This window comes from Otolemur garnettii, unplaced genomic scaffold (genome assembly GCF_000181295.1).
Source record: "Otolemur garnettii isolate 467f Iridium unplaced genomic scaffold, OtoGar3 scaffold00023, whole genome shotgun sequence".
NCBI lineage: Eukaryota > Metazoa > Chordata > Mammalia > Primates > Galagidae > Otolemur > Otolemur garnettii.
In genome coordinates this window covers 22015485-22084673 of record NW_003852418.1, presented here as the reverse complement: position 1 = coordinate 22084673, position 69189 = coordinate 22015485, and the positions used below count along the sequence as shown (strand labels likewise).

The 69189-nt window shown below is 53.9% G+C and overlaps 3 protein-coding genes across 3 annotated transcripts; 1 reads left to right on the top strand and 2 right to left on the bottom strand.

Annotated features, from left to right (window-relative positions):
* Positions 1–16492: 16492 nt before the first annotated feature.
* Positions 16493–30947, bottom strand: ARFGAP1 (ADP ribosylation factor GTPase activating protein 1). Its single transcript, XM_003787768.3, has 13 exons — positions 30807–30947; positions 27303–27366; positions 26729–26838; positions 26414–26585; positions 25844–25944; positions 25024–25110; positions 24210–24306; positions 22568–22624; positions 21520–21552; positions 20005–20061; positions 18807–18866; positions 18102–18178; positions 16493–17230 (listed from the first exon to the last, which is right to left on the bottom strand). The coding sequence occupies exons 2-13, from the start codon at positions 27360–27362 to the stop codon at positions 16906–16908; spliced, it is 1236 nt and encodes a 411-aa protein (XP_003787816.1). The 5' UTR covers positions 27363–27366; positions 30807–30947; the 3' UTR covers positions 16493–16905.
* A 9385-nt stretch (positions 30948–40332) lies between these two features.
* BIRC7 (baculoviral IAP repeat containing 7) lies at positions 40333–43862 on the bottom strand. Its single transcript, XM_023512048.1, has 7 exons — positions 43508–43862; positions 42136–42235; positions 41819–41900; positions 41700–41745; positions 41144–41202; positions 40749–40996; positions 40333–40361 (listed from the first exon to the last, which is right to left on the bottom strand). Exons 1-6 carry the CDS (start codon positions 43845–43847, stop codon positions 40754–40756), a joined length of 870 nt encoding a protein of 289 aa, XP_023367816.1. The 5' UTR covers positions 43848–43862; the 3' UTR covers positions 40333–40361; positions 40749–40753.
* Positions 43863–53565: 9703 nt separating this feature from the next.
* Positions 53566–62842, top strand: YTHDF1 (YTH N6-methyladenosine RNA binding protein 1). Its single transcript, XM_003787767.3, has 5 exons — positions 53566–53921; positions 54073–54097; positions 55001–55080; positions 57629–59149; positions 62592–62842. The coding sequence occupies exons 1-5, from the start codon at positions 53895–53897 to the stop codon at positions 62616–62618; spliced, it is 1680 nt and encodes a 559-aa protein (XP_003787815.1). The 5' UTR covers positions 53566–53894; the 3' UTR covers positions 62619–62842.
* Positions 62843–69189: the final 6347 nt, after the last annotated feature.

Genomic DNA, 69189 nt, shown 5'->3' with positions numbered 1-69189 from the left:
CACATGTGCAAATCTGCTCACTTGGGCACTCTGAGCTCTTTTAAACTGAGATCTTAAATCTTTCTCTAATTCTCAAATCTTCAACACCAAGTTACTCCAGCACTCCCGCCCCCGTGGAGCCCCTACCTCCTGGTGCTGACACTTGACTTTTCTCTTTCTGTCCCACCCCTTCTCAAGGCCTCCTGGGCAGTGTCTCAGCTCCATCTGACCCCTCACCGACATTCTCCTTGGTCCATTTTGCACTCAGCCCACCTTATCAATTCTTCATCTCTCCTTTTGTGTTGCAGCCTCAGCACGTTCCCAGCTGGTTTACCTGTTCTTTCTGGTTTTGTGTCACTGATATCCTACCTTACCTCCTCAAAGAATCACAATTTTTACAAAGTGTTGGACCAAAAAGCACATGAATTCTCCTTTATGTGGTTCAGCTTTTCTCTCTTAATGTTTTTCTCCTCAGTTATCTCATTTTCCACTTGTTAACATGTCCCTTAAACCCAGATAATAGTGCTGTGTGTGCATGAATGTGAGCGTGTATCTGGGCTGTGGCCACCTAGAAAAGATAGGGCCAGCCCATACCTGGGCCAGATGTCTGTAGGGTACACACTGGAGCCCTTCCCTCCCACTGTACTGACCCTGGTCAGGGTCCCTGCCATGGCCCACAAGACCCCACGGGCTCCTGCCATATGATCACACTCGTGAACCCTCCAGCTCCAGCACCCTCCCTGCCCTCAGAGCCACCTGATGCCCCCAGTCCCCCCCATGTCTGAGCCCATCCATCCCGTGGAGTGTGGTTCTGTGTGTTCCTCACCCTGCTGTCCCCTCCAGGGTCCCCCATCAGTCTGGCAGCTCCAGGATCCCTGTGAGGCGAGCAGGGTGTGCTGGGGCCCAGTTCTGACAGGGGCCTTCCTTAGCCATAAGGCAGCAGGGCCATAGGCCAAGGCTGAAACCTCTAGGTGATTACGCGTTGGTACCTGCAGCCCACACAGGTGTCTCCTGAGCTCAGTGCTGAGGACTAGAAGGTGGTGTTGGTGGGGAGGGGGCTTCTGGCAGGCCAGCAGTCTCTCCAGACCTCTCACTCCCTGACAGAAGAGAAAGGGTGAACTGGGGGGACTAGTGTCCACACTGCCTGTCACTCAGAGCATGAGGGGCAGCTCAGCTCATCCCAGGAGGTGCCATCTGTCCCTGGTGTGGGCTGGGCTCACTCCTTCTGGCCAGGCTGCAGTATTGGTGCTACGGGGTCATGATGAAAGAGAAATCCCACTGCTCAGCCTCTCCCACCCACATAGGGCCCTCTGTGCCCACAGCCAGGACCTGGATCCCTAGAGGCTGACTCTCCTGGGGCTGCCCTGGTGTCCAGGGTGGCCAGCCAGGTAGGGGCCAGAGGAGGAGGAGACCTTGTCCCCACGCCTATGCCTCCCCCACCCATGCTACTTGCAAGCCTGGGATTCCACCCAGGGGACACGTCAGGGAAGGAGGGAGCCCCTCCCAAGGTCCCCTGACCATGACCCTGCATCCCCAGGACCCTAGCAGAGGCAGGGCCTGAGGAGGGTGAGCCAGCCCCTCTGCTTGAGGCTGGCCCTCCCAGCCTTCTGGGTACCCAGACCCAGGCCCAGAGACTTACCAGCTGCCCACCTACAAGGTCCTGGTATAACCCCCTCCCTGGAGCTCGTGTATGGCAGAGTCAGTGGGGTACCAGCTTCATCTACCCCTTAGGCCTCCTCACCCCAACTCTGGGTTCCAATGGGGGCAGGTGGAGCTGCAGAAATCACTGAGAAAGACCAAGAAAACCCCAACAAGCCAGCATGCGGAGGAGATGGAAGGCTTTCCTTGAGCTCTAAACCCCAGAACATGAGTCCCAGATTTCACTGGAAATCCAAAGCTGATGTGACAGGCAATGGAATCATCACTGTTTAAACTGTGTGGGAAAGTGTGGGGGAGGGAGCTGCTTTCAAATCATTTTTTTCATTAAGCAAGTCCCAGATCCTATAAAGAAAACTGCAGGTGTCTCACGTTGGAGTATTGAGGTTAAAATCCTATATACAGCAAACAGAATCACCCCCACATCGGGGGGCAACGCGAATTCGGTCAACAAGTTGGCTTCTTAAAAATTTTTTGAGACAGTGTCTCACTCTGTCACCCAGGCTGGAGTGACGTAGCATTACAGCAACCTCAAACTCCTGGGCTCAAGAGATCCTCCTGCCTCAGCCTCCCAGGTTGCTGGGAGTACAGGCACCACCACACCTGGCCCAAGTTGGCTTTTTAATGGATGCAAGAACAGCTCAGTACTTAGGGATAAATTAAAATTAATAGCTAATATCTCCAAGAAGAAAGGTAATTTGATCATGTCCATAACAGTACTAAATCTTATTTAATATCCATTCTTGATTTCTTAAATCTCCTAATACGATAAGAGCAGATAGATTTTACTAACATGTGACAAAATATATCTGTTTGAGCTTCTAAGCCAGTGTCATGCTCGAGGGACAAACACTAGAAGCGTTTCTGTTAAGCCAAGAAGAAGATGAGAAATATCTGCCCCCACACTGTTCTTGGACAAAATTCTAGAGTATTCACCAGCACCATCAGACAAGAAAAAGGAGTTTGAGTTACAAAAATTGGGGAGGAGAAGGAGAGGTCATTACCTGCAGAGGATATCAATGCAAATCTGGAAAGTCCAAGAAAATCATCTGAAAATAAAAACCACCATGAATAAGATACTTGAGTAAGAAGGCCAGATACAAATACAGCGTGGGGACCTCAGTCTGCAGGTGAGCAGCAAGATGGAGGAGGCGGGCCTGAAACAGGTAAGTGAGCTGCCCTGTAGGAAGACACCAGGCTTCCCGCAGAAGACACTGCAGAGCCACTCGCTCCTGAGTGCGTCTACACACCGAGTGTGGGATTGTGTAGCGTGAACAGCTGATTCTACCGTTCCCTGAACAGCTGGGAAATTCTGGGGGGAAAAAGACAAAAGAGAACCCAGATTCAAAATCTTAAATGAATCTGTGATAATTTAAGAAGCATGGTCCTTGCATGCAAATAGGCAAGTTCACAGGACAGACAGGAGAGCATGAGAAGGCCAGAGGCAGGGACGGAGGACAGGAGAGCTGGGGCTGGATGCCAGCGAGCATTTGGCTGGTCTGGCCCCCTGTTCAAACAGAGGGAGCTGGATTCTGCCCTCACATCTTAAACAAAATAACTCGATACATCAACATATAAACATTTAGCACAAGGAAGTGCATTTTCTACTTCAGGACCAGGGCCTTTTAAAATGGGACACAAATTCAAAAGCCATAGAAGACAAATTGATAACATTGATGAGGTAAAAGTTGTTTTAAAAATCTCTGTGGAAATATGTCACCAGCAAGGTTAAAAGAATACAAAATGACAAATACAGTCACAGTCCCCATCGCACATACACAGCTGGCTTCGTGAGGCGCTCCCACAAATTAATAACCAAAACAGCACAGAAGAGGAGGAGTCAGAGGACACATTTCCAGGCAGAAAATATTAGGAACTTTCGAAGTGTTCAAACTGCTGGGAAGAGAAACGCATTTTCACCTGTTGGATTGACCCAAACCAGCCAATTATACACGGGGTTTCAGGAAGCAGCTGCTGCCTTCCACTCAGCAACTAACTCTGTTTCAAGGAATTTATTCCTGAGATATTCTCTCAAACTCCAGCAAAATTTGCACACACATGAGAAGAGGCACCGTGCTGGAGGGATTGCATAGCCTCATTCCCCAACAAAAGCCACTACCTGTGGATGGCCTGTGGACGCCCACTCTGCTGAGACAAGGCCTGCCTGCACAGGACAGCCCAGGACAGTGTGTGCATGGGGTACACACCTGTGCTCCCAGGTGTGCAGAACTCTCTGGAAGTCTTCCTGGGGGACATGGGTGCTGGGGTTGAGACAGAAAGTGGCATCACCTCACTGCCACACCTTAGCACCTGCACGCCCCACCTTGGTGCAGACCAGTGCAGAAGCCATTGGCTCCCCAGATCCCAGACTGGTGGGATCACAGAGCTGGGATCTCCCCTGCCTCAGCTTCCCCAGGAACAACACAGGGAATGTAAAGGACAGAAGTCTCTCCCGGGTTGTCAGGGGCATCCACAGAAGTGCTTGAGGATGGCCAGGCACACAACCCATACCAACAGTCAACCTAAGGTGTGCCCAGGATTCTCGTGGTGAAGAGGGTCCCTGGGTCACTCCTGGGGTCAGGAGCCAACAACCTGGCACTCGGGACTGGGGCCTCTGCTGTCACTGCTGGAGCCAGTGCCCACAGGCTTGCTGAGGGGCAGAGAACGGGGCCTTGGGTCTCCCAATAAAGTTGTGCCCATAGTTACAGCATCATTGTCTGGCTTTCCCTGGATCTTAAGATAAAAATCATGAGTCTGAGGAAGGCCCAGTTCAGCTATGTTCCTGCAGTTCTGTGAGCAAGTGGCCATGGGCCTTGGCACTGCCACCGCTTCTTCCCCCCGCCACCCCGCCCCACTCTCAAGGGCTCTTATTCTTCTGGTCCTCCTCCAGGAGTCTCTCAGTCCCACCCCAGTGAAAGACACTTACCACCCTCAGTACCTGGCTACATTTGTGGTGGCAGGGCCACATTTGTGCTAGGCGAACACACCTGTGCAAGATGGGCAAGCACATCTGTGAGGGCTGGGTGAGCACAGCTGGGAACTATCTGCCATGAGCTCCTGAGGGGCAGACAGACAAACACGAAGTGCCTGTTAATGCCAGTGGGCCCTGGATGGAACCAATCAGTGGAGAGAAGGCATGACAGCCCTGCCCATGCGGGGTCTGCATTGGGAGGTGGTGCTGAGTGAGAAGCAGACTACAGAGCAGGCGTCCTCAAGCTATGGCCCGTGGGCCACATGCAACCCACCTAGGACATTTTTTTCCAGCCCGCCAGGTATTTTTGCTGCCGCTGCCTGTCCTGCTTAGCAACTGACTCGTACCAGGGCCCACAATCCGGCCCTCCAATGGTCTGAGGGACAGTGAACTGGCCCACTGTTAAAAAAGTTTGAGGACCCCTGCTACAGAGCATCCTACTACCCGCCATGTGCAACCCAAGTAGACCAGGACACAGGAAGAGAGAGACTGTGGGGAAATTATTGAGCCTTAGTAGAGCTGAGTGAGCTTTTAAACATCTATATCTTATAGGTTTAAACTTTCTATTATAGAGTATGACTCACTTTTATAATTTTTTTTTCTGTCACCCAGGCTGGAGTACAGCGGCAATGCACATGTGGTCACAACTCATTGCAGCCTTAGCCTCCTGAGCTCAAGCCATCCTGAGTAGTAGGCCTGGGTCTAGGGGAGTCTGGAGGGGACTGGGAAGTTCTAGAGGGGTCTGGCAGTCTTGGGAGACTAGGGGTGTCTGGTGGGGTCTAGAGGGTCCGGTTGGGTCTAGAGAGGTCTGTGAGGATCTGGAGGGGTCTGATGGAGTCTGGTGGGTCTGGAGGGGTCTGGGTTGATATCCTGCACATGCCTACCCCAGCCCTCTTGGTCTTCACCAGCCCTGGCTTGGAACTCCAGCTCCATCCTGGCCACCTGCACCTGGCTGATCGAGTCACTGAGTGTCCTTAAAGAGCATGAAGGTGTGGGTCACTCTGCTCTAATTGCCCAGAGCAGCTCCGTAGTTTGCTCCTCACCCTCAAAGCTCCACCATCACCTCCCAACGCAGACCCTGCATGATCGAGGCTGTCATCCTTTCTCTGCACTGACTGGCCACCATCAGGTCCAGGGCATAGTGGGATGACCAAGAGGGAAGGGTGAGGGGAGCCTGAGCATACTGTCTGCAGGTAGGCAGGGGTCTGCTTCAGTTTCTGCACTGGGCACCTGCCCTCTCCTGAAAAGTCCTATACGGCTGGTGATGCCACTTGTCCTCAGCCCCAGGCCTGACAGCGGGAGGCGAGAGGGGGAGGCAGAGATGGATGGGGCAGCATCCCCAGTCCACCAGCACCCACTCTCTGTGATGCCATCCCCAGCCCCCCGCCCCCAGCTTGTTTGTCTCTCCCATGAAGATGCCGCTGGTGAGTTCCCCTTGGCAGACACAAGGCTGGGTGGCCGCCCTCATAATCCCACATGCCTGAGGGCCTGCAATGACCCTGTTCCCACCCTGGGCCTACACAGCTGCAGTTGCTAGCTCACACCCTCAAAGCCCCAGCTAGTTCCTTCTGGATTGCAAATTAGCACAAAGTGAAGGGTAAAATCTCATTTGCACGGTGCTTATCAGCACTGCCAGCAAGCCATGGCTGGAGTGGGAAGAGGTTCCAGCCCTTTGAGGTCTGGTTCAAGTCAGCTGCTGTTCATCCTGCCGTCCACCTGCCCGATCGTTATGGCAGGCTCATGGCAGTCACAGCCCCACGGGGCTCACTCACTGGGCCCAAAGTGAGATACGTAGCCCTCAGCACTGCTGAGCCACCTTGCACCTTAGGGCATCAACCCTGCTTGGCGAGCATCTAGCTCATGGCCCCTCTCTCTGGGGAAGGCTTAGTATGAAGAGGACACCCAGGCTTAGCACCTCCCGCCTTCAAGCCCCAGTTAGCAGATTGCCTTGCACTAAGGCCCAAGGATGCAGGCCCCCAACCCTGCCTCATCTTTGCACGTCCTGGTCATGACCTTAGACAGGCCTCAGTTCCCTGGACTGAGAAACAGGACTGACACTGCTCTGCCAAACTTGTGGGGACCATTCTGTGGAGGTGCAAGCCCTGCCTGAAAAGTCCTGGATGTCTCCCAGTAGGGGAGGGAGTCATCAGGGCAGAGGGCCAGACCAGCTGCATAGAGATGGGGTCAGGCTAAGCAGGGAGCAGGCCTGGCTCCTGCGCCTGGCTGGGCCATGAGGGGAGAGGCTGCTTCCTGGGCAACACCCTGATCTCCCCTGGATGGGGAGGAGACAAGGATGGTCCCACCACCTCTGAAATCTCACTAAAAGAGAGGTGCTCCCACCTGTACCTGCAGAAGACACAGCCCAGCAGGGTGTTCCACTGGGTGCTGTGCCATGCACCCAGACAGAAGTGTCCCCAGATGGCAGGCCAGGGCGAGTAGGGCTGAGTGTGTGGGCAAGCACACTTGGGACATGCACTGCCCCAGGGGACTAGAGATGTGGAATCCCCCTGGCCAAGTGCACTGCAGGTGCTTGGAAACATCTACTGTGGGGGAGGCAAGAACCAACACCTGCCAAGTGAGGGGCTGCTCTCTCCTCACAGGGGAAGCGCCCCCAGCCACAGCAGCTGTCCAGGGAGTCATGAGGACTCAGGCTCAAAGGCTTCAGGCTGAATGCTGGCAAGGGCCTCCTTGAAGGAGCACTCACACTCCTGTATGATAAACTGAGAGAATTTCTGTGGTAGGAAAAAGAACATGTAATTTACAAAACCTCCCCAGAGGAAATCACCATGTGAGGATCCATAAACCCTCATGGTGCCTGGCCACAGCAGGGACCTCTGGGCAAGAGGAGGAGCTCAAAGAACCAGTTCCAAGAAGGCAGAAGCCAAGCCAGGACCCTACCACCCCATAGGTTTGCATAACACTGACTAGCTGCAAATATTCTCCACTCTCTGCCCCTATGAGTCTAAAGACAGGGCTGGATTTCAAGTACTAAAAACAAAGCATTCTGAAGAGTTTATTATGTCCCAACTCCATCTTGGTAAGGGCTTTCAACACTCTCCCTTAAAGACAGGAAGCTCAGCTAAAAGAGTTTAGTAATGACTGCAAAACCCCAGAGTCCCCTTGTAGGCACCCCCTCGCCTACTGAAAGCCCCTTATAAAAGGTTTCTGCCCCTGCTTCTAGAGGTTGAGAGATTTTGAAATGTGAGCCCGCTCTCAGCCCGGCCAGTCAATAAGGGAACTTTGCTTAATTTGGACTCAGTGTGCTGGTGTTTCTCTATTCTGCTCACTTCAGCTATAACAGGGTCACTCACATTCTCAGAGAAAAGAGCAAGAAGAAATGGCTTTGAAGCACAGCTGGGGAGATGGCAGTCAGACCTCAGGAGGCACTTCTCACCCGTGGTGACTCTGGGTCTCAAATGCTGGACAGAGCTAGAAAAAGAGGAAGAGACCAGCTCCTGCAGCTGACGAGAGAGCAGACAGACCACCATCCTTCCTGTACATGGATTGACTCAGCCAATGAGGACCCCGCTCACAGTCCAGCATTTCTGTCCCACAGAAACAGAAATGTGTGCAGGTGTTTCTGTTCTCAATATTCACAGCTGACTTTCCTTGAACCTTTGCTATGTGCCTGGCACCACCTATGCTCTTCATGAAGTTCATAATCGTCACAAATAGCATACACTTTCAAGGTCACGTAGAATATTTACCAAAACTGACTACATTCTGGGCCATAACGCAAGTTACTTCTCAAAGGATTGAAATCACATCATACATTTCTGACCATAATGCAATTAAGCAAGAAATCCAAAACCAAAAGTAGAAAATCTCCCCTGTTTTAGAACTAAGAAATATACTTCTAGGTAGCCTACAGTCAAACAAAAGTATCACAATAAAAATCAGTAGGTATTTTAAATTTAATGATGATGAAAATTCTACACATCAAAATACAGCTATAGCTACTGTGTAGAGGAAAATTAATGGCTTTAACTATATATCTTATAAAAGAAAACCTAGAAATCAGTGAATTGACCATCCACCTTAAGAAGTTGGAAGAGGCTGGGTGTGGTGGCTCATGCCTGTAATCCTAGCACTCTGGGAGGCGAAAGCAGATGGATTGCCTGAGTTCAGGAGTTCAAGACCAGCCTGAACAAGAATGAGACCCATGTCTCTAAAAATAGGCAGGTATTGTGGCAGCGGCTATAGTCCCAGCTACTCGGGAGGCTGAGACATGAGAATTGCTTGAGTCCAAGAGTATGAGGTTGCTGTGAGCTATGATGCCACAGCACGCTACCCAGGGCGACAAAGTGAGACTCTGTCAAAAAAAAAAAAAAAAGAAGAAGTTAGAAAGAAGAGACAATTGAATCAAAGAAAGTAAAAAGAAATAGTAGAAAAGAATTTAATGAAATGAAAAACTAACAAGAGCAGCCCAACAAAGACAAAAGGTGTTTTATTACAAGACTAAGAAACAAAAATAGAGAAAACTCAATAACAGGAATGAAAAAAGGGGCTGTAACCACAGATTCTGCAGACATCGAAAAGAGGACAACAATACAATAAAAAAAGAAAAGAAAAAAGGTGACAATGATATGAATGCTATTATGCCGATTAATCAGAAAATTTAGAGGAAATACAAATTCCTAGGGGAAAACTAAATTACCAAAACTGACAAGGAGAAAATAGGAAATCTGAATAGTCTTATGTTAAACAGTCTTTTTACTTAAAGCTTGTACACACACACACCCAGAAAACCAGGGGATCCTAACAAACATTTAAAGGGAAAATAACACCAATATTAAACAAATCCCCCAAGAAAACAGAGTAAGAATCCTTTCCACCTTATTCTACAGGGCCTTCACCAAAACTTGAAAAAGGTTTTATGAGAAAGAACAGTTATTGACTATGTTACCTCATGAATATAGGTGTAAACATCTTAGACAAAATGTCTGTGAATCACCTCAACAATACATAAAAGGGGTCATAAAGTGTAAACAAGGTATTCCTGAGAATGCAGGGTTTGCTCAATGTTGAAAAAAATCAATCACTGTAATTCACTACATTAACTAAATAAAGGAGAAAATAACAATCTTATTGATACAAAAAGAATTTGCAAAAAACACTGGCTGGTCATGGCACCTCATGCCTGTAATCTTAGCACTTTGGGAGGCCAAGACAGGAGGATTGGTTGAGGCCAGGAGTTTGAGGCTGCAGCAAGCTATGATGCCACTACTGTACTCTAGCTGGGTGACAGAGTGAGAACTTGCCCCAAGGGGAAAAAAAAATTGGTGGGGCATGGTGACTCATACCTGTAGTCCCAGCTACTTGGGAGTCTGAGGCAGGAGGATCACTTGTGAGGCTGCAGTGAGCTGTGATCAGGCCACTGTACTCCAGCCTGGGTGACAAAGTGAAATCCTATCTTTAAAAAAGAAACCAGAAAGGGCCAGGTGTGGAGGTTCAGGCCTGTAATCCTAGCACTCTGAGAGGCTGAGTTAGGCAGATTGCTTGAGCTCAGGAGTTTGAGACCAGCCTGAGCAAGAACAAGATCCTATCTTTACTAGAAAAAGACAATAGAAAAACTGCAGCAGAAGGATGGCTTGAGCCCAAGAGTTTAACATTGCTGTGACTTATCATAACACCATGGCACTCTAACCAGGGTGATAAAGTGAGACTCTGTCTCAAAAAAAAGAAGCATCTTGAAAAACATTAATGCCCTGTCTTGACAAGGATTCTCCCATAACTAGGAAAACAACAGGACTTAATCTGATAGGAACATCTGCAAAAGCCAGCTACTGCTATCATTCTCAACAGTGAAAAGCTGGATTCAGTGCTTTTCCTCAATGTCAGGACCTAAGTGAAGATGTTTCTTATCATCTGTGGCGTTCAATATTGTACTGGAGGTTCTCACCAGTGCAATAAAGGAAGAAAAAATTAAATGCAAAATATTAGAAAACATTGGGGAAAATATCAGAAAGTGTTATTTCCACACAACAGAAACCTACTTAGTAGTAAAAAGGATTAAATAAACTAGTGATAGCTAAAACCACACAGATGAATTTCAAATGCACTATCCTGAAAGATGGTCAAACCTAACGGCTGTTAACTGCTGACTCTGTTACATGACACCCTGGAAAGGGCAAATGGACAGCAATAACCTTGAGTTGCAGGACTCAGAGCAGCTGATGGCAGGTGTGCTACTGCCTGGACTGTCTGGCCATGGTCACAGGGTTTTACCTTTGTTAAAACTCACACCAACAAAGGTGAGTTTCTGCACCCACGGTACCCTGTAACAGAACACAGCAAGATGCTGCTGAACCCCATGGAGTCTTGGTGGGGATGTGGAGTGAGGCCCCCACCCTGGGACACAGGGTGACAGCCACTCTGGAAAGCAGACGTCTCTGCTAACACTGAACTGCACACACTCCATGCCTCAGCTCTGCACTGTGGGGCCATGCCCATGGGAACACTCACACTCACCACAAGATACAAACAGGGCTTCTTGCACATTATCCTTTAGGACAGCCCTATGCTGGACAGCACTGCCTTCCCCAAAGCAGCGCATTTCATAGTGGGGAGTATTCCAAGGGGCTGCTCTTATGCACACCAGCCTTGCTAGATGCTTCCCCAAGAAACATGTCCCAGAACATGTGTGGCACAGCTCCCCTGGTGGCACTCCCTCCTACACATGCAAACAGGCTCTGGCCTGAGGAGCTAGGAAGGTGGCCATCCTGGGGTTGAGGTCCTGTCTCCCAGAAGGCACTCCAGCTTTACACACAAATGCCCACTCACAGCCACATGTCTACATTCATGTGCTTTCCTGCTGGGTTAGACCTACATTTGGAGAATTTTTTTTTTTTTTTTGAGACAAGAGTCTCACTATGTTGCCCTTGCTAGAATGCTGTGGTGTTACAGCTCACAGCAACCTCAAACTCTTGGGCTAAAGCAATTCTCTTGCTTTAGCCTCCCAAATAGCTGGGACCACAGGCACCCACAACACTTGGCCATTTTTTTTTTTTTTTAGTTGCAGTTGTCATTGCTGTTTAGCAGGCCCGAGCTAGGCTCTAACCTGCCACCTTTGGTGCATGTGGCTAGTGCCCTACTCACTGAGCTACGGGCACCGAGCCCGGGAATGTTTTTATTTATATTTATATATATAGAGAGAGAGAGAGACAGAGTCTCCTTCTGTCATCCTAGGTAAGGTGCAGTGGTGTCACACAGCTCACAGCAATCTCAAACTCTTGGGCTTAAGTGATTCTCTTGCTCCAGCCTCCTGAGTAGCTGAGACTATAGGCGTTGGTCACCATGCCCGGCTTGGGAAATGTTTTTTTTTTTTTTTTTTTGAGACAGAGCCTCAAGCTGTCCCCCTGGGTAGAGTGCCGTGGCATTATAGCTCACAGCAACCTCCAACTCCTGGGCTCAAGCGAGTCTCCTGCCTCCGCCTCCCAAGTAGCTGGGACCACAGGCGCCCGCCACAACGCCCGGCTATTTTTTGGTTGCAGCCGTCATTGTTGTTTGGCGGGTCCAGGCTGGGGATTTGAACCCGCCACCTTCGGTGTATGTGGCTGGCGCCCTAGCCCGTTGAGCTATAGGCGCCGAGCCGGGAAATGTTTTTAAGTCAGCACATAATGTCATGTTTGGAAAGTCCTGGGGCTGGGCCTGTGCTGAACCTTCTCAGGCCCTGCTGGGCCTCCGCTGCTGTGGAACAAAGGTTAATGTTGGGCATATTTGCTGGGCAAGGTCTGAAAGGCCCTCACAGCAGAACTGGCTCTGTGAAGGGAGCCCTCTGCTTAGCTTCATGCTGGGGACCCCCTGAAGTCCCTCCCCTAATGGCAGGACCCCATGTCAGTGGGGCAGAGGAAAGGGACAGAGACACAGAGAAGGGGCTGGAGGTGACGTGTAGGATGGCGGAGGGAGTGCCATCCAGAGCAGTCCAGCTGTCTTTGGCAGCAGTCCCAGCAGAACGGAGAGAACAGATCCTCATGGCCCTGTGCTCACCTCCACCAGTCAGCCGAGGCCCCTTCCCTCCAACACTCTTTCCTCAGGCAGCATGGATAGCCATCCGCTTGCTTCAGAAACAGGGCAGGGGGATCAGGACGGACACCATGACCAGCTGACCTCTTTCATCCCAACTGCTCCAGGGAGCCAGAGGGAGACACAGACCCAAACCCATCTCTAGATGATGAGGCCCTCTGGGGGCTGAGAAGTTGGCCCTCCCAGGGGTCTGCAGTGGCAGGAACACCCAGGTGGCTTCAGTAAGAAGGGCCCCTGGCTAGAGGGAGGCTCAGGCCAGCATCAAGGAAGGTAGCAACCACCCCACTGGTGACTGGAGGTGCAGAGCTAACACCACAGCTGCCCACCTACCCAGGGCCTTGGCAGCTGATTGGGATCTCCTCAACCCCCTCAGTCCTTACCTGTCCGTGTCCCAGGGCAGCACCCAGCACACAGGCAGAAACCAGTTGGGATGCTCCCAGGAGCTCATGGAATTGGCCCTTCAGCTGCCTGCCTATCTCTCCCTGACCACAAAGCTGGAGCTCCGCCATCCACACCCTCATAGGCCAGGCAAGCTGTTCTGCTACTGCCCACCCCTACATATACACACTAGGGCCAGAGGTCATAGCTGGTGCCACACTGGAGGGTGCCCCCGCCCCGCACTGTCCTGACATTTATGTCCACAATGGGTGCACACAGAGGGGTACTGCTGAGAGGACAGCAGGCCTCTCCTGCTGTAGATGGCTGGGGTCTTGAGTGAGTTCTGCAGACATGGGGAGTCCCTGCCGGCCTCAGCCTAAACCAGAGACAGAAGGGAGCTCCCAGAACTGGTGGAGGTGAGAAGTGCTGGAGAGTGGGAAGTGAAAGGGTCTGGGGGATGCCAGCTGGGGGTATGGGGTAAAAACAGTGGGTAGGGTGGCCCTGAGTCCAAAGCTAGGAGTCTGGTGGGCCATGGAGCCCTGAGTGGTCCAGGTCCCTCTGGCAGCTATAAGGAGGGACCCAAAGAGGCTGGAGTAGAACTCAGAATCTGGATACAGAGGCCAAGGTGACCCAGTGACCAGCGTCAAGATGCCACTGAGGCAGGAGGGGGTGGGGGTGTCAGCTGCTAGTGACCAAAGCCCTCCTCCTCCCAGGTCTTGGACAGCAGGTGGGCAGAGCATTCCCCATTGGACCCCCAGGCTCCTGTGCTGAGCTGGGGGAGGGGGATCCTGAGTGTGGGCCCAGCCTTGTGTAAGCTCTGACCCCCCACATGATAGGGTCCTGAATGATCCAGACTATCTTGTCCCCCAGCTGAGCAGAGACCTTGCTGCACATGGGCTCCCAGGGATATCCTACCAGGTAATCAGCCCAAGGCCTCGAGTATTGGGGAGATAGGGATGATATACCCCCATCCTGTGTCCACTCTCACCCAGTGCTGGGACTCCAGCCTGGTGCAGAGACTCTGTGGGACCCACTCCAGAGCAGGGGGACAGCCTTGAACACAAACCCATCTGCTCAGGGGCCCTCTCATTGCACCCCCATGCCCTAGGTGTTGTCTGAGACCCCCAGAAGCTTAGTGAAACCCTGGGCAGCCCAGGTCTCCTGCCACCCACCCAGCCACATCCCACCCAAGGCACCTGGGTCCTGCTTCCTGGAAGGTCAAATCACCCTCAGATCACAAGACCTGAGCAGATCCCATGATGGCCCCCAGGAGTGCAGGTAATCATTGACCTCTTGCCTGACAGCCAGAATCCCTCACCCCCAGCTGCTCTGTCCACTCTTGCCCTGCTGTGGCCATAGGAAGGCTGGAACTTATGAAAGTCCCTTCTCCCAGACATCAGGCCCCACCACACCCTGACCACACCCCCAGAGACAGTGGTCCACCCGCAAATGCGGTGGGTGGCAACTGCCACTGGGGGCCCCCTGATATTGCTGGGGCATGGCTCCCAACTGCCCTTGCCAGGAAATGCCAGAAGGGGAGCTGACACACATGTTGGCCCTTGGCCAACAACTGACCCATTCAAGGTGACAGCCTGGCCTCGCTGCATAGCTGTTGTTGTCCACACTGCTAGCCCCAGGTGGATCAGGCTGAGGCACCCACTTCTCTGATCCCCACCAAGAACCTCACTCCCTTTTTAGGGCCCTCAACCTGAGCTCCAGCCCCACAGGTGCTTGGGGGGTCACTGAAGGTGACCATTGACCCTGAGGGGATGGCACAAGAAGGCTGCCAGAAGGAGCCTTGGGTGATGAGCACCTGTAGAGACCAAAGTCATGATGATGCTAGGGGCAAAGCCCACAGGCTGCAGCTGTGGGTGGGAGGGGCCGACCTCCCTGGACCTCTGGTCCACCAGCTTGCTGTCCCTGGGCAATAGCATGGGGGATGGCAAGCCATGCCAGGCCTGCCCTACACACTCACAGAATGAGGAGACACAGGCCTGAGGCAGAAGTGGGCTTTGCAGGCCACCCCCATGCCTCCATAGAAAGAAGCCTGAGGGTGGGGCCTGAGACCACTGCCCCAGAAAGTCCCACATGCTCAGCCTGGGCACTGGGACACTGCAGAGCTGGGCTTCGGGTCTCTGGGGTGAGCCATTCATCCCTGAAGTCCCATGCCACAGCCAGCTAAGGGCATCCAGCCTGGCAAACACTGGGCACTCATACCCACACACACACAAGCTGGCGTCAAGGTGTCATCACAGACACTGAGCTCCTGACCTATCCACCTCCTGCTCCTCGGAACAAGTCCCTTAGTGCCCCTCAGCCCACTGAGTAGCACCGGGTCTCATGGGCAGCACGGAGCCTTGGCCAGCCACTGTCTTCTCCTCATGAGACCACCAGTGTGGCAGCTTTGGTTGGGGTCCCAGGCACAACGTTCCACTTTTCCCAGTCCCACAATGGGGGGTGATCCACAGGCCTCTGGGAGAAGACTCTCTCCACAGCTTCAGCACCCTGAGGGCCAACCCCCACCCCCCATATGTGGGTCAGGTCAGCACAGGGACCCAGCCAGCAGGCAGCAGGTGATAGAAGCTTGCTGGGCAGGGTCGCCTGGCTGGCTTTCGTCAGTCCTATGGCTTCTCATCACCCTGAGCCCCTGGCTGCTGCCCTCAGACCCAGAGGAAGCCAAGGGCACAGGGCCCCCACACATCAGCCACCGAGGGGCTGTAGGCCCTCCCATGGATGAAGAACCTACAGCCTGGCTAAGCCTATCCTGTTCTGCATGGGCTGAACTGGTACACGCACTATGGGTGGTATATCCAGCGAGGGTGCAGGGTTCGTGCCACATGCAGCAGCACTATCAAGAGTCTTGGCTATAGCACCACCACATGGTGGGAACCAATCCACAGGACCACACTGGCCACATCCACCCAGCTGCCAGTGTGAGGCAGCTCATACAGTCCAGTAGGCTAATGCCCAGTGGGCTCTGGGTCAGTCAGTGAGACGAAGACAATGCGGCATGAGAGGGACAGAGCTGCAGGCATGGTGGCTACACACCACTCGGGCTGCATGTGACCGTGGGCTGGACACTCCACAGGCCCAGCAAACACTGAGAGGCATCCCTGCTCGGGTGGGCTCCTCAGCGATAAGGATGCTCCATGTTCCTACACTCTGGGAGCAAAGCCTCCCTCATACCTGTTCACCCCTGTGGGGCCCCCACATCAGGATGAGGAGGCCATAGCTAAACTCCTTGCCCAGCCACACTTTACTCTTGATCCCTCTAGGGCACCCAGGACCCAAGTTCATGGCTAAGAAGGGCCCAGTATCAGTATGGCCACTTAAGCAGTCTGTCCCGTGAGACAGGACTGGGCAGGGCCAATGCAGGAGGCCACTGAGGCCCAGAAGACGAGTTTCCCACAGTGCCACCTGGTGCTGCTTTCGGTATTCCCATTTTTAAAACTCCAGGCATGTCTTCAAAAAGAAAAAAAAAACTACAGAAAAACCTTTAACGGTGAAAAACATTTCAAAGGAACGACTCTTGTCGCTGACAGCATTGCACGTGAAGTGGTCCCAGCCCCCGAGGATGTTTCTCAGTGACCAGCCAAGGGATGGCCATGGGGCCCTGCATCCACACCCCCAACCCCTGGTGGCAGATGGCACCCGGCAGACAGAACCAGGCTACTCAGAAACCCCCAGGGGGCATGAAGTGGGCAGGCATCCCCACATGGCCTTGGAGAGTGAGCTGCCCCCCATGGGGGACAGCCGGCACCAATCACTGTTTCCCAGGGCCTTGCCCCTAATGCCACCTGTAAGCCACGGTGGCTGTTTCTTGGGTCACACAGGAGAAGGAAGGGAGGGCAGAGCGCAACACAGCCATCAAGGGCCTGGCCTGCTGTGCTGGGGCCCTACCAGTTCTGGTTGTCCCAGCCCTCATCAGTAGGCGCTGCCTTTTTGGTGGCCTTAGACCTGCCCTCCCCACCAGCACCCTCCCAGCCCTCCCAGCCATCGCTGTTGCTGTTCCTGTGGTTGGAGGCTGAGCCCCACACTTCCCAGCTGTCCGAGCTCCTCCTCTCCGTGGAGGTATCCGCACAGGTCCAGCTGTCACTGCTTGGGGACTTGCGGGCCTTGGGGGGCTCAGCGCTTCCAAAGGTCTCCCAGAAACTCTGGTCTATGGTGCTGCCCTGCGAGTTGTCCCCACCGCTGCTCTGGTAACCGTGGCCCTCTGTGGGTCTTTAAAAAAGGGGGGGAAACTGAGCAGCTGCTACAAAACCACAAGTTCACACCACAGACCCCCCCTTCCCCCCCCTCGGGCTGCAGTGTGGGCCCAGTGAACTGAGACCCAGGCCTGAGCCTGGCCCATCACTCAGAATCCTGTGCCCCTTGCAGCTCCACCGGGACCTCCATGCTTGGAGAGTGATACCAGACCCCCTCACAGGACTCACAGCAGTCCCAACAGGTAGGGCTGCCAGAGCCTAAGTACCCACCAATCACCCACACTGGAGAACAATTGGAAAGAAAAATTCTTAACTGTTGTCAAAATCAACAACACCAAGGGGCCTGGTGGCCTGGTGCCAGGGATAGAGGCTAAGGACAGGTGGGACCCGCCTGGCTCAGTGGTAGCACTCTGCCTACACACGGTAAGGGTAGATGCGCTTCTGCCCATGGCAGAGACTATGCCCCAACCCCAGAAGCTGAGCATCAGCACCTACGGGCGGCCTGAGTGCCCACAGCCTAGCCGGGCCCCACCCCATTAGCTCCTCTGTGGCTCCCCCACAGGGGTCATCGGATGAGGAAGCCAGATACACCTCCCTCCAGGCAGACATGCCCAGCGCGCAAGCTGGGAGGCAGTGGAAATGCAGAGCAGGGCACACACGCCTCCAGGCACCCCCCCCCAAGGGGGTGAGACTCTCTTCCACCTAGCTTGGGTGGTGGTGGCTCCTAAGGGGTTCCTCAGAGCCTGTTGATGGGCCTCTCTGAAGCCCCTAGGCACCTGAGGCCTTTCTGCATCACAATCCCACCCCTCCCTAGCAGGGATGCCATTTGCCTTCTAATGCCCATGGGAGGATGGTGGGGCACAGGGCTGGGAGGGGATGTGGCTTACCTATCCAAGGGGTCCTCTGCTTTCCCAGAAAAAAAGGTGGTAACATCCCGCCATCCCTTACTGCTGACTCCCTGGACCTGGAAGATGGGAGGAGAGGCTAGCCATGTGCCACCACCCAAAAGCCTCTCCTGTGGAGAGGACCCGGTTTAAGATCTAGAAATAAGAGAAGCCTCACAGGCCTGGCACATGGTGCCCCACCACCCCACACACAGCGACACAGAAGCAGTCCAGAGGCAAGTGTGGGATGGTGCAGCCAGGAAGCCTTGCACACAGAGCAGTGGCCTTCAAGAGCTCACACCCACACACAGGAGAGGCAAGGAGGCCCTGTGGGCACAGCCTGCTTTTCACACAGTAGGTGGATGGTCCCTTGGGCTTCCTCCTGCCCACACAACACCTCATGCTAGAAAAGAACCAAACATGCCCACAACAGCCCCTGCAGTAGCAACGGGGTACCCCAGCTCTCAACAGTCTTGGCACTTACCAAGAAAAAGGCCAGAGCAGCAAGACAAGGGCAGAGGGAGAAACAGCAGTTAGTGGGTGACCAGCCCCCCCACCCTGGTTCAAGCTGTTTCCATATTCCTCAGGCCTCTGGGCCACTGGGCAACACTCCTGGCCCCAGAGGATACCCCTGCTCTCAGCAGGCACCTGGCCATGGAATGTGGAGACTGGCTTGCTTGCCCACATGGCCAGTGAGGCCTGCTCTACCTTGGATGCCAACTGAGAGACCCCACTGGACACATCATCAAAAATCTTTCCCTCCTTCACCTGTGCAGATGAAAACAGCAACATTAGTCGGGCAGAAGAGCCTGATTAAAGCTTCAGAGGAAAAGAGGGAAACATTGGTGTGAGATCATCTGAAACCACCATGAGGGCACGTACGCACCTGCCATTTAAGTCTCAAAACACTCCACAGTAGGCCGGGTGCAGTCCCAGTGCTCTGGGAGGTTGAGATGGGTGGTTGCTTGAGCTCAAAGAGTTTGAGACCAGTATGAGCAAAAGCAAGACCCCATCTCTAAAAATTAGCTGGGTGTTGTGGTGGGCAACTATAGTCCCAGCTAGTCAGGAGGCTGAGGCAGGAAGATCACTTGAACCCAAGAGTATGAGGTTGCTGTAAGCTAGGCTGAGGTCACGGCACTCTAGCCAGGGCAGCAGAGTAAGACTCTTATCTCAAAAAAGAAAAAAAAGGTCAAATAAAAAGCTCTGCAAGGTAGCGCCTGTGGCTCAGTGCGTAGGGCACTGGCCCTATATACCAAGGGTGGTGGGTTCAAACCCGGCCCTGGCCAAACTGCAACAAAAAAATAGCTGGGCACTGTGGTGGGTGCCTGTAGTCCCAGCTACTGGGGAGGCTGAGGCAAGAGAATCGCCAAAGCCCAGGAGTTGGAGGTTGCTGTGAGCTGTGTGATGCCACGGCACTCTACTGAGGGCGATAAAGTAAGTCTCTACCAAAAAAAAAAAAAAAGGCTCTGCAGTATCTATCCTGGAAATAATTTCCATATCATGAGACCATGCCAATCTAAGGTCTGCTGGCCACTGGGAACCAAGGACAGCTTGTTAAGGAAGGAACAGAGCCAGTGCCTCCTTAGGTCACTCCCTGAACTGGCATGTTGTGGTGAGAAGAGGGCAGAGTGAGTGGGGCTGACAGCTCCCAGGCTGGTCTCCGCTGACATCCCTGTACCCCCCACAGCCTTCTGGCTGGGCTGGCACTGTTCCATGGCTTCCCGCCCAGGGCAGCCAAGTGGGACAGAGGAGTGGGCACACAGGCAGGACGAATCTAGAACCAGACAGTCTGAGCTGCTGGACAGATATCCCCTCGGCCCCTGCACACACCCAAACACCCACTTTCCCTGGAGGTGAAAGGTCCAGGACATAGCAGTATGCACACCCCTTGTGGTTGCCCCATTACCTTCTCCTGGGCAGGCTTGAGGACGCTCTCATTCAGGCTGTGGCCCAGCTCTGAAGCCTGTGGGGAGGACGAGACATGAGCCCTATGAAGCTCCATGTTGGGCTTGCAACCCATGAAGGACACTTCGAGCACTGCCAACACAAGGGAAGGCAGCAAGCACCACACTGGACGCAGGGTTATGGGTCACAGAACTCGCTGACGCACACGCAGCTGCCACCAGAGAAGTCTGAGGCCCAGCCTCTGCCATGCACTCTCACAGGCTGGGCACATGGGATGCAGGGCTTGGCTAGTGGCATCCACCAGCTCCATAAGGACCAAAGTCCTTGGGGTTATGGCTGTGTAGGAGCCTAGGGATGTGGCCTGAGGAAGGCGCCTCTTTCCCGCAAGGCCAGGACAAGCACAGACAAAAGACCTCACTGGGAAGAATTCCCATAACAGACGGAAGATCTCCCCGCATTGGGCCAAAATTCCTTTGGACTCAGTCTGAGGTAAAGCATGGAATGAAAATCCCCCCAGCAGCCCCATGTCCCAGCCCAGCCCCCCACCCCCGATCTTTGAGGAGCTACGGCCTGAGATGGGCAGGGGGAGGGTCTGTGCGCAAGTGAGGGGTAAAGAAGCCACAGTGGGAGGCACGCAGCCAAGCGCATGCTGAGCGGATGTGGTGAGCACGCAGAGACACGCGTTACCGGCTCTGGCTGCTGTCTGTGACCCCAAAACTTTACCGCAACAGCATGGAGGCAGGAGAGAGAGCAAGGTGGGAAAGCAGCATTAGCGATAACCATGGGCAGCTCCAAACGCACCCAAGAGTGGGGGTGTCATTGACGGCGGCTCTGGAGCTGCTTCCTGCCTGGGCCTGACTGCACTGCTGCTCCAAACCCACCCACTCCAGAATCCGCAAGTGAATGCTGCTCGTGAGCCTGGACCAAGGCTCTGAAACAAAGCCAGCCGGCATCCCTACACCTGGATACCAGTAGTGGGCAAGGGGAGGACCCTCCCAGGGAAAGTGGGCATATCCCAGAGAGCTGCCCACAGTCCTTCCCAAGCACTTCTAACCCTGAGCCAGGCAGAGGGGGTTCCAACCACCACACAGGGTGTGGGGGGCTACTGACCAAGCACTGAATGAAGAAAGAAAGGCCAAGGCTTGAGATGATGCTGCTGCTCACCAAGGAGGATGCCCCACCAGGACAGGGCACAGACCACCCCACTGGGCCACAGGGTGCAAACCTGCTGGGCCACAGGGCTTGGCACAGGCAGCTCTGGCAACACATTATCCGGCTGAATGGCTACAGCACAGCCCACAGACCACAAGCCAGGTGGTCCTGCACCCAGAGGGCCCACTACAGGGCAGCCTTGCAACTGTGCCCACTACCCAGGACAGAGCTGAGCTGGTCCTGCAGGCCCTGAGGACATAGCTGCTCACTCCCCACCAGGCTGCATATACCCACACACCACGTGAGGACATGGGCCCAGGACATCCCTCCCTTCCAGGATGGGCCCAGGCAGATCCTGTGTTACCTTTTGACTTGCTTGGGATCCGAATTTTGTGGCCTAAAACAAGAAGCAGAGACAGAGCCCTTTAACCCCTGTCTACACTCACCACAAGGCTATACCCTGTGGAACCCAGGCTCAGCCCCAGGCCTATCTACTCCAAGCTGCCAGCGCCACCCAGCACAGCTCCAAGATGCTCAGAAGACCTGCAGATGATAGCACAAGCACTGGCCCAGGGCAGGACTGCAGTCAGGGCACACCTGTGCTGTGTCAGGGAAGGGGCCACAGTGAGGTTGACACCGTCCTCCAAAATATGGCAACAGGAGCAGGGCCCTGCACCCCAGTCACCTTCATACTCCAGAAAAGAGCAGGAAGCCTGGCCAGGGACACCCTAGCTGGAAGGCACCTGGACCACCCTGGCTGCAGTCTCCCACAGAGGCAAGGAAATGGAGGCCTTGGTAGGAATCAGCATTAGCAAAGTCCCAGTGCTACAAGAGCCAGTACCCTGGCCACTCGGTCTGCGGCCCTCCCTGGCTCAGCAAAGACTTGGTCCCCTCACGGGACAGAGGGGCAGGATGCCCTGAGCTCTGCTCTGGGCTCTCCTCCCTCCTGGATACTGCCACCCCTCACCATGGCCACAGGCCCTGGGTCTCAGGCCTGTTGCTCACTGCCTATGTTTACCAGGTCACTATCTTATACACCACTGCTGTCCTGGCTAAATCCCCAATCCTCCCATCAGGCCAACAGGCAGCCAAGGGTGAGACTGAAAACCCAGCTATCAGAATTCCACCCTGACAACCCAGAAGCAGAAGCTTAAGTGGCACAAGGTGTCCACAACCTGCTTCACTGGGCCAGGGCAGGGGCTACAGATGCACTGGGTCACGTCTGCCCCTGTAAAAGAGGGTAAGGACGCTTCTGATACGAAGAGAACACCTCCTGCCACAGCCACAATGGCCATGGCAGAGCTGCCAAGGCCTGAGCACCCCTAGCAGGGCGGTGAGGTCCCTGCCCAGGAGGGCTGGACCCCTCAAACCCCACAGCATCTCATATCCCCACACTGGGCCTGGTTACTTACACCCTCCTTCGCGGCCGAGGCGAACCTGCTGGCTCCAGTGGTGAAACTGCTCCAGCCCTGAGGGAGGCAAGACAACAGCCCTGTCAAGGCTCTAGGGTGCCCAGCCTAGTGCAGGGTCAGCACCCACCACTCTGACTGCTCAAGCAGGGGTGGGCCCAAGAGGAAGACTCCATAGATGGATCTGCCATTCCTGCCTCCGACACAGAAATGAGACTTGTCTCTCAGGGAGCACACCCAGGTAGCAGAGCATGTGCCCACAAGGGATGGACACAGGCAGCCAAGCCCGAGTGCAGGGCGGGCAGCCAGGTCCTAGTGCTGGGCCACAGGAAGCCAAGCCCAAGTGCAGGTTGGACAGCCAGGTCCCAGCGCTGCCCCCTCCTGTCTTCCCACAGAGGAACCAAGGGATGGCCAGTGGGTGGGTCACTGCTGCCACCAGGGACTAAGTTCTCGGCTGTTTTCTCATAAGTCTCCCTACTGACTTAAAGCTACTTAGACATACAAATGCCCCATTTTAGTCATCACTTACCCTTTCCCTCTTAAAAGAAACGAGGTGGAACCCTACACTTTATGAGGAAACCAAACTCAGCTGTCTTCAGAGGACAGAGACATAGAACAAAGCCTACATGACTGGCTACAGTCTTCCCTAAAGACCCAGCAGTGACTATGAGAGGACCTGACCACGGCTGCCACGTCCCTGCCAGGTACCCTCAGTACACTAGAGCCCCTGAGGTCCCCATGGAGCTCTCAGAGGCACAGAGACCTCTGTTAGGTACTTTCTGAATAAAAAGTTCATTCATTTTTGGAATACATGTACATGGTTCAACAAGGCAGTGTTCAGCAGTCTCCCACCTGTGCTATCAGCCCACCCCTGCGGCAACTGCTCTGATCCTTAACCATGTCTGTGGCCCTTTGCCCCACACCTTCACCTGCGCTCACAGTGTGAAAACAGACCCCTTCGTTTCCACTCTCTGCTGCACGCACCTGTTTCACTGGACATGGCCTGGGACGGCTGCCCAGTTAACCAGCCCTCACCAGCTGGGCCTGCGGGCTGTTTCCAATTATTGGCATTGTAGCCAATAATACTGCAATGTACAAAAATCATTTTTAAAAAACAGTAAGAATATCCTCAGAAAATAAAAGTTTGGCAAAATTTATTTCCTTAACTAGAGGAGTGCCAGGCAGCCAGGGTCACAGCTGAACATCTGCCCTGGCACCCTCAAAGGGCGGCCTAGAGGTGTGTGTGTGTGTGTGTGGGGGGGTTCCAAGCACCACCAGCCAAATAAGGCAGCAGTGCCTGGGTGGCTCTGCTGCAGGGCCCCATGTGCAGTACTCTCCCCAAAGAGAGAAGAGGAATGTGGTCTCCACAGGAGACCACGTGTGCTTTAGGGAAATGTATCTTGTTAGACTCAAAGTAAGAAGTGGCTGAACACATTTCAGACTGTAAATAAAACAAATCAGTTTTAGAAAAAAAGTTTCACTGAAAGTGAGGGAGGGGGCCTTGAGCCAGAACTAACCAAAACGTGAGTGTCTTATGACTGCCCAGGACTGCCCTCTTGGAGTCCATCCTGTCTGTGGCTCTGGGTAGCCCCTCATGCCAGGTCTACCCATGGGGGACACCCTCCACAGAACCCAGTGTCCTCACCGAGTAAAGGGAGGACATGGCGTTGTTGAGGAAGTCGTCATCTCTCTTCGGAGGTGGTGGTGTGTTCCCAAACCCCACATAGCGATTCTCCTGGGCCCTAAAAGCAAAGCACCAATAGGGAGCAGCAGCTGGCATGGACCTTGCCACTCCTACGAGCACTGAGACAGAGGCATGACCCAGCCTCTGGAGGACACACCAACTCCACCACAAACAGGACACACTTGTGCACCCATGATGGTGTGAGCCTCCAGCTCTGCCACAGCACATGGACTCCTGCTCTCTCTGCTGGTTTAAAAAGACCCCCCACCACATCACCAGAAGATCCCTAGCAAGGCCCCAGACCCAATAACTGGAGTTACTAGAAGATCAAAATATAGTAGAACCTCTGTAAATGACCACTCAAAGAACTGCAACAAACTGTTCAACACACAGAGGTGGCTGACATAAGGAACCAGACCTGCTATACTCACATGTACACATGAGCATGTCTGGTCTATGGAAATTAAATCAACTTAAGGAGGTCACTGTAGAGAGATGGTCAGTTATAGAAGTTCTACTATAGACAGCTAATCTGACAGTTTCAGAGATAAAAATTCATTTTCAAGTTAGGCAGATTCCAGAAAGAAAATGTGGTATTTTTTAAGTATTGAGTTTTCTCTACACTTAAGACCCCCTGTTCACACCTGGGCTCACCACAGCTGGGCCCCACACAGTACACGTACTGTGTACCTGTGACAGGAGCAGCACATTCCGCCCACCCAGAAGATAGGCCTGATCCCCCACACTAAGCCCTGGGAGGGCTGGGGGACCTCACCCCTGGTAGGAGCCAAGGTCGTCATTCAGCCAGTCTTCAAAGGCCTTGTCAGAGGAGGCAGTCACAGTCTGTGGCTGACCAGGGGCCCTGAAACCAAAGCCAAAGGCTGGTGAGGCCACCGCTCAGTGGAGAGTAAGGCAAGTACTGGGCAGCACCACAGTGGCACTGCCACCCCCAGTGGAACCCTGTGGCCCATATGGGAGGTGCCTCCATACCAAGGAGAGCACCTCGGCCAGGCCAGGCTCTAGCTCCGTGCAAAAGCACTGCAGTTGCTGAGATCCCAGCAACATTCATCCCTAGACACCAGAAAGGGCCTAGACAGAGGGGGCTGTAGCTGCCTTATGGGCAGGGAGGCAGCTGGGAGGGCCCGGCCGAGGCACAAGCAGAGCAAGAACCAGGAGCACCTGGACATGGAACTAGCAGTAGTGAGAGCAGGGCCACAGGGGACAGGGCAGGGTGCTGGGCATCCACTTGCTCACCAGCCTCCCCAGGGAAACTCCCTGCAGTGGGGGCACCATGAGGCCATGGTTCACACAGGTGTGATGCACCATGCATACACCTGCAGGAGAAGCTGTGTAGGGCTGACCCCTGCGGAGTAGGAGGTACTGCTTCAGACACATCTTTACTGGTTGAATCTTTTACAAAAAACTTATAATGTTTCAGCAATTTTAAAAAGCTATTTTCCCCACTGTCTCACAATTTGTGCTGTTAGTATGACAGTACAGAAATCGAGGCTTCCGTGGGAACCCTAACCTATAGCTAAGATCAGGGCCTGATGGGGGCAGAGCTGCGGCTAACTTGCAGGCAGAGAGGCAGCTACCGGTGGGCAGTAGATGGCAGTGTCCTAGGTTGAGGTGGGGTCCAGTTCTGGGCAGGTGAGGATTCCAGAGACCACTCTCTGCCTTCAGCCAGGGTGGCCACCTGACAAAGGGACACAGTAGTTGGCACGGCACTGCCTGGAGCTGCCTGCAGCTGCCTACAGCATGCCCAGCCATGGCCCACCCAGTCACCACTACTAGCAGCCTCCTCTCAGGCTTCAGTGGCTAGTCTCAGACATGACAGGTGTGAATGGCAATGGATGAGCCCCTGATCAATGCTCTCCACTTTCAAACATGCAGGGACCCACTTATTTGGCCTCCATTCTCAGAAGTATTGTAGCCCTTGTGGACTGGCCCCCCAGAAGCTCAGAGACCCCCTCACCCTAGTTAACTACAGGATACTCATTTCCCTCTGGGTATAAGGAGCTGCCCTGCGCCAGGTAAGGGCCAGGGTTCCTGTATGCCCCTGACCACTCCAGACAGGTGTGTCAGGACAATGGGGTATTCCAAATCCCCAAACCATTGAGTACTGGTGGGGACAGCATGGGGGGTGGAGCAGGGCCTGCTGTCACCTTGTCCCTGAAGAGGGCTGCAGCTCTGCTGTTGTACTTCTCCTGCAAGGACCAGCAGGGGTCATAGTCCTCCTGGGCCTCTAGGAAGGCCCGAAACTTGGCATTTCCACCAGCCTTCATCTTCTCCAGCTCAATGTCCTTCCACTTGTCCATAGTGACAGAGCGCACAAAGCTAGAAATCAGAGGACAGACCTAACCACCAAGTCCTGGGACATCCAGGATCCTCGGAGCTGGGCTGTGCTACAGTACCCACTGGCATGGACCAGGACACACCAGACACAGGATCTCCACAGGGCCTGGGCAGCAGACACTGACCTGAGGTGTACCCCGAGCCCGCGGTGTTTCCCGGAGCACTCCAGGCAGATCCAGATGCCGTAGGTCACACTGACCCACTGAGGATTGAATGCACCACACTCAAAACATACCTGCAAAGGGCCACAAATGATTCAACAGGTGGCTCAGGAAAGAGAGCCCAGGACCCCAAGGATCCAACAGGTGACCCCAAGACAGGACAGGTAGCCGACCCAGACCCCGGATTAGAGCAAATAAGCCAACAGGGTTTCTTTGGGGTAGCTGGGGCAAGGGCCAGGATGCAGCATGAAGGGAAAGAGCCTCTCAGGTGATGAAATGTTCAGACGGAAGAGTAGGTGGATATGCCCCTGAGGAATGTGGCAGGAGCTCTGCCCCAACAGCCACCACTGACAAGTACCAGGAGTGGCCTCCTCCTCTGCAGCAGACTGCTCACTCACAGCCCGGCCAGCATAGCCATGCACTCCGAGCTGTGCAAACACTGGCTGTTCCAAGGAGGGGCATATAACATAGCCTGCAAGCTACTTCCCAAGAGGTCAGTGAGCTCGGACCGAAGCCCTGGTGGGAAGCAGATACTCACATTGTTCTCCTCTTGTACCCGGACTTCTTTAAGTACCTTCCTGGTTCTTGGGCTGGCCATGATGCTGCAAAAAAGAAAGACAAACCTTAAACGTACAACAGGTTATGAGAAATAAATTGCTGAGCTGCTTGGGAGAAGCTACAGAGTAAAGATGCTGCCTACTATCGGGGGCAACAGGGACACCTCCTGAAAGGAGCTGCACTCCACACACAGTGGACACTTCCAGGCAATGACCACTGTGATAATTAGGAATGCCATGTAATTATTGGGGTCCCCTGGCTTGGTACCTGTAGCTCAGCAGCTAGGGCACCACCTACATACACCAGAGCTGGCAGGTTTGAATCCAGCCCAGGTCTGACAAACAATAATGACAATTTCAACCAAAAAACCAGCCAGGTGTTGTGGCGGGCACCTGTAGTCCAGCAATTTGGGAGGCTGAGGCAAGAGAATGGCTTAAGGCCAAGAGTTTAAGGTTGCTGTGAGCTGTGATGCCACAGCACCCTACTGAGGGTAACATAGTGAGACTGTGTTAAAAAAAACTGTTGGGGTCCCCTTTGCTCAAGCATTACGTGCCACCACAGAGTGGTTTACAAGTTTTGTCTTTACTGATAAAATCCACAACAAGTGCAGTTGGTCTTCCCAAAGCACACAAACCTTCCACCTACAAGGAGACACACCAGACTAGGGCTGGTCACTCTCGAGGACTCCGCACCCTAGCATCAGGTCACCTGCCCACATGGTGTAGGGTGGGAAGAAACAACTCCTGCCTGCTATGTGCGCAGATCCAGCCTACTGGGGCACCTGTGGGTGGCTCACTGGTGGGCTACCCTGAGATATGGAGGTCAGGGGTCCTCAAACTTTTTAAACGGGAGGCAAGTTCACTGTCCCTCAGACCTTTGGAGGGCCGGACTGCAGGCCCTGGGATGAGTCGGCTGCTAAGCAGGACAGGCAGCAGCGTCAAAAACACCCGGCGGGCCAGATAAATCGCGGGCCATAGTTTGAGGACACCTGCACTAGATGGTGTGGGCAAACAGGATAAGGACTGTGTCCTACAGGCCATCAGGCCCACCACGATGATTCACGGGGATGGGGTGGTGGTGGCGGCAATGAGGCTCTGGGATTCCTCACAGATCTTCTGACTCTAGCAGAGCTCAGCTTCAGCTGACAGCCCACAAAACCCACAGCAAGGAAAGCCAGTAGGATAAAGAGTCAAAATTGGGAAAGAGAGTGCTGCCAACCCCAGTGTCAGGTGTGAATGATGCACACAGTGGCGTTTGTGGCCATGGGAACTGGCAGACAGCCCACAGGCCCAGCACACACTGCCACTGAGCAGACTGGGTGCTGGCTCTCTGAAGCTCACCAATTGTCATGACAAATGGAGTGGTGGGTGGGCTGTCCTGCTACTCACACAGAAACACATGCTACGTGAAGAACACAGCACTGAGCGACAGGAAGCTGGACACGTGTACACTGCTGTCCCATCCAGGGTCAGACCCACCTCCTCCATGGCTGTGTTTAAGATGACTGCTTAGACCAGTTTAAGATGATGTAGGTGGAGCTTCATGCTGATGTGTGGCTTAAAAAAAAATCAGAAAACCCTCTGTGCCACACTTCATCTTCATCTTCCAAATGCAGAGAGAAAGTATTCATTGAGGGAGTCTGGGCTCTCCACACAACCAAACCTTTTGAATCTTAAAGCCCATGACCCTTAATCTTCACTAGTACCCATGTTCAAGCTATTGGGAGTTAGTAAATAAACACTTATTCTCTGTGTCATGCATTCCAGCACCCCAAAGCCACAGATCGTGAGGTGAACGCCTGAGAGTTCCTGCAGGAGTTGGCGTAGCATCACCCATTCAGCAGGAATACAGCCATCCACTGAGCCTCCACATTCACTAAAGCCAGGAAGGGGCAGAGAGCAACACTCTGGGTTTGAGTTCATAAAGCCCTCTGGACACATTCTTCTCACAGCCACACGGGGGGCCTGTGTGGAGCTGGTGCAGATGCAGGCTGTGAACAAACCAGGGCCTGTGCAGAGCAGGTGGTCCACCCACAGTCACGGCTGCCAAGCTGCACTAGACCATTCCATGCCTCCACTCTCAGCCCTGTTTCCACATCACTACCTTACTTCAGGGGCTTAAGACTTGGTCAAAAGACACATGCACACAAAGGTCAGAACTCTGATGAAAGTGCTCTGAATCTCTGTGTAAAATAAAGCAGAGAATATTCACAGAACCACTGGAGAGAGGAAATGTGTGAAAAGTGAATGACTTGGCATGGATTTTAAAGGAACTCCCCCATATGACCAATTTTGGATGTTCAAGAGCCCTAGTTCCCTGAAATACTAAGTTTAAAAACAAGAAAACACCTCCTAAATTTCAAAAGCATAAATAACATTTATCTTGAAAAATAATCCAAGAATTCTCAACACCCAACCAACATGATAAAAGCTTATATCCTTCTGTAAGCAGACACAACTTCAGTAAATGCTGACCCAAATGAGGACACTTTTTCTTAGTTCATTAAGCCATTTGTTAGACTACAAAATGTTAAGTCCTTAAGTCAGAACACATTCAACATGAGACATCAAAAGAGATTTAAAGACGTTGCTCAGTACTCAGGGCAGTAACACAGGTAACAAGTAGACAGACTGTCTCTGTCAGAAACGGTTCAAAGCACCAAGAATATCCATGTCTAAGAACAACAGCTCTTTCTCCTTCTAAAACATACACTATTTCTGAGCTTGGCACGGATATGGTCCCCAAAAGAGATGCCAAGACAAACCTAGAGGTGTGTTACTCAGACATCACTAAGAGCACCATTTTGCTGATATCGCTAACAGCGTGTCAGGAATATTCGGCCTGCAGAACTATTCCTCAGAGTTGGTGGTTTGTGATCAAGTTTTTAACAAAGCAGAAAGGATACACAGCTCTTCTAACCCACGTAAACTGAAAAAAAAATTGAAAAGCCCATTCCTGGTTTCCTTTTCTCCCTCCCCCAAGATGATCATCCACGTCAAAGGGTAAGCAGGAAAACAAAGCGAGCTGCGCTCTCCGATAGGGCTGGCCGCACTGCCTCCCGCGGGACAGAGCTGTCACTGCGCAGGGTGCGACCCGACGCGGCTTCAGAGGGGCCCGACTGGGCTCTGCATCCAGGTCCGAGGAGCTCGGGAATGGTGCCAAGACGCCCTAGTAGGGCCCAGCTCACCCTGTGGGGATGTTGGTAGGAACCCCGTAACAGATAAAGGTCTCCAGACCGGGGGGGGGGCGCGGAGGCAGCCGCGTAGGCAAGAATGGAGGCGCCCGGGGCGGGGACAGCCCTGCGGGGACGACGGGGAGGTTCCTCGACCATGGTCCCGAGGCCTAGAGCCGAGGACAGCTGGAGAGAGCAAGGTGGACTCAGGCAGACCCTGCGGGAGCAGCCCAGGCGGGGGCGGCTGCGGCGCGGAGGGCCGCGCCGGTCTGGAGGCGATGCCGCGTCTGCACTACCGAGCCGCGCGCTTACCTGGTGGGCGGGGCGGCAGGCCGGGCCGGGATCGGATCTGGTCGGGCCGGGGTCCGGTTGGGCCAGGGCCGGGCCGGGGTCACGCCGCGGAGCTGCACAGAGACTGCGCGCTGGTCGCCCACCGGCCGCCACCAGCTTCCGGCTACGTTGCACTTCGCAAGGCCTCACGGGAGCTGGCGGGGGCTGGCAGGGGCGGAACTTCCGCCTCGGCTTAGAGGCCGGAAGCAGCGCGGACGGCGGTTACCGTGGAGACGCGGCGGATCCGGTGTCCAGCGCTTCCGGCGCTGAGGTTGCGCAGTCGCGCCGCGGACGTCGCTTCTGGGAAGGATTGAGAGGGGAACTCGGATTTGTCTTTAATTTTGCTCTTCTGTGTGCCGGATGTGCTCCTCATTGGTCGATGTGACTTTAGAAATCGTGAAGAATAAGCATTTCATCGAGGAACTGCCCACATGCGGTAACAGGTGCAGTTCAGAGGTTTGGCGGGTGCCTGGGGGCCGAGCGTTTCTGCGGCTTGGTCTCTTGGTCCTGGACTCCCTGTGAAGACCGGGGTGGGGGGTGAACGTTCGCCTCTGAGCTGTCCAGCCGGCCTGGGTCTGGTGGCCCCGCAGAACCAGCAGGTTGGGCTGAGTCACAGGGAGAGCAAGGAGCTGGGTGCGGGAACGAGGCGGCATAGCGGAGAGAAGGGGGAACTTTACTTAGAGGTAAGCAGAGGCTTTCCAGAGAGTGGGACGGGGCCGCCACACCGAGGCAGCTGGTCAGTGCATCCACTGCGATCCCAGCTCCTCCCAGATCCTTCCATATGAATTCCTGCTGGCCCCTCTCAGTTGTGGATGGCTTCAGTTTTCATATAAACCCAGTTTTCTTTATTCTGTATCAATAATTATAAATTGTTTTTTACCAGTGATAATATGATGGTGTCTGTTAGTCTTGTGATGTTCGTGGCAATTATGGTGTGCATTGTTCTATGCTGGGGATACTTATCTTCATTTTATGGGGGTATCATTATCTTTGGTTTTTGTCACAGGCTAGAGGTCCTGGGTCACAGGCCAGAAATCATGATTTACAGGAACAGCACATACTTGGTTAAATAGGTCACCAAATTCCTCATTTCACTTAAGGGCCCTCACCACCTTTCTGATCCAGAAGAATTCTCTCCCACCTCCCTTTAATCTCCTTCCATACCTAATCCGAGAGAATCATGCAAAATGTTTTTTCTCAGAATGCCTCTTTCACTTAATGTGTTTGAGATTCATCCATGTTGAGTGTGTGTCAACAACTGGTTCCTTTCCATTGCTGAGTGAACCTAAAAGTGAAATTTCTAGGTGATAGGGTAGATATAGATTGAATGGTTTTCCAAAGTGGTTGTAACACTTTATGCTTCCGCCAGGAATATGGCAGTCCCAGTTGCTCCCCATCTTTGTTGACACTTAACATTGGCCGTCTTTTTATTGTGGCCAGTCTAGTGAGTACAAAGTGATATCCTTGCAATTTATTTGTACTTTTCTCCGTGATAATTTAGAAGCTCCCCTGGGCATGCTCAACTTCCAGCCTGCCCAAATGAGCACCCTGCAGCCAGAGGAAGCCCTTGGGAGAGAGTCACCAGTTCTTGTGTAACCACAGATTGGCCCAATCTAGTTCAATTTTGTGTAATAAAACAGTGAGTTGTTTTTCAGTTGCTGTGAACCCCAAGGTTGCAGGTCACATATGCTGAGCATGCCTAGATGGACCAGTGGGCCTGATTTGTGTCCCAGAGCTAGTGGGACCTAAAAAATCAATCACAGGAGGAACCAGAGTTCTCAGATTTGAGCAACAGGGACTGAATTAAACGAACCTCGGATTACCTCCTGGCATGCTCCAATCAGATCCTTTTCATTACCCTCCACCTATAAAACCTGCCACAGCCTCCAGCGGGCTGGCCGGGGTGGGAGGGGGTCAGATTTGAGGATTGCCTGCTGTGTCCTTGTCAGCTAATTTGCAATAAAGCTTTGCTTTTCTCAAAAGCTGGTGCCATGGTGTTGGCTTCTGTGTGTGTTGAGCAGCGAGTGGCTTGCTCAGTAATACTTGCAGTAGGAAGCTATTGCTGTGCACAGAGATGGGAAGGCTGAGGGCTGTGCACAGGCACCAAGAGCATTGGCACCAGGGGCGATGTGAACAGTGTAGATTTCAGCACAAAATCCTGTAGGTGGGACAGTATAGGCTGTGTGAGTTCAGATAGTGGGAGCCATGTGCTTATTAGTCTCAGAGGGCTTCCTGAAAGAAGCAGACTATGAAGGAAAAGAAGTTGAAAAGGAAAGGCATTCCTGGAAAGAGCACAGCTGGAGCCAACATCTGGCATCAGGTGACCAAACAACCAGTGCAAGGTGAGCTCCCTGTTCTGATTCTAAGACAAAACAGTCGTGGTGCTTCCTGGTCAGCCAGTCCCAGCCAGAGGCCTGGGTCTGCTTGTCCCACAGCAGGACCTGGGGCCCTTCCCAGAAAATTCTCAAGGTTCATACAGTGACCAAGTAACAGAGGGGAGAAAATGCCCAATAACAATGGCAGAATCTGGGAAATAAAGCGATGGATGGTACAGAACACACAGCTGCAAACTGAGAATGTTTTACTACTCCAACTAAAGTATTCAGATAATTTGTTTTTCTTTTAGAACCCCCGGGAGTCCATTAATTTTCAGTCATAGTAATGTCATCTGTACGGTTTCCACCCCTAGGTTCTTGAAGTTCTCAGTGTGTATAAAATTGAGCAGATTAATACAAAGACAGTGAAATGAAAACATCAAAGTAATGGCCGCACAAGGCAGGGGGGTCTTGGCACCAACATGTGAGTGAGCAGGCATGAAGCTGCTGTAGTCCAGGCAGGGTCTAGGTCACCTGTGAAGTCACCGTGGGACAAAAAGCAATCCATTGCCTCTCCCTGGACTCCGTCTTCCCATCTGTGAAATGGGATTCTCTCTAATTTCCCTTTTAAGCCGGGGGCCCATACTTCCTAAGCACTCACCATAGTGGAAGCCCTGGGCTTTATGAAGATCTCATTAAAACCTCATGGCAACCATGCATGCTGTTTCTGACATGAACCTATTGTTAGATGAGGAAACTGAGATACAATTCAGTGATTTGCCCAAGGTCGAGAAGCCAGTAAGTAGTAGAGCCAAGGTTTGTACCCAGATGTCTATGAGGTCAGAGCACCCTCCTACCCTGGCAATGCAGGTGGTGTTAGGAAGTGCCACCATGGTATCTAAGTGTGTAGTTGCAGGCCAGTGGCCAAAACCTCAAATATTACAAGATCAGTGGGCACCTTGAAATGACTTCTGACCCCATCCACTGGCCAGGGTCCCAGGGCATCAAAGAACCCTAGTCTCCCCTGGACTCAGCTCAGCTCAGAGCCCACAGCCTACCCCGAGGGGTGTTAAATATAGCACTGAAGGAGTGCCTGGGGGCACGTGGGCCCTGCTGGCTTCTAGGGAGCAGTCAGACCCCCTGAGGTTCCACAGACACACCCAATCCCTGTTGCTTCTGAGCACTGTTAGGAGGAAAGGGTTGGAGGTCACCAGCAGGAATAGGGCGTCCTCCGTCAAACCTGGCTCCTACACAGGCATCTGGAGTGCAGCACAGTGCCTGTCTGGACTCCTCCCACCCAGTACCACTCCCACACCCAGGGGATACCCTAACCCTAACCCATCCGCTGACAGGCTGTCTGGTGGGACTTGTCCCCTTGTGTCTGGCCTTTGCCCTTTGCTGCCCTGAGCTCTGTTAGTCACAGGAAGTTGGATGCACAGGACTCATGGCATCCCCTTCTCCAGAGTCACATGGCAGAAGGTCCCCTCACCTAAGAGGTTATGTCCTGCCCAGGCTTAGCCAATGACTGACAGGGGCAAGGGACCCCTTGTCAAGGGTGGAGCTGTGCTCTGGAGCCGCTCTGGGGTTGGACTCTAGCAGGGAGTCCCTCCTGGCCCAGCCCCCTCACACCTCCCTCACCTTTCTCCTGGGAGCACACCTATGGACTAAATGCCGGTGTCCCTGAAACTCATATCTGGGAATCCTAATCCCCAATGAGATGGTGTTAGAAGGTGATGCCTTCAGGAGGTGGTCAGGTTTTTTCTTTTCCTTTAAAAAATAGGGTTTTTTAGAGATAAGATCTCACTGTTACCCACACAGGGGTACAGTGGTGTGATCACAACTCACTGCAGCCTTATCTCCCAGGTTAGAGCTATCCTTCCCCCTCAGCCTCCTGAGTAGCTGGGACTCAAGCAAGTGCCAGCATGCCCTGCTAATGGTGACTAGATCTTAGGGGCAAAGCTCTCATGAATGGGCTAAATGCCCTTATTAAAGCAACCCTAGAGGGACCATAAATGGGGAGGCTTAGAGCAACAGACATCGATTCTCTCCTAGTTCTGGAGGTTAGAAACCCAAAATCCAGGTGTCAACAGGTCAGTGCCTTCCAGGGCTGTGAGGGGAAGCTGCTCTGCCCTCCAGCCTGTGGACATGCAACCCCCAGCCTCCATCACTAAGTGGCCTTCTCCTGTGTGGATATCTCAGGTGCCTTAGCCTTTGTCTTGGTAGGACACTAGCCACTGGCATTAGAGCTGGTCCTAATCATTTGACCCCAGCTGAATCACATCTGCATCAGGCCCCGCTTCCAGGTTTTGGGGTTAGGACTTGAACATGAATGTTTGGGGATACAGCTCCCCCATAGCAGCTAAAGAGAATTCCTCAAATGCATATATGTGGATCTAGACCCTGAAGACTGAAGTTGTAAACCACTGTCCCTGAGAGGGGCCGAGCCCAGTCCCTGTGTAAAGTGGAGTGCAGTGTTGCCATGGTGAGTGGCAAGGATTCAGGTCAGGCCACGGAGAGACACCCCCCCACCCCCCGATCAGGGATTGGCATCCCCCAGGAGGAGAATTATGTGTCTCCTGACAGGCTGGTGGGACTTGTCCCCTTGCCCTCTGCTGCCCTGAGCTCTGTTGGTCACAGGAAACCAATGGAACCCAGGCTCAGTAGCCGAGAAGACCCAATGCTATCCTGGAGCCTGGGGGTGTGCTCCTGGTGAGGCTGGCCTCACACAAGCCTGTCCAGCCAACCAGAGATTCTCCAGCCCTTCCTGGAGCTAAGAAGCTGCTGCCTCGTGTGACAGAATCAAGCTCTGCTGTCATCTCCGGCCCTGCTCAGAGTGGTAGAGAATAGCCGCCCAGGTGCTGCTCCTGGGCCTGGGCAATGCTGCTTTCGTACTATGCTGCTTTCCTGAGCCAGGCAACCTCTCTGTGCCTCAGCTCTGGTGTCTATAAAGTATGCATGGTCCTGGTACCTTCCTCAAAGCACTGATGGAGAGACTCAGTAGGAAAGGTAGCAAAAGCTTAGTGGAGTGTGTGGGAGGCATGCAGTTGGCATCTGGCAGTGTGGTCTCCACCTCGGGGGCCAGGGGATGCAACCTCAGGGACATCTGGGGTACCAGAGGAAACCAGTCAGGTCTTAAGTTTCCCTGTATTTCCCAGGCACACAGAACGGTGTCAGCTCTGTGCCTGAGTGGGTGCTAGGCTTATAGGATGGAGGTTCTGTGGCCAGCCGGGCATGCAACACACAGGCAGCCCAGCCAGCCTTGGACCTTCAGGCTCCCTCTCCTGCTTTCATTGGTGCTAGGGGGAACCAGGTGGGCAATGTGGGGGCTGCCCACATGGCAAGGAGCCATCCCGGGTTAGGATGACCCCTCCTACCACACTTGCTCTATGAGGCAAAAAGGGGGTCTTGATCACCCAAAATGTGTAGGGACCCAGATGTGTCCCTCTGCAGGACAGAGAGCCTTTGTGGGGCACACATCAGCCTCTGGCATTAGCCAGAACAGAACAGATAAAAGTTCTAAAGGTTGGGCAGGATGTGCTTCTTGGGGAGCCACAGGAGGGGGCATCCATGCCAGGTGGGGATATGGAGCCTCCTGTTGCCTCCTGTCCTTATCAGGATTCTCTTTAATGAAAGGTGGGTTTCTAAATTCCATCAGCTCATCAGCTCAGAGCCCCACTGCTGTTTTCTGGGAAGGTGCAGACAGGCAAATGTCTCCATGGGTCCTGCCCAGGCAGGGAGAAAAGGCAATGACAGGAGAGAACCAGCTAGAGGAGGCTGAGCTGGGGAGGATGGGCTTTGGCGGGGGTGGGGTGGGGGCGCTGTCTGGAGCTCAGACAGTGGATGGGGAAGGCAGCTGGAAGCCAGGGTGCAGGCAGGGCCGTGGCAGGGGCAGGGTGGTGTCCGGGCTGAGAGGGGCAGCTTCACTGACAGAGCTCTCCAGAGCACCGCCTGCATGTTCAGCACCACGGCCAGTGCCCAGATGGCCCCCAGAGCAGGCTCTTTGGGAAACAGTGCCTCAGAGGAGGATTCCTGGTCCCTGACTCATCCTGAAAACCTGATTTCCAGGAAAACAGCTGCTGACCAGCTTGTGCCAGAATAGGGTGGAAGCTCAGGGGCACAGAGCCTGGGTGTGGAGACCTTTTAAAGGAAGGGTGTGGGGCCAGGCATGTAGAGGAAGACTCTAAGACCAGGTGGTTAAATAAGACCCTCAGAGTCAGGGGCTGCGTATCCAGAGGGGTGTTCAGGAGACCCACTTCCTTCCACCAGCCCCTGTGGAAGGAAGTCAGTCCCCAAACCGCTGCCCCTGGCTGCTCTCCTGTCTACGTATCCCCTGATGTGCCAGGGTCAGTAGCACAGAAGTAGTGCCCTCAGAAAGGGCTTGGGAGGGATGCATGCTGTTGGGCCACATGGGCACCCCTCCCTGAGTCTTGCAGTGGTGGACTCTACTCTGGTCCAGAGGGATTTGGGAACAGGGCTACTAACTCCAGGGGAGGGTCTAGGAATGTGGCCCTACTTGCAGGGGCAACCCTGCAGAGAACCAGAGAACAGACTCTCCTTCCTCCCATCTGCTGGTCTCCCCGCTGGCCAGTTCAGTCCGATGCTGGGTGCTGTCTACACTGCTGGCCTCTTGTAGGGCATGGTGAGAGGGTCTGCTGAGACGATGGAACAGCTTGAGTGCTGCTGTCTGGACCTCGCTCACCGTGGCTGGGCCTGACTGTGTGGCACAGCACGTTGACGTCCTGTGCTGTGTGGGAGGCACATGAGGCTGGAGTTCCCCCTTGCTTGTCTTTGCTTTTGGCTAGTTTTCCATTCTGCTGTCAGTTCCATTGTCCAGGTTCTGTTTTATTGTGTCTTGATTTCATTCAATTGACTTAATTGCTGGGTTTCACCCATCTCCTCTCTACCATGTCAGTGAAAAGCTATCCAGCCTCTTGTCCAGATGGGCTACTTGTAAGTACGACCCCCTCCCCAGAGCCTATTCCACAACCAGCCCGCTGTACTGGCACTCCTGGCTTGAAGCTCCTTTCCTTGGGGCCTCCCAGGCATCCGTCTGTTGTCCATTCACCCATCTACCCACTTCTAATATCTCCTTGGTGCCAGGCTCCAAGTGGGCACTGGGGCTCCAGCTCCTGGCTCCTACCCTAGAGCTCAGGGACCAGGAGAAGCAGGGTCTTTGTGACACAGCTCTGAGCCAGGGGCTGCAGGAGCCACCCAAAGGCCTCTGACAGCTGGCAACCCAATGACTTACCCAGGGTTCTCACTGGGACAGCAAATTTGGGGCATCAACTCCCTGTCTTAAGAACCAGCTTCTTCTTTCTTTTCTTTATTTTTATTTTATTATTTTTTTAAGACAAAGTCTTACTATGTCACCCCCAGTAGAGGGTCATGGTGTCACAGCTCACAGCAACCTCAAACTCTTGGGCTTAAGTGATTCTTTTGCTTCAGTCTCCCTAGTAGCTGGGACTATAAGCACCCACCACAATGCCTGGCTATTTTTAGAGACAGGGTCTTGCTCTTGCTCAGGCTGGTCTCCAATTCCTGAGCTCAGGCAATCTACCCCCCAGGTGTGAGCCACCATGCAGTGCAGTCCCCAGGCCTGGGGCAGGTGAGGCTGGGCTCCTGGCTCACCTCCTCAGAAGGGCCTTGGCCACATAGCCCTGCCCTGCACATGGTCCCATTTGGGGTCAGGGAGTCAGGCAAGGTTGCCTTCTCCAGTAAAGTTGCACTGTCCCGGGGCCACCCAGCCCTAGAGATACCTGAGGACACATGTCCTAAGGATAAAGGCCCACTGAGGCAGGGACCATCCAAGTTAGCAGGAGTCTAGCTCCCGTGATGGAGAAGCTCACACAGGCATCCCCAAGGCCTAGCCCCAAGCCCAGCTCCCCATGGCCTCCCTGCACTTTGTGGCCAAAGCCAGCAAACAGGGGCAAACCTGCTCTGTGCTGGACAGGGGAGGCCTGGCTGGGGCTCTGGAGGATTAGAGTTAAGGTTTGGGTAACCCCTTTCTCCCAGAAGCCCAGAGCCCTCCCTGTCCTGGACTGTGCCCGACTTGAATTTCCAGTCCCCCAAGGGGCCATCCATGGCCCTGCCCAGGTCACTGCCCTTCCTAGTGGTCTCTGACCTGGCCTTGCCACGCAGGCTTGTGTAAGTGAGGGAGCAGCCAGATCCACCCCTACTACATCCAACCTCGGCGACCATAGACCACCATGACACAGCCCACCTTCCCAGTCCTCCCTACAGATTCATGTGCTTGACACCAACAGAGCAGAGGGCGGGGCCTGGCCCAGACTTACAAAAAGTTTGTCATTTCCTTTTTCTTAAAAAAAAAGGAAAAAAGGAAAGACACAGAAGAAAAGGCTCTGGAAACCCCATGTTCATCTGCCCTGGTAGCACCAACAGTGGGCCTGGCCCTGCTGCTGCTGCTGGGGGGAGGCGGGAAAAGTGTCACCACCAAGACCTCATCAGCAAAGGCCCTATCTGCCCCAGGAGCTAAGGCTGAATCAGGGTGGGGCTGGACCCCTTCAAGCTGTGGGCTTGGTGGGTAGCCAGGCCCTTCCTGGTGACATGGAAGGAGGACTTGGGCAAATGGTCCCCCCAAACCCCCAGAGATCAGGAGCTGATAAATGAAAAGAGGAGGGGCCCAGGCTGTTCCATTCCAAAAGTTCTTAAGACACAGAAAAAGTAAGAATGGTGGGCGCTGCCTGTGGTTCAGTGGGTAGGGTGCTAGCCCCATATACTGAGGGTGGCATGTTCGAACCCGGCACTCGCCAGCTAAAGCAGCAATGACAACTGCAACAAAAAAAGTGCCAGGTGTTGTGATGGATGCCTGTAGTCCCAACTACTCAGGAGGCTGAGGCAAGAGAATTGCTTAAGCCCAAGAGTTGGAGGTTGCTATGAGCTGTGATGCCATAACACTCTACCGAGGGCGACAGAGTGAGACTCTATCTTTAAGGAAAAAAAAAAAAGGATGGGGAAGGAGTTGGAAAGAGAGAATGGACTGTGACCTCTGGGGAACAGGGAGGTGCTGGGCCCTGTGCAGGGGAGAAGCCCCCACTTTATTTATATTCTGAAATATCCACACATGGGAACACCAAATCCACCCCCATACCCATCAGGGCTTCCTTCTCTGTCCTGGGCTGCAGTCCGGGAACAGGTGGGTCAGGGCTATCCTCAGTGGAGCCCTGCATGGTCTGGACTGGCTGAGAGGGGCTGGGTGCTGCAGCTGGAGGGACAGAAGAGGAAGGGTGAGTGTCGTTCACAGGGACTTGTTCACTGCCCAAAGCTCTATATGCCTGGGGACAATCACAGTCCTTTGAGAGGCTACAGGGATCATTGCAGGGGCATTCCACCTGCTTCTCTGGCAGTTGACATCTCTCCACCCACGCATGTCCCAGATCTTGGCACCATGTCCCTGACCTGGGCCAGCCTGACAGCCCTTCCTGTGTTTCCCTGCACATGTCTGAGGCCATCCCCCTGTCCCAGCCCGGCTGTCACCCTGTTCCTGGCTCTACTGGGGTGTGGTCCCCGCAGGACTACTGAGGGAACTAAAGGTAGAGGAGCCAACAGGACAGGTTTTGCTCTGCACAGCAGAAGAGCGTGGGGCACTTACCTGTCCTAGGACAGGAAGGTGCGCACACGGCTGTGGACGGGGGTCCGGCAGATGGGACACAGTTGCAGGCTGGGGGCGCATTCCACACAGGCCAGGTGGCCGCAGGGCACAAAAACCACAGCCACAGCCCTGTCCAGACACACCTTGCACATCCTCTCCTCCTGCAGCTGTTGCAGCTCCTGTGCCACGGCCCCAGCTCCTAGGGGACCGAGAGCCCACCACACACTTGGCCTGGGTTCAGCTGGTTTCTTTAAGGGGGACAGGCCCAGGAAGTTTGCAGGCCCAGCCCTCACCCTCCATAAGGCCAATGAAGAGAGGTGGGCTGTGGTGCCGGCTGCCCCCCGCCCCAGCCCCTGCCCCTAAGGAGGCCTCAGCCCTGCACCTGGTTCTGGGGCACCTTCAGTCTGGACCTCTCTTCTGGGTATGAGCGGCTCAGGGTCCCTGTGGACAGGAGCTGTGGGCAGTTAGGAATGGATCTAGGTCTGTCCTCCAGGAGAAAGCAAGGCCCAGCCCAGAGACAGGCCCAGCAGCTGATGAGGTCTGGTCCCCACACAGAGGAGGCATGATGTCAGTGCCCTTGCTGCTATGCTAGCCATGATCCTCCCCACAGCACACACAATCCAGAGGCTTCCTGGAGGAGTCACCAAAGAGCTGCCCCTTGGCCAGGGCACTCTGCCTATCCCACACCGCTTGGGCAGTAGCCATAGGCACTTGTGCTGGGCACTATTGGGGGCGGTGAGGCCAGGGGAGGAGTAAGATGCAGATGGGGTGATGGGGCAGAAGCCCCTCTGGCCCTGGTGCCCCACACCCATCCTCAGGCTATGAAGCAAATCCCCACAGTAGCTTTACACCCACTGATCAGGAAGCTTCCGCCCTCCCTGATGTCAGCCCCAGCTACAGCACAGGCTGCAGGTGCCTAGAAATAGCGCAGGCTGGCATCACAGCCCTCACCTGGCAGGGTGGCAAGGTTTGTGGCTTCTGGCTCTTCCCATCGGTCCTAGAAGGAGCCTTGAGTGAGCAGACCCCCACTACCACCACCACCCAGAGACCTCAGGGAAGGCAGAACTCACCCAGGCCCCCAGCATCCGGGAGCGAGATTCCTGGACACTGTGTACAAAATCTCTTCCCTTTGACTGGAGCAAGAACTGACACCTGTGGACAGTGGGTTCCCATGGAGAGTGGACTAGGATTGTCAGAGCCCCCCAGTCAGGCTCAAGCCCATGGAGGGTCCTGCCCTCCTCTCCTGCCCACTTTGGAGCCAGCCTGCACAGAGCATTAGGAAAGCGTCCTGGAGCCCCCAGCCTTTCCAGAGAGGGGCTCCTGCAAGGAGCCAGCCTGCTTGCCACCGGCCTGCCTGCTGCAGACTTAAGAACACCATGGTCATTACCTGGGGAACCACTTCGCGTGCTCAGTCCAGGGGTCATCCCCTGGCTTCCAGCTCTGCAGACCTCCATAACAGAAGAAGCACCGGACCTTGTCCTGTTGGCCTGGGGTACGGCAGAGATGCTGACCAGCTCATGGCCCCTAGAGTGGCCCCTCTAGGGCTGAGAGCTAGGGTGGGGAGTGGGTGAGAGGATAGTTCCTGGGGGGCTCCCCTGAGGGGCTGGGTGAGGTGTTTCACGTGTACCTCACTGGTGCCAAAGGTGGAATAAGGATAACAATGTTGGGCAGACCGAGAACGTTCTGGAAAGGATTGAGCTGGCATTCCCATTGTCCACAGAGCCAGTGGGTGGGGCAGACCTCCAGCACCTGGAATGCCTGCAGCCCTGGAGCTTCAAGGACACAAGGGGCCCTCCCCAGGTCACACCTCCCCAAGACAGATTTTCAGCATAAGGAAGGGGGCTGCCCTCAAATGCCAGTCTGGTACCTGGCTTGGCTTCAGAGATTCCTTCTGTGGACAGGGAACCCTGTCCTGGAGGACCATGCCTCCTTATGTGGACAGGGGACCCCACTCCTGGAGACCCCGCCTCCTTGCACACAAAATTATGGGGCTCAGGGTTCCATATAGGGCTGTTGCCTACACAGGTGACACCTTCCTCTAAGCCTGCCCTGGACTGTCCTGGCCCAGAACCCTGTGCCTATGGGCCCCCTGCCCAGTCTAGGGAGGCAGGTGAGCTGGGGCTGTCCCTTCACTAGACAGCTTAACCATTTCAGCTACTGAGCCCCAGCTGCCTTGTGTGGGTCTGGCCCCTTTCCAAGACAGGGCCTGGACTGACTCCCAAGCCCATTGGTGACTATGACTGCCACAGTGCCAACACTTACAAAGCTCCACAGGGTCCTGTTGCCACCCCTTATCCTGGTAGGGGCAGAGCCAGGCCCCAGGCTCAGGCGTGACCACATGGGGCCCCAGCTGTGGGGTGAGGTGTAAGCCAGAGTCACAGCTAGAGCAGTGCTTGAGGGTCTGTGTTCAGAGCCTAGAGAAACTGCCTATAGGCTGAGTGGTCACCATGGCTGTGCCCAACATCTGCCAGCCCTGTGGACCTAGGCAGTGTTGGCTCCACCTGCCTCCCTCACAGAGGGTGCTGGGGAGCCCTGGCCAGCAGGGGTACGAGCATGGCCACAGTGGCAGGCCTTGAAGCTGACAACCCCAGGCTATGGCCTGCAGAAACACCAGGAGAGGCAGGCCCTAGGACATGCCACAGACAGGCTGTAGGACCTCCAACTTCTGTGGGGGGATGGGTGCATGGAGAAGGCAACACCCTGGCCTAGAAGGGTCCTGGAATAGTGTCCAGGTCCATAGCAGAAGCCCCAAGACTCACCTGTGTGGAAGAAGCCAGCAGCAGCTAGAGGCTCAGGCGGCACCCCTGCGGTCAGGGGCCAGTCATAGAAGGAGGCCAGCCGCATGTCCTCAGAGCCCATTCCAGGGAAGGCAGGCAAGGTGGCCCCAGCCCCCTCTTCCTCTTCCTCTTCTGCCAAGGAGTGTAGCAGACCCAGGATCTGCCCATCCACGTGGTCCCGGGCTCCCCAGCCGCCCCGGGTCAGGACGTGGCCACACAGAGAGTGGAGTCTGCAGTGTTCCTGTGTGGGATCATGGTCAGCTGCCCAGCGGCTCAGCTCTGGGCCACAACACAAGCACTTGGCCCTGTCTTCGGGGCCCATGGAAGAAACACCAGCTTTGGCCAGGTCTGCTGCAGAGATGGGCCTGGATGGCCAGTTCTGGAATATGTCCAGTCAGCCTGTCACTGGCCAGATCACATGTGCACTGCAGCTAGAGCAGGTCATGGGGCCCTGGTGTGGACTGCAGCGAGGGTAGCGGTGGGGGCTGTAGGTCCCGCTCCACTCCATGGGGCAGGCAGTGTCTCCTGGAGCAAGGGGATACTACAGACTAAGGAGGCCCCTCCCTGGGCATCCCCCGAGGATCTGGGGGATGAGGGCAATGTCAGTCCCAGGGCTGGGATAGGGGCAGCCTCTAGAGCAGATCATTAATGCCCAGGTCCAGGACAGACAAGTGGCCCAGGGGGTAGCAACCCTTGCATGTGCCCAGTGCTAGCCAGGTGGGTGACCTGGGCCTTCTCCTGAACCCTTGGACTGGAAGAGGCCTCTGTAGGTCTGGGAGGGCTCTTGTCCTTAGGCAGTGAATGTCCCAGTTGCCCCCTCCCCTTCCCTTTCTCCTCTGCCCCGCCTTCACTCCCTTCTTTCCCCTGCTTCTTTTCTCCCCTCCCTCCCCTTTCTTTCTCTCTTCTCCCCTGCTCTCCCCTCTTACTCTCTCTTACATTCCCCATTTCCCTTCCTCTAATTCAGCCTCCCTGGGTAGCCAAGAGGAAGGCTCTGATGTCCCAAAGTGGAACTGGCTTTGGTTTTAGTATTCCTGAGGTCTGCTATGGCCCAGACATCAAGGACATTTATGGAGAGGCAGTCCTGATGCTCCAGGCAACTGGACCACCCATCCCATCCCAGCCCCCTGGGACACTGTGGGGACTTCTGGGACAGACCCACTTTGCTCCAATGTCTGCCCACTTCCCCTGGGCCTGGCCCCTGGACTCCCCTACCCTGCAAGGGATGGCCCCGGGCCAAATAGCCCAGGGTGCCCAGGATCTTGGTCTGGGAGAAGCCCCATCCCAAGGGAGCCCATGGTGGTGTCTGTGCTTGCTCCAAGACAAAGCCACTGTCCTGAAGGCAGCTCCTACCTGTCTCCCACCCTGAGGGGGCTTTGCCTCATACCTGGTCCTGGCCACTTGGGCCCCACCAGCCAGCCCAAGCTCATGTGCTCCAGCTCCCAGGTGGGCAGAGTAGGAATTCCAAGGATACCTGGATGGCTGGGCAGGGCTGTCACTGTGGTGCACTGCTGGGCAGGAAGGCCAGGCTTCCTAGCTGCGTAGCTGGACAGTGGGTACTGCATAGGGCCAGGCAATGCAGAGGAGGGTCCTGACCTTCTTGAAGCATCCAGGGCCTGGCTCACTTCCCACTGCCAGCTGTGAAAACCTAGTGGCCACCCATTGTACATATAGACCTGTGCACACCTGCTCCCCATGCAGGGAGTATGGTGAGGGCTACACGTCCCTCCTGGGAGGCCCCTGGACACTCTAATTGCACCAGGTGCTCAGCCCCCATGTTTCTGGGTCCCAGAAAGACTCCTAAGCCCTCTCCTACCAAAGGCCCAAAGCCACCTGTTTCCTACAGAAAATCAAGGTAAAGTGTGTGGCTGGAAACCAGGTGGCATCAGTGTCTCAGCTGCGCCCCTCCTGGGCTCCTGAGGTCCCTACTGCATATGCAGGCCTGGCTGAGATGATGGAGCCCAGGAGGGAGTCTGCAGGGGGCAGAGGAGGGGCACCCAGGAAGCTCAGGGTTGTGGGAGGGGTAGGTTGCAAGGTCTAGGCAGGAAAGGTCCTGGAATGGGCAGGTGAAAGACTCAGGCTAGACACAAGGCAGAACTCCCAGCATGTTGGTCCAGGGTGACCTCTGGGTGCCTAGGCCTTTGCCCCTACCTGCCCTTCAGTTGGCTTCACATAGCAGTTACCTTCAGTCACTTCAGCAAAACTCTAAGTGTGACCTTGGGCTCTTTTGGGTGGATGTGGGCCTCAAGCCTACTGCATAGATAGGAAGGTGGGTGAGGAGCCCAGGGCACTGTCTCAAGCCTACTCATCCAAGGGGTACACTCAGTTTCCAAGTTTGCTTTGAATCTTCTGGATCTGGAGACTCACTATGCTTAGTGCTTGGTCTGGGAGAGGAGACAGTTTACATCACCTTCAGAAATACCAAACCCAAACTGTTTATCTCATACAAAACCGAAGGAAGGAAACTGCTAGTAGGGTCTGGACAATATGCTGAGGCTCTCCCGCTCACAAGAGGTAGAACCACCCTGTGGAGTCCTTTGCCTGAGCTGGAAGAGCCCCCTCACCCCTACATGTGCAGGTATTTCTCCAGGCACATGTGAGCGTGCAGCCCCAGAGAAGAGGGGCTGGGGGAGATGTTGGGTGCCTGGACTCTGCCATCTGTGGTCCTGTCTAAAATTCTCAAATCAGGGAATGATTGCTTATCATATGTTGCTTATCTAATTGAAAAGAAATACAAACCTAAAAATAACTGTCACATACCGGTACTTATTCCCGAAACCTTAGTAATAGCGAAAACATAAAGAAAATAAAAGTCACAGTCTGCACTGTCTCCATCGTGCTAGCAGCGTTTCTGGATTGACAGATGCCCTGTAGCGTTGGAAGATGCCACTGCAGGGAAGTGTGCATAGGATTTTCCACATTGTTTGCAACCCTGTAACTCTACAATTATTTCCCCCCCAAAAAAAAAACTGGAAGAGAAATCTGCATGCCTGTCCCTAGTGGGCACTGCACCTGGTTGTGCTGCTGTGCTGCTTCCGTCTGGACCAGATGCACTCTGGACACCTTGGTTTGCCGTCTGCCCATCTTCTTATTTACGTTGTGTGTCTGTTTTTCAGGTTAAAGGAACATTGGTCAACAGCCCAGGGCCCATCTCAAGGTGCCTCTGGGTCCCTGTGAATCCCCCTGATGGAACAGGCAGGAAGAGGCTGGATTGGGTGGGAGGCCAGGAGCCCCGGGTCAGTGAGATGGGACCTGGGCCCAGTGGGGCTCACGGAAGCCTGGAACCCCACAGATTTGGCCTGGTGGTGGCAATTTCCCCAGGAAATTCAGAACAGCCAGGGTTGGAGGGATTGATCACCATACATAAGGAGGTGGCCTGTTGAGGTCGGGAAAGACCTAGGGTGACCAGGCTCAGTGCTCTCCAGAACCACTGCCTCCCCAAAGTGAAACATGCACTGCAGTTGACAGTAGACGCTACAGCTAAAGCCAGAGCCTCCAGGGCCTCCTCCGCTCCCCCTTCCCCCCTTCCTTCCCCATCTTCACCTTCCCCCTCCTCCCCTCCTCTCTTCCTTACTTCCTTCCTCTTCTCTCCCTGTTGTCCCTCTCCCTCCTCCCCCCTCCCTCTTTCTTCCCTTACCCTCTTTCTCTCCACTCCCACCCTCTCCATTGCCCCACCCACTCTGGGTTTGCCCTACAGCCCTGGAAATCTTGGAATTTCAGTTTGGTGGAAAGCAGGAGAGGGTGGATTTGCAGCTTTTCCACTTGGACCACTGGGGGTCAGGTAGGCAGCTGGATGTTGAGCTGGCCTGGGCCTGGGGTTCCTAGCAAAGTCTGTGAGCAGGGGTGGTGGGCACACCCTGCCCATACCCAGGTGGGAAGCAGTGAGCTGGCCCTCTCCTTCCATGCTTGGAGTACAGAGCACCCCTCCAGGTGACCCAGGGTAAGTGACTAGAGGCCTTGAGACAGGTAAGAGCTCTCTATAGAGGGAGGGTCAGAGGTCAGAACTATAGCTAAAGGCTGGGCTCTTGATGGTGACCAAGGTGGTGCCCAACCAAAGGTCACGGCCTGCAGCTGTCAGCATGACCCAGCCTGGGTGTGGGGGCAGGAAGTGTCTTTGGTGCTCTGTGGAGCCTGGGGAGGCCCAGGCCACACCTGGACAGGAGAAGGCAGGGAGGAGGGCAGAGCACCAGGAGAACAGCTGTCCTGTCTCATCCTTATAGAAACAGGCAACATTCCCGGTCTCCCCATAACCTGCTGAGGTTAACTCCAGAGCAGGCCCTAAAACTAAGGTGCGTGTAAGAGCTTTTTGTGGGTCTCTATTGTCAGCATAAGATGAGAGTGAATATGTTCCTGGGGATCAGTGTCTTGGACACCCCTGCCTAGGGCCTCTGAGCATGGAGACTTCCCACTTGTCCTGCGAATGGGCAAGCACTCAGCATGTGTCCATTGCTCCAGGCAGCCTTAGCACAGGCCACGGTAGGCATTGGCTTCTGGCCAATGCCATGCATAGAGTTGTAGGTGGACAGCAGTGGTGTGTGGGCCTAAGCATTTCCCCCCAGCCGAACTGGGCTGGGCTGGGCATTAACCTGGCTGTGGGACTTAAGTCAGTCGGTCACTGTTCTGGATTTGGATCTGTTAGTGTGATTTACTTCCTGGGAGTGCCTGACGCAGGTCTTGGTGGGGAGACTGACTTCTCCCTGAAGCCTATTTGGTGCAGCGGAGCCTGGCTGCTGCCTGCCTCTTCTTGAGCCCCCCATACCATGTGAAGCTGAGCTGAAAGGCCATCTGGGGCCAGGGATGACCAAAGGCATCTCTGTATGGGGAGGGTGGGCAGGAGCATGGTCTTCTGCTCCCAAGTCCTGCCCAGAGTCCATGGCCAGCCCTGCTGCCTCCGAGCTTCCAGCCTGTGAATCCAGGAAATTATTTGGTTCATCTTCAGGAAGGACTAGATCAGGGTGCTCTTGGCCATAGGGAGGACTCTGGAGAAGGTAGTGGAAGTAGTAGGAGGCATGTTTGAAGCTGCACACCCCACCACCACACAGGTGGAGTCTGAAGGGCTCACAAGCCTGTCAGGCGCACAGGGAGACAGCAGCCTCACCAGGAGAAGGCAGGCTGACCTCCACCCCCTTCCACATGTTGCCTCCTAGCTGGGGAAACCAAGGCAAGTCCATGGCAGAGCTGGGAAACCAGTGAGCCCCAGGATTCTAACTCCTGACTCAGTGCTCCCTCTGCTGGGCATAACGGAGGTGACAGCTCAGGTCCTGCAACAGGAGATGGCCTGGTGTCCCCAGCGTGATGGCCTGGTATTTCCATTGTGACGATGGCCTGGTATCCCCATTGTGACGATAGCCTGGTGTCCCCATTGTGACGATGGCCTGGTGTCCCCAGTGTGAGGCCTGGTGTCCCCAGTGTGATGATAGCCTGGCATCCCCAGTGTGATGATGGCTGGCGTCCCCAGTGTGATGATGGCCTGGCATCCCCAGTGTGGCGATGGCCTGGTGTCCCCATTGTGACGATGGCTGGCATCTGCAGTGTGCTGATGGCCTGGAGTCCCCAGTGTGCTGATGGCCTGGAGTCCCCAGTGTGCTGATGGCCTAGCGTCCCCATTGTGATGATGGCCTGGCCTCCCCAGTGTGATGATGGCCTGGCCTCCCCAGTGTGATGATGGTCTGGCATCCTCAGTGTACTGATGGTTTGGCCTCCTCAGCATGATGATGGCCTGGCATCCGCTGTGTGATGATGGCCTACCGTCCCCATTGTGATGATGGCCTGGCATCCCCAGTGTGATGGCCTGGAGTCTCCTGTGCGATGATGGCTGGTGTCCCCATTGTGTTGATGACCTGGCGTCCCCAGTGTGATGACAGCCTGGCCTTCTCAGCGTGATGCTGGCCTAGAGTCCCCTGTGTGATGATGGCCTGGCATCCCCATTGTGATGATGGCCTGGTGTCACCAGTGTGCTGATGGCCTAGAGTCCCCTGTGTGATGATGGCCTGGTGTCCCCAGTATACCTGTGATGAGCTTGAGATTCCAGGGAGCCACAGTGCTCCTTGGAACCCCTTGGGGGTTGCATTAGGAGCAAGGCGTCAGCCTCAGAGTAGACACCTATCATTGTTCAGTATTGGGGGTAGAAGATACTCCTGGGCTACTCCACAGCTGCGGCTGTGCTGTCCAGGTCGGGCTGCCAGCCTTGGGGACACCTTGCAGAGGAACAAAGCCTCAGCAGGGCAGGTACCAGGGCTCAGGAGTGGCTGGAGGTCAGTGAGCCACCCTGGCTGGCTGAGTGGCCTTGGTATGTCCTTCAGCTTCCTGGGAGCTTAGCTGTTCTGGTAACCCAGAGCCACCTTCAAACTCCCCAGCTGGCACTTCCACAAGACAAGCTGTCTGCCCCATACCTGCACGCAGCAGTGGACACAGGAAGCAGCTGATACAGGGAGCTGACCTTCCTGGTAGGTGGGAAGGTGCCACCGTGCCCACCTCCCACTATCACCCTCCTGCAGCACCCTGCCCGCTTGGCTACGTGCTCAGCTGGTGAGTGTCTACTCACTCTGATTTTCAGTTCAGGGACAGGTTCCTCCTGTTCTGGGCAGGGGGCTCTGACACTCGGTGACCTATTTATCCTCTGTCTTCCGCTCATCTGGGCTGCAAGGCTCCTGGTGAATGGGGTCAGTGAAACTGACTGAGCTGAATCACAATCCCCTACAGGGCTGACTGAGTGTCCCTCCTCTGGGAGTTCTGCAGGGCAGGCCCACCTTGGACCCCAGCACTCCCGCAAACACACACACACATAGTAGATGCTCACTTTACCCTTATAGACAGGTTTCTTTGTTGCCAGCCCAAGACCAGCTGTTGGGCAAACTGTGTCCACACTCAAGAGGGTCTGCTTCAGCCAGGGGCTATTTGAACTCAGGGACCCTATACTCCACCTTAGACAAAGGTCTCCTGGCTGGTGGTTTTGATACAGCCTTCTGGGGGGCTATCTGGGAACATCTACAAAATAGCGAAAGTAATAACCCTTTGACCAGACAGGGGCCTGACACTCGGCAGTGCTGTGGGTCTTCAGTGTCCAGTTCAGTGAGATGCAAGGGCAGAATGTGTGCAGTCAGGCAACAGGTGAGGCAGGCACATAGACCCACACACTCAGGTGTAGTCGGTGTCCGTAGAGTTCCCTCTGGGATAGAAGTTGGGGTGGTGACTTCTGCCTCTGTACCCTGTGAGTATAAAGATAGTATTTTTTAACCATAGGCCTAGATAACTTTGAAATAAATTTTTAAAAAAAGTCTTAATGCTGGTAACATTTAGAAAATTCTACACCACCTGGGGGTGCAATGGACAGGGGCACAGTGAGTGGGGGGCTCAGATGTGAGCAAGTGTCCTGAGTGATGTGCTCAAATGTGGACAGCCCAGATGGGGTTGGCTGTTTTATAGTTAGGGCAGACGATGGCAGACAGCTGTGGTCTCAAGTTACCTTGACCACCCAGAGAAGTCATCATAAATCCTCTGACCCCTGTGTCTGCAACATGAGCTGCTGCTTGTTCCTTGTGAGAAACAGGTGGCCCCTGACACCTTGGTGCTGGCCAAGAACTCCAGCCCAGAGGTGTGGATGTGGGGCCAAGGACTCTGGGCGCAGAGGGAGTGCCCACTCTCATGAAAGTCTAGCATCTGGGTAAAAAAGGTCCCACATAGGCATCTGGTGTAGAGGTGCTGATGCACCCAACTGCTGACTCTGCTTGAGCAGTAGAAAGGTTGTGAGGGGTGGGACCCCAGCCCCTGTCCTGTCCACATCCCTTGGCAGGCAGAGCAGCAGTGCAGACTCCACGGCCAGTTCCTGTACCCTCCCAAAGAACTGAGTTGGGTGGCCAGTGTCTTTGGAGTCTCATGACCTAGACCTCCTTGTCCTGCAGCAACTGGGCTGTGGTTGCAGGTGCAGCAGCTAAACCCTGGCCTCCGTGACACATTCCTGGGTCCTCAGGCCTGGCCAAGGTGAAGGCTTTCCCTGGGGTTGGCCTGGGGGGCGGGGCTAGCCTCTCCTGTGAGTACAGCACCTGGGACCTTGTCCCTGAAGCTGTGTTGGGGCTCTCCTATCTCTCTGCTTGTTTGAGTCAGCATGGAGCCCCCTGGATTTCAGGGCTGGCATGACAGCGCCTCCTTGGGCCTCAAATGGTGGGTGGGGGCACTCCTTCTCTTCACATTTGTGAGTAGAACCCACTCAGCCCCAGGGCTCTTCCCCTCCAAAATCTGCTCATCAGCAACTCTGCAGAGACCTCATCAGTGAGCCCAGTAGTGCGCTGCAAAGTGCTCCCCAGAATTCATGTCTACCCAGTTACCTGTGAATGTCACCTTATTTGGAAATGGGGTCTTTGCAGGTATAATGACATTAAGGTAAGGTTATCCTGGACTGGATGAGGCCCCATTCCAGTGGTGGGCATCCTCATAGGAGACACAGAGGCAAAGAGGAAAGTTCAAGAGCAGGGGAAGGCAGGGGTGGGAAGCCAAGGAAGGAAGGAGCCACCACCTGCCTGAATTTCAGCCCAGTGATACTGATCTCAGAGCTGGGAAAGAACAAGTATCTATTGTTTTAAGTCACTCCCAAGGCTTTGCATCCCAGCTTGCAGCCATCCAAGAAGTCACCTGAGCTTTGAGAGGCCACTTCCCAAGGGGCCAGTGTAACCACCTGAGACCAGCTTGGGCATTTGTGACAGGTAAGACCCAGTGTTCAGGGGGCCCTGGCCTGATGCAGAGGGCGGCACCCAGTTGTTTCCCAAACCCACCCTTCAAGAGGTGAGTCAGTACTCCACACAACAAAGGAAAGGGGGCCGGGGACTGAAGGACCAATGACTGGCTATGTGGCTCCAAAGCCAGCAGGTGCCATCCAGCCTGAGGGATGTGAGGTGGGGGGTGAAAGGGTAGGGGCTCTGCATCATACCCATCCAGCTGTTCTAGGCCCTTGGGGGGCAGATACACAGCCCCTATTTGAGGGTCCCAGAGCCAGGTAGCAAGGGGACAGGCAAGGGGACATCTGGCCTTAGTTCAGGGATGAACAGCCCCTCTCTGGCTCCAATCCTGTGAAGAGAGCCCTGCCCCTCAATGACTCTGGCCACCACCATCCCTCCCATGTCTGCTCTTATGCCTGACACACTCTGTTCATTTTTAGACCTGTCCAAAACACACAGACTTCATCTGACTATATCAAAGACCCAGTGGACCCAGATTTGTCTGGGGGTATCAGAAGTCCCTCCTTGCTCCATGCCAAGGGAAACACCCAGCCTGCTCTTCTTCACTTTAGGCCACCTAAAGGCCTGGGAGCCCTGGTGAGGATGGGCTGGAAGCAGTGGCCCGCCACAGGGCTGACCAGCTGCTGGTGCAGTTTCCACTCCGCCGGCAGGGGTGATAGATGCAGTCGTGTCTGCCGATCTGGATGCTCAGGCTCAGAGCTGTTTTGGGGGCCCACTGCGGACCCTGATGACCTGTTGACTCTGCTCAGTATATGTGCAGGACCTGACACCAGGCGCCCAGCTGCACCAAGAGCTACCTGCTAGAGCTGGATACCGGCTGGGAAGGCTGGAGCGGTGCCCAGGAATGAGACCGGGCTCTCCTCACGAGGCTGGAGCCAAGCAGGGTCTGTTCTAGCCCCGAACTAAGACCAGAAGTCCCTTTGCCAGACCGGGGTCAGGGCGCAGAGCAGGCTGAAATCTGCTGGGGGTGAAACCACGGTGAAGAATCAATGAGCACGCTCAGGTACACACTGGCGAGTCCCCAGCCTCAGGAGCACGGTCAGAAAGCAGCTGTCCCGGGGCGCCTAGAAGACGGCAGGCGGCCTGGCCCAGGACCCACTCCCGACCCCTGCTGTCCGGCCGACGCGGCGCCTCTTTCGGAGGGAAGGGCGCGCACCTGAGCGCACACCTGGCTGCTTCTCACTCGGTCCCGCCGTCGCCGGACACGCCCCACGTGACATCCCAGGCTCGCCCCTCCTCCCGGTCGCAGCCACGAAACAGCCGTGCTAGACTGTGACTCAGGGCATGAAATCCGTCCCGGAGGAGGTAGTGCGCAGGCGCGGCACGTGGCGTCCCGACGGCGTCCCCGGCATGCCCCGCGCGCGCTGACGTAGCGCAGCCTTGTCCCCGCCGCTGCGGCCGCCACTTTCGCCGCCGCAGTCGTCCCTGCCGCTGTCGCCGCCATCGAAGTCGGCGCGTCCTCGGTGCGTCCGAGTCCCGGGCTCAGCGGCGCCCCGCGCGCTCTGCAGCCGCAGCCCGGCCGGCGCCCCGGGACTTGGCGGCAGGGCCCGGGGCCGCGCGAGCGCGGGTGACAATCCCGACCTCGCGGGGAGGCCCGAGCCTACGGGCACCCCGGCCCGGCGCCGCGCTGTTCATGAAGCATGTCGGCCACCAGCGTGGACGCCCAGGTAGCGGGGCCGGGCCGGGCCGGGCGGGGCTCGGGGCTGGGGGCCGGGCCGGGGGCGCGCGTGGGTGCCGCCGCGGAGGGTGCTCCGGTGGGTAACTCTGTGTTTCCTTCTCCCATCGGCGGCTCCCGCGCCTCGGCCTGCGGCGGTGCAGAGAACAAAAGGACAGGATAACAAAGGTGAGCTAGCCCGGCAGAGCGTGGGAGGGGTTCTGGGAGGGGGCCGCGTCTGGAGCCGAAACTTCCTCTCAGTTGCCGGGCTCGGGGAGATTGGGCGGGTCAGAAACAGGAACCTTTCTAGAAGGAAATAAATGGGTGCTTGGGGGCTAATCAGCCCATCTCCCCGCCACAAGATCTGTGACTTAATGGGGGAGGGGAGGAGGGCGAGGAGATATGCCCAGTGGACATGGGCCGACATGTCCGGACCGGGCCGCGGGGCTGAGTGATTTGTCCTCTGCCGCCCGGTAGGGGCTGCTCGCGGGGAGAGGCAGCCGCGGCCCTGCAGGCCAGTCCTTAATTGAGAACCCGTAAGTGACACTTCCTGTTTGCTTGGAAGATTGTTTTTAACCAGTGTGTTTGTTAACTCGGGTGTAACTGAAAATGGTTCATCATGTTTTAAGATTGGAGAAGGCCCAGCACTTCATGTACATTCTTTTTCTGGCTGGGCTGCGTGCCAGTGGCAGTATGAGCTTCAGGGCTGACATCTAGTTACAGCCCCCTCCCAGCCTCAGTGCTCCACATGCCTCTTTGGACTTTTGGAAACACCATTCTGTTTGTAACTAGTACGTCTTCTTAGACTATATTGATTTCGCACCTGGCGATGCCTTTCTTGCCTTAGGTTGTTTGCACCTATACTTTGTCAGTGTCTCTATAAATGATGATTATATCTTTATTAAAAATGTAGTGTGGTTTACTGAGATTCTCATTAGCATGTAAACATCAGTTTTGTGTTGATTGTGTTCGTTTTTAATGAAAGCATAGTTTTTACTAGCAATTGATGGAAGTAGACTTTACTATGATTTCCATGCTTGAAAGTAGTCTTTTTAAGATCTGAAGGTAATATTTTGCAAATTCTTGTTCTAGTACAAAATGGTTCTCTGCATCAGAAGGACACTGTTCATGACCATGACTTTGAGCCCTACCTTTCTGGACAGTCGAGTCAGGTGAGTTTACTTTGATAGCATACTTTATTTTCAAATTTGTTTCATTAGGTAACAACACACCTTCACTGTCGTGTTTCTGATTTTTAAGTTATCCTAAACAACAGTGAAGCAGACTGTAAGGTGTTAGAAATAAGAGTGCTAACAAAGACTTGCTTTGAAAAATTGCCTATCCTTAAACTTGGGGAGTGAGTGTGATGAGGATAGGTTTCTCTCTGGAGAAATTAACATCCCACTGGGACTGGGATGTAGCCATTTCTAGGTGGCTCCAGCACTTGTGGGTCAGTGTTGCAGCCCCCTTGTTCCCAGCCACCATGCTGCCACTGTCTTGCTGTGCCTATGCGTGCATCCTTTAGTTGCGCTTGTGCTGTTTGTTGTCCTCGGTGTGTTGCCTTGTAGGGGGAAGATGGCTAAGATGTTTGTGTCAAAGACAGAAGGGAGCAGGATTTCAGGATTCAGTGGGGCTCACTTGTGAGTAACCCATGTTACTGGAAAGGAAGGGCTTAGAGGGGACCACTGGGCTGCTCTGCTGTCCTCGACAGCTCTAGCTGGAAGCCCTGAGATGCCCTGCCTTGCACAGCAGGCAGGGTGGGAAGCCTAATGGGTGGTTGTCACAGCTCTGTATAACCTGCGTGTTGGGTATGTCCGTTTATTATTTAAATCGATTTCCAGGGATGCTAAATGCTTAATGTAATGCACATCTTCTAATATCCTGAGTTACATCTCATCTTAGTTAAGGCTTTAAGTATGACTCAGAAGTGGCCATGGGTGTCTCTGTAGCCTTACTTCTGTTGGTTTTTATGGCCACATGCATGTTGATGTGACCAGGAGTGTGTCCAGCCTGGTGGGAGGGGCACCCCTGGACACTCCCCTGGGGAAGAACCATTCCCTTTGTCCTGCTGTCCACAAATGCACCTGCAGACACTGCCTCACAGAATGCATCTCTGCCACTTCCCTGTTGGCCTGCTTCTCCCTCCTGCCCAGCTCTGCCAGATATCCACAGGCATGGTTACTGCAGAGGAGCCAGGATGGTTGATGTCTGTTGGTAGGAGGATTCTTGTGTGTAGAACATCAGTGGTGTCTAATTTGTTTTTCACCCTGAGAATCTCAAAGATTTTATTATAGGCAGACAGTTGTTACTGTATTTTAAAAGATGATTTTGAAATTGCTGACAAGTGGAGCAGTTGATAGGGAGGCAATTAGAAAGGAAGTCTGATTCCTGAAGCCTCAGGAATTCTAGGCTAAGACCAGGAGGCAGAAGGTGATAACCTGGCTGCGGGGTCACCACAGTCTGTGAGCATTGGCTGCTGATGGGCTGAGGGCTCTGAGGAGCAGCTGTGTCTGTGGGGGCGAGTTGCTTCCTGTCCCACTATGCTGTCTGGTGCTCCACACCTGCCTTTTTGTGCCCCCAACTGGAGGATGGGTGCAGGAGTCCACTGTTCTTCAAAGGGTGGTCTTTGAGTCCCCACAAGGGATAAACTTGGCGGGCAGCAGGTCTTGCTGGAAGAAGGTGTGAGGTTATAGAACTTTCTGGTTACTTGGGGAAGGGGATTAGGGGAACTATTTAAAAATGAGGACATCCCGCTGCTTTCCTTAATGGCACTTCAACACACTCAGACTGACTGGGAGGAGACTTAGCCACTCCTCGGCCCCACACAGACACACGTGCCTCTCACGAGTGCCTTGAGTAGTGGTGTAGTGTGAGCACCCAATTCTGATCAGACCTTTGGGCAAGTGAGTCTATAAGTGATGCCTTCAGGGACCACCGTGGTGATGCCCTCTGTCAGGCCTTGGAACCAGGTCCTTGTGGACCAGGCACTTTAAAACCCTTCTCTGGGGTTCCAGCTATCATGCAAAGGTATATTCTCAGTGAGGCAGCCCAAGCCCTGGTGAATTGGCACCCAAAGAGCAGGCTCCTGGGTACCCAGAGAGCAGAGCTCCCACACCTGGGAAATCCATGGGAATGGGAGAGGGGGAGATCCTCATGGACTCAGAAGTTGCATGGGAGGAGCCTAAGAATGGCTTATCCTATGGGAAGGAGTTCCAGGAGGGCTTTTTGGCCCAGAGGTGGCATGTTGAGTTGGGGAGTTCGAAATCAGCTTGCAGGGGCAGATCCCTTGCAGCCTGGGAGTCCTGCTTCCTGTAGAAACTCCTTGCTGCGTTTCTGAAGCAGTTCCATTGTGCTATCAGGATCTATCCTCAGCCCTGTTACCAGCAGAATGGGGGTTTAATCCTAATCTGGATCCTTTTAAATGGGTCAGCTATGGAAGATAAAATGGAGGGAGGGCTGGCTTGGCTTGGCCCTTAGCTTGAGTCAGGTCCTTGCAAGTGAGGCTTTGTGTTTTGAGACGAAGCCTGAACCACGTTCCTTACTGACTGTTCTCAGTCCTGACTCACAGTGGTCCTCACATTGGGGCCCTTGCTGTCCTCTGGAAGGTGCAGGCCAATGCTATGTGCATCTCTTTTTCACTCAGCCCCTGGGTAGCTCAGATGGTCAGTGTCTCTGGGTGCTGTGAGCATGGTCTGACCTGCTGCCTGTTTGTCTCTACAGAGCAACAGCTACCCCTCGATGAGCGACCCCTACCTGTCCAGCTACTACCCGCCGTCCATCGGATTTCCTTATTCCCTCAATGAGGCCCCATGGTCCACCGCAGGGGACCCTCCAATTCCATACCTCACCACCTATGGACAGCTCAGTAACGGAGACCATCATTTTATGCATGATGCTGTTTTTGGGCAGCCTGGGGGTCTGGGGAACAACATCTATCAGCACAGGTTTAATTTTTTCCCTGAAAACCCTGCATTTTCAGCATGGGGCACAAGTGGGTCTCAAGGGCAACAGACGCAGAGCTCTGCATATGGGAGCAGCTACACCTACCCGCCGAGCTCCCTGGGCGGCACAGTGGTTGATGGGCAGACAGGCTTTCACAGTGACACGCTCAGCAAGGCCCCCGGGATGAACAGCCTGGAGCAGGGTGTGGTTGGCCTGAAGATCGGGGAGTGTAGTGCCTCTGCAGTCAAGACTGTGGGCTCTGTTGTCAGCAGCGTGGCACTGACTGGTGTTCTTTCTGGCAACGGCGGGACAAATGTGAGCATGCCGGTTTCAAAGCCGACCTCATGGGCGGCCATTGCCAGTAAGCCTGCAAAACCACAGCCTAAAATGAAAGCAAAAAGTGGGCCTGTAATGGCGAGTGCTCTGCCTCCTCCGCCTATAAAGCATAACATGGATATTGGCACCTGGGACAACAAGGGGCCTGTGCCCAAGGCCCCAACCCCCCAGCAGGTCCCATCCCCACAGTCAGCCCCGCAGCCCCCACAGGTGGCTCAGCCGCTCCCAGCTCAGCCTACCCCTTTACCCCCACCACAGTATACATGTCCTCAGCAGCCCCCGCAAACCCGCTGGGTTGCCCCTCGCAACAGAAACGCAGCCTTTGGGCAGAGTGGAGGGGCCAGCAGTGATAGTAACTCTTCTGGCAATACCCAGCCCAACTCTGCCCCCAGTGTAGACTCCCACCCAGTCCTTGAAAAACTGAAAGCTGCCCATAGCTACAACCCTAAAGAGTTTGACTGGAATCTTAAGAGCGGGCGTGTGTTCATCATAAAGAGCTACTCGGAGGATGATGTCCACCGCTCCATCAAGTATTCCATCTGGTGCAGCACAGAGCACGGCAACAAACGCTTGGACAGCGCCTTCCGCTCTGCGGGCAGCAAAGGGCCTGTCTACCTGCTCTTCAGTGTCAACGGGAGCGGGCACTTCTGCGGGGTGGCTGAGATGAAGTCCCCCGTGGACTATGGCACCAGTGCTGGGGTCTGGTCTCAGGACAAGTGGAAGGGGAAGTTTGACGTGAAGTGGATTTTTGTCAAGGATGTGCCCAACAGCCAGCTCCGGCATATCCGGCTGGAGAACAACGACAACAAACCGGTCACAAACTCCCGAGACACACAGGAGGTGCCCTTGGACAAAGCAAAGCAAGTGCTGAAGATCATCGCCTCCTATAAGCACACGACCTCCATCTTTGACGACTTTTCTCACTATGAGAAGCGCCAGGAGGAGGAGGAGGTGGTTCGCAAGGTGAGTATGGTATCTCATTCTTGCGTGCAGGTGGCCACCAGCTCTGGGCTACATCACTTAGACTTCTCCCATCAAGGGCACTGGGAATGACTGTGGCATGTGGATAGAAGTCACCACATAACTTTGGGTGCATCCTAGCTCTGAAGAGCATGGTGACAGGCACCGGGCAGGCTGCAGGTGCTGGCCTGTGGATGTGAGGCTGCCTCCCCGAGGCTCTTGGTTCCCAGGGCATTGCCCCTCGTGGTTGGGAAGCTCTGGTCTCCCATCTAGAGATTGTTTATTTATTTATTTTTTAAACGTAATACCTAAAGTTTTTAGAAACATGAACGTGGTCCATCTAGGTAGTGAAGAAAATGGTGGGAATAGGCAGTTTGGAATCCAGACCTTTTGTAATAATATGTACATTTAGATTAAAAAACAACAGGCTTTGTCTGGTCCGCTTGTTCTGGTCTTGCTCTCCTGCGTGCTGCAGCTGACTGTAGGAGCTCAGACTGTCACCACTCTGCAACCGGTGTGTCTGGGTCTTCTTCAGAAGAGTTGGGCTCAGGGGCCACACACTGGCACCAGAAATGAGAGATTGAGGACACTCATATACTTCCTGAACTGCCTTTCTTTGAGAGAATTTGTCCTGAGAGTCTTTCCTCTTTTAGTGTGAAATTGTCCTTTTTTCTATAAAATGTTGGTTGACAGTAAGTGGTTTCAGTCCTCTGTGTTACAGGAGATCACCTGTGAGCACCAATGCCCTGCAGTGTTTGGTCAGGAAGCACAGACGGGGCAGCGAGCAGCAGCCTCAGCATCTCGAGTTACACACATCTGCATGACTCATGGTTTACAAAAATTGAGGAAGTGTTGGTCCCTCTTTGACTCTAGAGAAGAAAAGAGGATGACACTTACCTCTAGTTCCTGACCTTCCCAGGTCCATGCCTGGAATGAGCCAGCTGCCCAGCTGGTTAGTGCCCCGCCCTGGTGGGCAGTTGGAGCACAGCTCAGCCCATTTGTCCAGTAGGAACTGCCCAGGCCCACCTACGATCTTCTAGTGAGCCCAAAGGAACATCAAGGTCCTCCTTTGTCACTGTCAATAATATGAATTAACAGAACACGCTGCAGCCAGGCAGGCCAAGAGTTTTCCAGCCTGACTGGCCAGGTGCAGGGAGGGCTGCCTGCTCCTCCCCAGGATGCCTCGCCTAGCAGCCGAGCCAAGATGGCCTTTAGGGCATCCCAAGTGGCGGGGGAACACATTGGACCCAGATGCAGGCCACTTGCCCAGAACCTTAACCTGAAAGGATAACTTCACACCAGAAAAAGAGAATCTCAAGGACCAACTCTCTCAAAAAAAGGAAGACATGACACAAAACTCATGTATCTAAGGACTGAGTTTCCATGATGCAAGTTTTAGGACGTTAGAATTATACAAATATCAACCAGGTTGACTAGAATTTCACCCCTAAGTGCCTAACAGACCTTGAGGACTCAGTGCATTTAGAAAACCCAAGTGCCACAGTGCTGAGAAGAGCTGCAGGTACACAGCCTTCAGCTGCATGGGAGCTCAGGTCTCGCTCACAGGCATCACCCTTCTATGCAGAATCAGCAATTCAGTGTTTTATTTTATGCCTAGCACTAAAAGTGCTTCAGACAGAGAAGGCAGTGAGTGTCAGACAAAGCATGTGTCTGGCTCACACTACCCTGACCTGGGCTGGCCACAGGGGCCCTGACCACCGGTCATCATTGTGGGAACACAGGCCACCTCTGGCGAATGACTTTGACTTTAGGACCTGGGTAAAGAGGAGAGACTTTTAAGACGCTGAATCTTTGTTACTGATGATTCCTCTCAAGTCTAAACTATGCTTAACAACTTCATTTTTTTTTTTTTGAGAAGTTTTATGAATAATTGTATTTCTTCTAAAGAGAACATGGTGAACTTTGTAGCAGTTTATGAGAGTTAATGGGAGATAGAACACTGGGAAGTGTCCACCTCTGAATGGCTTTAGTAGCAGCTGTTTGAACTCAGAGAGATTGGCATCTGCTGGTAAGGAACAGCAACACCTCTTTTTTAAAGAGATTTTTTTATGGTTGGGTACAATGGCTCATGCCTGTAATTGCAGCGCTCTGAGAGGCCAAGGCAGGTGGATTACCTAACTTCACAGGTTCAAGACCAGCCTGAGCCAGAGACTCTGTCTCTAGAAATAGCTGGGTGTTGTGGCAGGCGCCTGTAGTCCAGCTACTTGGGGAGACTAAGGTAAGGGAATCACTTGAGCCCAAGAGTTTAAGGTTGCTGTGAGCTAAGATGCCACATCACTCTGCCCAGGGTGACAAAGTGAAACTCTGTCTCAAAAAAAAAAAGAATTTTAAGAGAATGCAGAATATATCAAGTTCTTAATTTTTCTAGTTTTACATTTCAGAGTAAGGAGGAGACGTTAGTTTTAGAGTGGTGGTTGTCTGTCTAGCACTAGGTCCAGAGACCCTGGGGGCTTCTCAGGACAGGGCGACTGTACATTCTGGCTAGTGCTGGTGAAGGTGCCTGAGGTGTTGTCTTATTAGCCTGGAGACACTCATGTTTGTTCTTGGCAGAACAGGAGGCTGCAGTAATGTTTTGGTCTCTGCTCCCCACGTTCTTTACTAGGTTGTATCTTGGCAGAAGAGGATGGATGTGCTAGGCAGGGATCTTTACTGCGTGGTGCAGTCTGTGCTCTTGGACTGAGTGTCCCCATATCTATCTGCTATCTGCTGTGTTTTAAGGACAGACTCAGGTGGCCTCCAGACCCCCTAACTAGAAGCCAGGCAGGCAGATGTGGGAGTGCTTCAGCTGTAAGCCTCAAACCCGTGTGCCCCACATACTCTGAAAGCTTGTTCTCTTCATAGAAGTAGAGAGCAGATGTGACCTGGTGCCTTGCCTGGAGTAAGTCCCTCTGCTGGGGGCTGTGTTTTAGGTAGCAGAGCAGACTTGGGGTGGTAGACAGGGCCTAGTTGCTGTTGGTGACTCAAGCTTGCTTTAGCCTATTAGAAGGACTTCAGTGTTCTTTGAGCACTGAGAGGTTTAAGTGAGATAAAAATACAAAGAGCACCTATGTCCCTGGTGTGCTTGAGACCCTGTGATTGCCAGTTTTTCCTTTGATACAAGTGATGTTGTGTTTCTAATGTATTTCCAGGTAGAGGGACAGTGGCACATGAGGGCAGGTGGGGTATGGGTGCACCTGCAGCCACAGTGCATCTCTGCTCACAGTGAGGGCACTTTGGGGAGGGACTGGGGCAGGGTGCACCTGCTGCGTGGATGGTCATCACATGGCCTGGACTGTGGGATGCTGGTGTGACCTGGGCTGAGCAGGGGTGCTGCCGTGAGGAGTGTAGCTGCAGCTGCAGGCAGCTTGGCCCTCACTGTGGGAGGGCTTGACTTGTGTGACCTGGTCATTCAGAGCACTCACCTCTTCCCCTCTTTCTTTTACAGGAACGGCAGAATCGAAGCAAACAGTAAGAACAAACCAGTTTCTTGTATGTTCTAACGTCCGACTTTGAAAAGCAGTTTTAAAGACGTGTGCTTGGTCAGCTCCAGTGTGTGGTCCTGTGCAGGGCTAGATGCTGTCTTCATCATCTTTGTAGCTTATTTTTGCCCAGATGGATATGCGTTCATTTGTATTTTTTCTATGTATTATAATATTGTAGAACTCACTAATAAAGGAGTATTTTTTTGTCAGCTTATCAATCAGACTGACCTAATGTGAAATATAAATTTCCTTAAAAGCAAAGCAAAACACAAAAACTTAATATATCCAAAGATTTTCTTTTATCTTGGCAGAAATTAAGTTCTGTTTATATTTACAGTCACGTATGTCTCCAGGTGAGATTTTGCATCTCCCACCCCTTTACTGCTTTCACAGACATCAGAAACGACGAGTTGTCATTAGAGCATTCTGTCAGAATGTCTCCAGAGTGCTGGAAATCAAAAGGTTAATGATCCCCTAGTCCAGCTGGTTTACCACTTTTATCTGTTATCTGCCTAAAATGCTAATCTGTCCTTTACTTTTTTTATTAGACAGGTAAATTTTACTTTTTCAAGTTTTTTGGATATGTTTTCTTCCCTTGAAAACCTGTCACTTCCTGACCTGCCCATGCCAAGCTACAGCTCTGTCCAGCGCTGTCCACCTGACCCTGCTACGTAGCAATGGGGTTCTGTGGGGAGAGTGGGGGAGCTCAGAAGGTGTTCTGGGCCTAGCCTGGAGTTCCAGTGTCCCCAGTTCACAGATCATTTTTAATTTCCTCCTTTTCTTCTCTTGAGAATTCTAATGCCATCATCACATCAGCAAGACTACACTTTACATGTAGGGTCTGGTGGTCCAGACAGTGTGGTGGAGATGCCACTGATTGTAAATTTCACCATGCAAATCTAATTTTTTTGTTGTTGTTGTTGAATGGGTAAAAACAAAAAAGCCTTTCAGAAAATGAATTTGCTGTCATGTTTTGTGGAATAAGGGACTGTTGAGCTGGCCACCACCCGGAATTTGAGTTTACGCATGAAAATGGTGCTCGTGCCTGACACCCAGCGCAGCCGTCTGCACGCCGGTCTGCAGGGTCCTCACTGTCCTAGAAGCAGACACCTTTGATTCTACTTCCTCCAGAAGACCCTCCATGTTAAAGTTTAAGCTGTATCATTTAGACTTGTATTTAGAACGAATCGCTTCCTCTGAAATGTCACTGCCTGTGTGGAGTCATGGTGGACAACATCGGGTAACTTTCCTCTAGGAGAATACAAGCCTTAATAAACACCTACTTAGCAAAGCTGCTGTCATTTTGTTCTTCACCCACCCCCATCAAACAGCCTGTGTGCTTCTCAGGTCTGGGAGGAGCCAGGGGAGCCTGAGCGGCACCATGACTACCCTCGTGCTCACTATGCACACATGTTGAGGGGACCGCCAGCACCCTGCACCCCTCTCCTTCCTGGACTGGCATCCCTACCCGCTCCTCGTCCACCCTTTGATGCATCTCATTTTCACCAATTTCAAATTGCAGATGGCTGCAGAATCCCTCAAAACTCTGTGGCATGTATATCAGTGACGGTTTAGTGTTTGTTTACTTTTGTCCTTCGAGGTAAAATTTACAGACAGTGAAATGCACAGACCCTAAGCATACATCTGCAGAGATCTGACTGAGTTTTGTTTTTTTTTTTTTTGAGCTAGAGTCTCACTGTCACCCTGGCTAGAGTGCTGTGTTGTCATAGCTCACAGCAACCTCCAACTCTTAGACTTAAAGTGATTCTCTTGCCTCAGCCTTCCAAGTAGCTGGGACTACAGGCGCCCACCACAACGCCTGGTTTTTTTTTGTTGAAGTTGTTTTAACTAGCCCGGGCTGGGTTCAAACCCACAAATTTTGGTATATATGGCTGGTGTCGTAACCACTGTGCTATGGCGCCAAGCTGAGGTCTGACAAGTGTTAACACAGATGAAAGGTACCAGTGTCACTCAGGAAATCCTCTTGTGCCCTTCCCAGGCAGTCCCCACTGTGCCAGGGTCTGGTAGCAGGTGCGAGGAGGCCAGCAGGAAGCTAATGTGCCCAGGAAATCCTCTTGTGCTCTTCACAGGCAGTCCCCTCTGTGCTGGGGTCTGGTAGCAGGTGTGAGGAGGCCAGCAGGAAGCAGAAGGACTCTGCTCTGTCCGCTCTTCGCACCTGCAGCTAGTTCCCAGTTACCTCGGGGATTTCATCATATCGTGTCTCAAACCTGGAGTGGCTGATTCTTTCATACTTGCATTGTTTTCTTACAAGTGTGCCACCCATCACTGGGCTCCTTTGAAGTTTTTAATTCTGGCCTTTTAGAGGGATCTGGGATGTTATGTTTGTTACACAGGGTGCCTTCTATGTGTGTGCCAGCATTAGGGGCTGGCGTGGAGGAAGCGGGGAGTGTCAGTTGATCCCGTTAGGCTAAAGGTCGTTGCTGAATGATCTGTGTGTTGAGGGTGAACACTGCAGTCTGAGCATCGCCTGTCCCCAACGCTCCCTGCAAACCCAGGGAGGAGCCAGTGGCTGGCGCCTCTGTCCCCCAGGAAGTCTGGAGAGCCGACATCAACCGCAGTCGCTGTGGGACCTCCACACCTGTTCTTTGCACTCTGGGATGCCTTGTCTCCACCAGACGGGGTGGGCCCTGGACACTGTCATCTGTGTTCTGTAGGAGACATTCAGAAAAGGAGGCCATAGGCAGACAGATGGCCAGGGAGGTGCTGGCACGAGCCAGGTGGCACCCAGAGCCACAGATGAAAGGGACAGGAAGGAAGGACCCTACCCTGGAGCCCATCGTGTTTTGCTTTGTAAAGGGCTGGGGATCTTTAGCACTTCCACTGGGCTCCTCTGGGGCCACCTGTAGGACCTCTTCTTTTTCCCTCTGCTCTTCCCCAAAGCACACCATGTTAGGTTTTTTAAAATTCATAATTCTGACTGGAAAAGCCTTTAGCTGGACATGCCCTGAGGTCCCTAGGGCTGTGACATTTCCTTGGAGGGTCTGATAGCTGGGGAGCAAGCCAGAACACACTGCAGCAGTGTCCAGCGGCTTTGTAGGGCACTCATGTTCTTGGTGCAGAGCTGTCTGACTAGGGTGTGAGTGGAGGAGGCATGAGGCCTACTGTGCTATGGGACCTACTTCTCCACTTCCTCTGCTTTGGACGCAGGACAGAAATAACCCCCCTGGCCAGAGACCACCTGTGAGCTGAGGCCCATGACAGGAATTGGGGCACCACGGCTGTCCTGCTGTGACTTCGGGTTACTAGGCCTCTGTGTGCTGTGGAGGTAGGTGACGAGGGCACACTGGGGACCCTCAGCTCCAGGCAGTCTGGAGAGGACTCGCTCTCTGAGCAGCCCACATGCCCGGGGTGCCTGTGCTATCCACAGCCTGGCTGCTCTCAGGGTGGAGAAGCCAGGAGTTCCCCCAAACAATGTGTTAGAAAAGGGATGTGAGCAGACCATGACAACACATGCTTAGATTCCCCTTCATCTGCAGGTGATATGCGCCTAGTGCACACGTGACCACACAAAAACAATGTCCCTTCAGCAGGGGTTTCTTCTCACCATGCATCACTATTTCCAAGAGGATTGCCAAAAAAGGACCCACTCGGTGTGTGCAGTTCTGTCACTCCCATGTGTGGAGGGTCCCTGCCCCCTGCCCTGTATGCAGTTGTGTGTTCCCGTGGGGGTCCCACGTTATTGTGCATGTAATTTCCCGTCTGTCTCTGCATGGATTGTGGGTCTGGGCACAGTATCATTCTCTGTGCATGGTCACAGCTGTGCTGATGTGCAGCCAGGCATGTGCAGTCACAGGCTGAGCAGACCTGGGTCCAGGGGTCTGTTCTGTACCTGTGGAGAAGGGCCCGGGGCCTGCTGGCCTCCCCATGGTGCCAGGTGTCAGGGATGGTCTCAGAGGATGTCTGCCACAAGCTCCTCTCCTCTGGGGAGTCCACGCAGGCAGACTGGGAGCTTTCTGGTCAGACAGCCCCTCTTCCATGCACCCAGACCATTCTATCCAAGGAGTGATCCACTGTTGCCAACATGTGGACAGAGCTCAGGGACCTCATTGCCAGGACCTCCCTGTTCTCTCTAGCTCTGAGGCCTTAGAGAAGGCAAGCTTTCCAGGTGAGGTCTTCAAGGGGACATGCACATCCCTGAAGATGACAGGGTGAGCTGGTGCTCTGGGCCATCCTGGGAGGTGAGGCCCAGTGGCTGCTGATGCAGAACCAAGTGTCACTTCCTATGGATAATGTGGGCTCTGGCACTGCTGGTTGTGGCAGCCTGGCCACTTGTTGCTGTAAAGAATCTCCTGGCAGAGGTTGGGGGGTAGTCTCAGCTGGCCTTTAGTTGGATGGTTCCTGATCCAGGGCCAGGGCTACAGGACCCTCTTAGGAGATGTGACCTCAGCCCTGCTTGTCAGGCTTGAAGACTGGGACTTTCTGTGGGGGCAGTTGCTTTTCCAGGGCAGGGTCTTGGTTAGGCCCATGTCTCAGGCTTAGATTTGCAGGATCCCAGCTTGGCCTGTAGGGGCCCCAGGTGCACAGCCAAGCAGAGGTATGCCCCTAACCTAGCTTCCTGGAGCCAGTGTCCAGTCCAGACAGAAGGGATCCCAGAACCAATTCATGGTGGCTCTACCTCCACCCAGGTTTCAGGTTCTGTGTAGGTACCTGAGTATGTGTGTGTGTGTGTGTGTGCACATGTGTATGTGTGCATGTGTGTGTGATGTGAGCAGGTGTGTGTATGTGCACATGCATGTGTTATGTGCATGTGTGTGTGGTGTGTGCATGCGTGTACATGTATGTGCACATGTGTATGTGTGCACAGGTGTGTGTGAGCAGGTGTGTGCATGTATGTGCATGTGTGTATATGTGCACATGTGTGGTGTGAGCAGGTGTGTGCATGTATGTACACATGTGTATATGTGCACGTGTGTGGTATGAGCAGGTGTGTGTGTATGTGCATGTGTGTATGTGTGTGTGTGGTGTGCATGAGCAGGTGTGTATGTATGTGCATATGTGTGTGGTGTGCGAGCAGGTGTATCCATGTATGTGCATGTGTGTGTGGTGTGAGTAGGTATGAATATGTGTGCACATGTGTGTGGTGTGAGCAGGTATGTATGTATGTGCATGTGTATGTGTAAGCAGGTGTATTATGTATGTGCACATGTATGTGGTATGGGTGAGCAGGTGTGTGTATGTGCATGTGTGTACATGTATGTGGTGTGTGTGCAAGCAGGTGTGTTCATGCATATGTGTTTGCATGTCTAGTGTGTGTGTGTGTATGTATATATGCATGTGTGAATGTGTGTGTATTCCTGTGTGACATTTACACGTGTGTGCCTGTGTGGTTTGTGTACACACACGTGTCTGGTGCCATTTTAGGTCCATTGTGGACCTTTGGCCCCAGGTATCAGAATGTACATTTCTCAGTGTTTCACCTGCACATTGCATCGGGCACTTTAGGGAATGTGGCAGAGGTGACACACTTACCTGATGTATTGTTTGATTCTACTTTTGTCAGTTAATTGGGTGTCTTCCACAGCAGTTTTGAGGGGCAGTGGGAGACATTTCTGGCCCAGCCTCTTGCCCTGTGAAAGGCATGAGGCTGAGGGGCCCTGCAGATTTGGCTTCTGCAAACTCCCTCGTCCCCCTGAGCCAGGTGTGTGGTATCCTGGGGCTTGTCTCAAGCCCAGGCCATCCTCTCATCACCCCCACCTCGAGTGGTCCTAACTTGATAACTAAGGAGCCTCAACACCCCATGTTGCAGGTTAAGGAGGGAGGATACTGGGACCACTGGGATGTGGCAGGGTCTGGGGAGGGAGGAGGAGTCACACCATAGGGGGGCCTTTGTCATCACTAAAGTCAGTATTCCTGATGTGGGGGGTGTCTGGAGAAGTCGGGAGGGCTGAGGACATTATTGCTCCAGGAGGGACCTGGGTGCACTTGGATGTGCTCCTGGGGGTAAGCAGGGAGGGGCAGCTGGGGACATGATGCTAGGGTTGGGGCACTGGGGAAGTACAGGTGATGGAGAGGAGGCACTCTGTCCACTTGCTGGGCAACAGGGGAGGGCTCTGTGTGGGGACAGGGGTGGGGTGCGGCAGGAAATAGGTGTGGTGAGGTGGTGCTGCGCCAAGGGGCCTGTGGGGGCCAGGGAACCAGACTTGTTGTGGGTGCAGGGTGCAGTGGGGTACAGGGCTGTAGGTGTAGCCAGGTGGCCTTGGGGTTTTCACCCTGTTGACCAACTTTGAGGGGGCACTTCTGGCCCAGCTGGCAGTTGCTGTCCCAAGTGGAGCTTATCTTTGTGGCTGGGGAAGCCCTGTCTAGTACAGTTGATGGACCTCATGAAAGTGGATTTAGTTTTGAAGGTGCAAAGAGGAAGGAGCACCTGGCAGAGACATGGGTCCCAGGACTGGGCAGGGCTCTGGACAGTGTCACCAAGAGCCTGGTCCTGGTCCTTCTGTTTCCCTGGGGGAGTGTCAGTGGTCTCTCTGCTCTGTGAGACTGACCAGCTGGATGACTGGACCCTAATCTGAATGACAGGGCTGAGTGGCACCCCTGCCA

Excerpts from the sequence above, each read along its gene's own strand:
- BIRC7 (XM_023512048.1), bottom strand. The coding sequence starts at position 43,847 with ATGGGCCCCGAAGACAGGGCCAAGTGCTTGTGTTGTGGCCCAGAGCTG. Across the intron at positions 41,901-42,135 it reads CACGCGAAGTGGTTCCCCAG|GTGTCAGTTCTTGCTCCAGT; the intron begins GTAATGACCATG and ends CACTGTCCACAG. Across the intron at positions 41,203-41,699 it reads AAACCTTGCCACCCTGCCAG|CTCCTGTCCACAGGGACCCT; the intron begins GTGAGGGCTGTG and ends AACTGCCCACAG.
- YTHDF1 (XM_003787767.3), top strand. The coding sequence starts at position 53,895 with ATGTCGGCCACCAGCGTGGACGCCCAG. Across the intron at positions 54,098-55,000 it reads AAAAGGACAGGATAACAAAG|TACAAAATGGTTCTCTGCAT; the intron begins GTGAGCTAGCCC and ends TTCTTGTTCTAG. Across the intron at positions 59,150-62,591 it reads AGGAGGAGGTGGTTCGCAAG|GAACGGCAGAATCGAAGCAA; the intron begins GTGAGTATGGTA and ends TTTCTTTTACAG.
- ARFGAP1 (XM_003787768.3), bottom strand. The coding sequence starts at position 27,362 with ATGGCCAGCCCAAGAACCAGGAAGGTACTTAAAGAAGTCCGGGTACAA. Across the intron at positions 24,307-25,023 it reads GACCTTGGCTCCTACCAGGG|GGCCCAGGAGAATCGCTATG; the intron begins GTGAGGTCCCCC and ends CTTTGCTTTTAG. Across the intron at positions 22,625-24,209 it reads CCATGTCCTCCCTTTACTCG|GGCTGGAGCAGTTTCACCAC; the intron begins GTGAGGACACTG and ends TGCCTCCCTCAG.